The following is a 72,089-nucleotide window of genomic DNA, read 5'->3' as shown; positions in this document are numbered from 1 at the left end:
TATGGTGAAGTTCGGCATGCTTGCACACTCACACAGAGATTCTAGTAGATTTTTTAGTGTCTGTCTGTGAGCAGCCAGCCAAGGAGTACCGGATGTTTGAGGAAATCCTCTAACCTTAAAGGAAGAGACCAAAACAAACAGAAAAAGAAATTTCAGGCAAACCAGTAATTCAAGGAGAAGAAAGCTAAACAATGTAAGTAAAAGTTATCATTTATTATATCCTCAGAAAAATAAAAGACAATATTGCTTCCACAAAAAGTTAAAAAAAGCTTGGGAAATTGATGATAGCAGAAATGAAAAACACAGGTTTGGAAGAGATAGTTGAGGAAATTTCTCAGAAAGAACAGAAAAGACAAAGAGATGGATTACAGAAAAGAAATGAAAATTGGAAGATGTGCAGCAAAGAGTTAACACAGCAGGTCTCTGACTTCTATTCTTTGAAACATCTGCTTACAATGTTGGCCTTTGGTTCACCTCTGAGAACTTGGATTTCAGGAGGGTTCCTACCACCCTGACTGATAAATGTGGCTCACTGTGCCTGAAATGTTTGTACAAACAGTATGGTTTATGCTGAACACCTGCTTCTGGGAGTCTTTTTTTGTTAGGTGGGGTTGCATACATGACCAGCTCCTAATAAGAGCCATGGGCATGGAATCTCTAACAACCTTCCCTGTTTGGTAACATTTCGGATATGGTGTCACAACTCGATGCTGGAGGAATTAAGCACATCCTGTATGACTCCACTGGGAGAGCGTCCTGGGAAGCTCACGTTTGGTTTCCTCCAGAATTCGGCCCATGTACATTTTTCCTTTGTTGATTGTGCTTTGCTTCCTTTCACTGTAATGAATCAATCATAGCTATGAGTACAACTATATTCTAAGTCCTGTGAGTCCTCCTGGTGAATCATCAAACCTGGGTTGGACTTCAGGACTCCTGACACAGAGGATCATTCTTCAAGGTCTGACATAAAACTCATAGACGTTCCAGGATGCGCTATCAAAGAAAACACAAGGAAATTATCAAATAATTCATGCAAGAAAACTTCCCAGAACCGAAGGACGTGAATTTCCATGAGTCCATACCTGAGTGCCCTGCACTAAATAAACAAAGTACTCATCTCATGGCACATTGGGCTGACATATCAGAACATTAAGAATAAATGGAAGACCCCAAAAGGGAACAAAGATTGATACAAAGGATCCAGAATCAGAATGGAATTGGACTTTCAACAGCAGTGCTGAAAGCTAAAAGATATGAGGGGAAATGACTTTCAATTTACAATTCTGTACTCATCCAAACCACCAAATAATTGTGAGGTAGAATAAAAGTATTTTCAGATTTACAAGGTCTAAAAAAATTATTTCCCATGTGCCCTTTCTCAGGAAGTTATTGGAGTATATACTCTACCAAAACAAGGATAAAAAGAAAGAGGAAGATAGGGGTCCAGAAAATAGTAGGTTCTACACAGGTGAAAGGCTAAGGCAATTCAAGACCTAGGAAACCCTAGGTTGGCATTTTTCAGCAGGTCTTGGGAGCAATCAGTACAGACCAGAGTAGAAGAAAGATGATGGGCTCTAAGAGGGGTGTCTCCAACAAAGAGTGAAAGTGATGGATTACCTGATGTGTTTGAACATACTGAGAAGTTACTTACACTTCTGGTAGAGAGTTGGGGATGTGTTAGTGATAGTTACAGAGAAAACTAAGCAAATAAAAATAAACAAAGCAATATTACCTTTGGGGCAAACTAGAAATAGTTAAACTTCTAGTTAACCTTCTAGAAGCAGCTAACTAGAGATACTTACAAGGGAAAAAAGAAAAGGCAATCATTCACTATAGTAAATTGCAGCCCTGGTGGTACAGTGGTTAAGAGCTACAGTGAGCTATGCCAATAACCAAAAGGCTGGCAGTTGGAATCCATCAGCCATTCCTTGGAAATCCTATGGAGCAGTTCTACTCTGTTCTATAGGGGTCACTATGAGTTGAAATAGAATTGACTCGAGGGAAACGGGTTTGGTTTGGAGCCCTGGTGGTGCAGTGGTTAAGCGTTTGGCTGCTAACCAAAGGGTTGGCAGTTCTAATCCACCAGCTGCTCTTTGGAAACCCTATGTGGCGGTTCTTCTCTGTCCTATAGGGTCGTTATGAGTTGGAATCGACTCGGCGGCTTAAATAGTAAATTATACAGTCATAATAATGGAAACACTGGATATCAACTTAACCCAAAAGTATGTTTCAGGTATATTGGGACGGTGGAGAGAGGAATGCTTGAGAGTTGCATGTGTGCTCATGTGCTGAGGATGGTATAAAAGCTACACTGTCATCTTTCACTGTAAGAAATCGGTGGATACTTTTAAACACTGTATAACAAGAAATAGCAGTATAAAACTGTTACTGATAATTATGACAGTAAACGATAAATCAAATGGTTACAAAATTAGAAAATGGTTGCCTTTAGAGAGCAGGAGTCTGCTCCTTTTGTTGAAGTCTGCTCTGGGTATAATTTAGGCTCCCTGAAGTGAAATATTTTGCAACTAAGTATCCCACACATTTGAGAAATCTATCATGAGGCCTAATTTTAGTCTTCGTAGGACCTCAGTTTGCAGATTTAAGTGATGGTGATAGAATGGGGGCAGACACAGGGAAATGAAGAGGAAGAGATTATGAGAGTAGAAGAGAAAGAAGAAATAATAAAAGGAGGTCCGAAAGAAAAAGAGACAGAAAACGGGAGAGGGCCCTGTGCTAGTCCTTGAAATTGAAGTAAGGATTCTATTCCACAGTCCATTCCCTGTATCTGATGAGGATTTTGTGTGCACAAAATTAGACAGTGAGTAGTTTTCCTCTTTTTTTTTTTTTTGCTTTAGGTGAAAGGTTACAGCTTAAATTAATCTCTCATACAAAAATTTATATACATATCGTTATGTGGCCCTAGTTCCAATCCCTACAACGTGACAGCACCCTCTTCCTTTCCACCCCCTGGTTTCTGGTGTCCATTCAAACAGCTCCTATACCTTTCTACCTTCTCATCTTATCTCCGGACAGGAGCTGCCCACTTAGTCTCGTGGATCTACTTGAACTAAGCAGCACACTCTTCACGAGTACATTTTATAGTCCAGTCTAATCTTTGTCTGAAGAGTTGGCTTCAGGAATGGTTTTAGTTCTGGGTTAACAGAGAACCTGAGGGCCATGTCTTCTGGAGTTCCTCTAGTCTCGGTCAGATCATTAAGTCTGGTCTTTTTATGTGAATTGAGTTTTGCACCACACTTTTCCTCTGCTCCATCAGGGACTCTCTGTTGTGTTCCCTGTCAGGGAGGTCATTGGTGGTAGCCAGGCACCATCTAGTTCTTCTGGTCTCAGGCTGATGGAGTCTCTGGTTCATGTGGCCCTTTTGTCTTTTGGGCTAATATTTTCCTTGTGTCTTCGGTATTGTTCACTCTCCTTTGCTTCAGGTGGGTTGGGACCAACTGATGCATCTTAGATGGCCACTCACAAGGTTTTAAGACCCCAGATGCCACTCACCAAAGCAGGATGCAGAACATTTTCTTCATAAACTTTGTTACACCAATTGACCTAGATGTCCCCTGAAACCATGGTCCCCAGGTGCCCACTCCTGCTACTCTGTTCCTCAAAGTCTTTGGTTGTGTCAAGAAACTTCTTGGCTTTTGGTTTAGTCCAGTTGTGCTGACTAACCCTGTATTGTGTGTTGTCCTTCCCTTCACCTAAGATAATTCTTGCCTACCACCTAGTTAGTGAATTCCCCCTATCCTTCCCTCCTCACCCTCATAACCATCAAAGACTGTTTTCTTCTGTGCTTAACCCTTTTCTTGAGTTCTTATAATAGTGGTCTCATACAATATTTTCCTTTTGCACCTAATTTCAATCAGCGTAATGCCTTCCAGATTCTACCATGTTGTGAGATGTTTTGCAAATTCATCATTGTTCTTTATCGTTGCATAGTATTCCATTTTGTGAATATACCATAATTTGTTTATCCAGATTCTCGATGGGCACCTAGGTTGTTCCCATCTTTTTGCTATTGTGAACAGTGCTGCAGTGAACATGGGTGTGCATATATCTATTCGTGTGATGGCTTTTATTTCTCTAGGATATATTCCAAGGATTGGAATTGCTGGATCCTATGGTACTTCTATTTCTAGCTTTTTAAGGAAGTGCCAAATCGATTTCCAAAGTGGCTGTACCATTTTACATTCCTACCAGCAGTGCGTAAGCGTTCAGTCACTCCACAATCTCTCCAACATTTATCATTTTGTGTTTTTTGGATTAATGCTAGCCTTGTTGGGGTGAAAGGGTATCTCACTGTAGTTTGATTTGCATTTCTCTAATGGCTAATGATTGTGAACCTTTCCTCATGTATCTGTTAGTTGCCTGAATGTCTTCTTTGGTGAAGTGTTCGTTCATATCCTTTCCCCATTTTTTAATTGGGTTATTTGTCTTTTTGCTGTTGAGGTGTTCCAGTGTCTTGTAGATTTTAAGGATTAGACCCTGATCATATATGGTGTAGCCAAAAATTTTTGTCCTGGCCTGTTGTCTTTTTACCCTTGTGCGAAGTCTTTTGATGAGGTTAAGTGTTTGATTTTTAGGAGCTCCCAGTTATCTAGTGTCTCTTCTGATGTTTGTGCGTTGTTAGTTATGTTTTGTATTCTGTTTATGCCATGTATTAGGGCTCCTAGCATTGTCCCTATTTTTTTTGTTCCATGATCTTTATCGTTTTAGATTTTATATTTAGGTCTTTGTCCATTTTGAGTTGGTTTTTGTACATGGTATGAGGTATGGGTCATGTTTTATTTTTTTGCAGATGGATATTTTTTGGTGGGATCCAGTTATGGTAGCACCATTTGTTAAAGACTGTCTTTTCCCCATTTAATGGACTTTGGGCCTTTGTCAAATATCAGCTGCTTATAGGGGGTTGAATTTACATCTGAATTCTCAATTCTGTTCCATTGGTCTATCTGTTGTTGTACCAATACCAGGCTGTTTTGACTACTGTGATGGTATAACAGGTTCTAAAATCAGGTAGTGTGAGGCCTCCCACTTTGCTCTTCTTCTTCAGGAATGCTTTACTTATCAGGGGCCTCTCCCCTTTCCATATGAAGTTGGCGGTTTGTTTCTCCATCTCGTTAAAAAATGTCATGGGAATTTGGATCAGGATTGCATTGTATATATAGATCACCTAGGGTAGAAATGACATTTTCACAATGTTGAGTCTTCCTATTCATGAGCAAGGTATGTTTTTCCACTTACGTGGGTCTCTTTTGTTATTTTGCAATAGTATCTTGGAGTTTTCTTTGCATAGGTCTTTTATGTCTCTGGGTAGGTTTATTCCTAAGTATTTTATCTCCTTAGGGGCTATTGTAATTGGTATTGATCTGGTGATTTCCTGTTGGAAGTTTTCTTTGTTGGTGTAGAGGAATCCAACTGATTTTTAGCTCGTATCCTGATACTTTGCTGAAATCTTCTATTAGTTCCAGTAGTTTTCTTGTGGATTCTTTGGGGTTTTCTGTGTATAAGATCATGTTATCTGCAAATAGAAATGCTTTTATTTCTTCCTTACCAATTTGGATGCCCTTTATTTCTTTTTCGTGGCTTATTGCTCTGGCTAGAACCTCCAGCACAATGTTGTGTAAGAATGGTGATAAAGGGCATCCTTGTCTGGTTCCCATTCTCAGGGGGAATGCTTTCAGACTCTCTCCATCTAGGATGATGCTGGCTGTTGGCTTTGTATAAATGCCCTTTATTATGTTGAGGAATTTCCCTTCTATTCCTATTTTGCTGAGAGTTTTTATCATGAATGGGTGTTGGGCACTGTCAAATGCCTTTTCTGCATCAATTGATAAGATCATGTGGTTCTTATCTTTTGTTTTATTTATGTGATGGATTACATTGTTTTTCTAATGTTGAACCATCCCTGCATACCTTGTATGAATTCCACTTGGTCCTGATGAATTATTTTTTTTGATATGTTGTTGAATTCTATTGGTTAGAATTTTGTTGAGGATTTTTGTGTCTATGTTCATGAGAGATATTGGTCTGTAATTTTCTTTTTTTGAGATGTCTTTACAATTTGGTATCAGGGTTATGCTGGCTTCATAGAATGAGTTTGGGATTATTCCATCCTTTTCTATGCTCTGAAATACCTTTAGTAGTAGTGGTGTTAACTCTTCTCTGTAAGTTTGGTAGAATTCTTCAGTGAAGTTGTAAGAGCCAGGGCTTTCTTTTGTTGTGGTTGGGAGTTTTTTAATTACCTCTTCAATCTCTTCTCTTGTTATAGGTTTATTTTATTTGTGTTAATTTAGGTAGGTAGTGCTTTTATAAATGTGTCCATTTCCTCTAGTTTTTATAATTTGTTGGAGTACAATTTTTCATAGTATTCTGTTACGAATACTATTTCAGTTGGGTCTGTTGTGATATCACTCATGTCATTTCTCATTTAGGTTATTTGCTTCCTCTCCTGTTTTTTCTTTTGTCAGTTTGGCCAATGGTTTATCGATTTTGTTGATCTTTTCAAAGAACCAGCTTTTGGTCTTGTTAACTCTTTCTACGTTTTTTCTGTTCTCTATTTCAATTATTTTGGCTCTGATTTTTTATTATTTCCTTTCTTCTGGTTCCCAAGGGCTTCTTTTGCTGCTCTCTTTCTATTTGTTTAAGTTGTAGGGTTAATGTTTTGATTTTGGCCCTTTCTTCTTTTTGGATGTGTGCATTTATTGCTATAAATTGACCTCTGAGCACTGCTTTTGCTATGTCCCAAAGGTTCTAGTAGGATTTGCTTCATCCTCATTTGATTCTGTGAATTTCTTTATTCCATCCATGATTTCTTCTATAACCCAGTAGTTTTTGATCAAGGTGTTGTTCAGTCTTCATTTATTTGCTTTTTTTTCCCTTGCTTTTTCTGTTACTGATATCTGTTTTTTATGACTTTATGGTCTGAAAAGATGCTTTGTAATATTTCAGTGTTTTGGATTCTGTTAACACTTGCTTTGTGGCCTAATATGTGGGCTATTCTGGAGAATGTTCCATGTGTGTCGGAAAAGAAAGTATAATTGGCTGCTGTTGGGTGGAGTGTTCTGTATATGTCTATGAGATCAAGTTGGTTGATTTTGGCATTCAGAACTTCTGCGTTTTTATCGAGCTTCTTCTGGATGTTCTGTCCTTCACTGAAAGTGGTGTGTTGAAGTCTTCTACTATTATTGTGGAGCTGTTTATTTCTCTTTTCAATGGTGTTTGAGTTTTATGTAGTTTTGGAGCCCTGCCGTTGAGCGTGTAAATATTTATTATGGTTATGTCTTCCTGGTGTATTGACCCTTTAATCATTGTATATTGTCCTTTCTTATCCTTTTTGGTGAATTTTGCTTTAAAGTCTATTTTGTCAGAGATTAATATTGCCACTCCTGCTCTTTTTTTGTTGCTGTTTGCTTGGTATATTTTTTCCATCCTTGAGTTTTGGTTTGTTTGTGTCTTTGAGTCTAAGGTGTGTCTTTTGTAGGCAGCACATAGATCATGTTTTTAATCCATTCTGCCACTCTCTGTCTCTTTATTAGTGCATTTATTCCATTTATAGTCTGTGTAATTATTGATAGGTGTGAGTTTACTGCTATCATTTTGATGTATTTTTTTTTTGTATGTGTTGTTGACCATTTCTTTTTTCACTTAATTTTCTGTGCTGAGTTATTTTTTTTTTTTATATCTGTTCATCGTTGTTCAATTTGTATTTGCTGAGTCTTTATGTTTTTTCCTGTTTTTTATTTTGATGAATAGGATTGTTAGTTTCCTTTGTGGTTACCTTGATATTTACCTCTATTTTTCTAAGTTTAAACCTATCTTTTATTTCTTAATATCACTTTGACTTCTCCATATGAAATTTCTGTGACTACATTATTTAGTCCCTCTTTTTTGTTTTAATGTTGTCATATTTTACATATTGACATCTCTGTTTCTCTATTTTCAGAGTTTTAGGTTTCACTTATTTTTGTGACTTACCTATCTGGATTGATATTTGGTTGTTCTGTCCTGTGTTATAGACTTGAGTTGTTATCTGATGTTATTGATTTTCTAACGGGAGGACTCCCTTCAGTATTTCTTGTAATTTTTGTTTGGTTTTTACAAATTCCCTTAACTTCTGTTTATCTGGAAGTATCCTAATTTCACCGTCATATTTGAGAGACAGTTTTGCTGGATATATAATTTTTGGCTGGCAATTATTTTCCTTCAAGGCTTTATATATGTCATCTAATTTTCTTCTTGCCTGCATGGTTTCTACTGAGTCGTCAGAGCTTAGGTTTATTGACTCTCCTTTGTAGATGACTTTTCGTTTATCCCTACCTACTCTTAAAATTCTCTCTTTGTCTTTGGTTTTGACAAGTTTGATTATAATATGTTTTGATGACTTTCTTTTGGGGTCTCCCCTGTGTGGGGTTCGATGAGCTTCTTGGATAGATATTTTCTCATCTTTCATGATATCAGAGAAGTTTTCTGCTAACGAATCTTCAATAATTCTCTCTGTATTTTCTGTCCCCTCCCCTCCCCCTCATTCAGTACTCCAGTCACTTGTAGTTTACTCCTCTTGATAGAGTCCCACATAATTCTTAGGGTTTCTTCATTTTTTAAAATTCTTTTATCTGACTTTTCCTCAAATAAGTTGGTGTCAAATGCTTTATCTTCAATCTAATTCTGACTTCCATTGTCTCAGTTTTGTTCCAATGACTTTCAATTGAGTTGTCTAATTCTGAAATTTTATTGGTAATCTTTTGGATATCTGTTTGCTGTCTCTCTTTGGATTTTTGCAGCCTGTTAAATTTGTCATTATGCTCTTGTATAACCTTTTCAAGTTCCTCTGTTGCTTTATCTGTGTGTTCCTTGGCTCGTTCTGCATTTTGCCTCATCTCCTTCCCGATCTCTTGAAGAGCTCTGTATACTAATATTTTGAATTCTACCTCCCATATCTCCAAAATCTTACCTTCCTCTGGGAAGTTTCTTGGTTCTTTGATTTGGTCACTTGCTGAAACCATCATGGTCTGCCTCTTTATGTGACTTGATATTGACTGTTGTCTCCAAGCTTATGTGATTTGATATTGACTGTTGTGTCCTAGCTTGTTTTGATATGCCCTAATAGGCTGGTTGTGTGAGCTATTTTGATTATTGGTGTCTTTGAAGTTCTCACGTCCTGTCACCAGGTGGTTGGAGCTGTTACTATGTATGTGAGCCCAGGAGTCTGTTTTCTTTTGGGGATTCCACCCAGGTGTCCATGTTGTTGATCACTGTGTGGTGCAGGCTCTCACCTACAGTCCTAGATGGGTGGGACTGCATGGGGTGATCGGAGTAGGCACAAGTATCTGGCTGCAGTAGGGTGTTATGTGCTGAGAAAGGGAGGGGTTCATGGCTGCCCCGAGTGCCTGGGTGTAATATATATCCCTGTTCCCTAGATCGCATAGGTGGGTGGGTTTTGCAGCAAGACTTTGAGCACCCAAAGCTGTTGGCTCTGAGGACTGGGAGACACCACTTATTCTCTGACCCCTGTCATGGGTGGCTAGGTGGAGTGGGTGGAGCTACCAGTCCTCAGGCCCCTGAAGTGGGTAGAAAAGGACCCTGCTTAATGGGCAGGGCAGTGTCAAATGTCACAAATCTGCCACTCCCCTTTAGCTGTTGCAGTTGAAAATAGGCTTCAGGTATATACCCTGTCGTACTGTGCTAATGAGGGCCTACGTTGCTGAAATGGGCCCACACAGGTCTAGGCCGGTGTGAAAGACATTCAAAGTTTGTGGATCCCTTATGCGTATGCCTAGGCAAAGGGGCTGTGCCTGCCCTGAGTTCCTGGCTTAGGGGAGCTGGCAGATTATTTTTTCCTGTTTGTTAATTTGTTCCCTCTCCAAAGCCAGGAGAATGGCTCAGGGCACAGGACAGGTCACTTCTGGCCCAGGGGGCACGGCAATCGCTGAAGCCAGGCTGGGACCAGAGCAGAGCAGGGAGGTGGCAGGTAAATGGGAGAGAGGTACTTCCCAGAGGGGAGAAGGGTTTTTTTGATCCCACACAGTAGGTTAGATGCTTGCACTTAACTTTTGCAGATTCAGCGCCACTCTTCCCTGGTTCCGGAGGCTTGAGCAGACTCTCCACCACTCGGTTTCTCCTGACGTGTGGAAAACACATCCCGAGTGCTACTGCTTGCCTCAACCTGTGTGTGCAGTCAGTCCAGCCTGCAGGGTGCTGGCCAGGTCAGTTCTGGCAGATCCTCACTGCTTCTGAACTGTCTCTCCTGTCTCCTGCCGCTCGATCCAACTCCTCAACTTTGTCTTGCATGTTAAGGGCTCCTAGATTGTCATATATAATTGATTCGCTTGTTTTTTCAGGTCTTTGTTATAAGAGGGGTCACAGGAAGCACCTGACTACTCCTCCATTTGCCCACTTCCAGGGAGTAGTTTTTCTATGGAGTCCCTGGGTGGTTCAAACAGTTACTGCACTCAACTGCTGACTGAAAAGTTCAAGATTTGGCTACCCAGAGGCCCTTTGGAAGAAAGGTCTGGTGATCTACTTCCAGATAATCAGCCACTGAAAACCCTATGGAGCACAGTTCTACTCTGACACACGTGGAGTCTCCATCAGTCAGAACTGACCTCAAGCAATAAAAGGTTGAGTAGTGAGAGGCGCTATCTCAGATTGGTGCTGAGTAATGTGGGTCAAAGTAACAGAACAGAAACCCGAAAGCCCGATTTCCTAGTCTGATATTGGTGCCTGGCTGTGCTTCACAAATCAGCTGTTTGGTTGGGTAGGGAGTGAGAATAGATTAAATGAGGCAGGCAGCCTCAAAGCCCAACCCTTCTAAGAGACACCTGTTATGGGTTATCCTACACAAAACAGAATAGTCCGCACATTCTTCTGAAATTGCCGTTGAGGAGGTAACCACAGGATGGGCCATAGATGGCCTCAACTCACCTCTAGGTGGAGACTTAACATGCTAATGAAGGAAAAACCAACCTCTTCCTCCATCCCCGAGAATGGAACCCTCGTCTAGGGAAAATTCCTAGTCATCCCCAAGCTCTGAGCGCCTGTGTGAAGGTCAATCCTGAATATTCATGATGAATTTGCATTTCCTTGTCAGCTCTCTGTAAAAGCCCACCTCCCTAAGCTGCCTGTGAGCAGTCTTGGAAGCAGCAGGCCCTATTGCTCCTTTCCTTGTGCAACGAAATAAAGGCATCTTTCTGATCGCCCACCTCAGCTTCTTGTTTATGGTCTGTAACAAGTGACGCTGAGCAGAACCTGGGGTTTTCACCCAGCAACAAAAGGTTCCATGAATCACTCAACAACTCTGTGAGGAACCCTAGCTGAGGAACCGGAAGATCAGAGTATAAGCTGACTTGTTACATAGCCGGTATATGGATAAGCCAAACTTCAATATCATAGCTAAATCCACTGATTTTTTTTCAGGTTCTTAACAATTTATGCCCTCTCTTCTATAAAGGAGACCTTATGGCACAGTGGTTAAGAGCTACTGTAGGTAACCAAAAGGTCAGCGGTTCGAATCCATCAGCTACTCCTCAGAAACACTATTGCTGTTGTTAGGTCCCGTCAAGTTGGTTCCGACTCAGTGACCATGTAGGACAGAGTAGAACTGCCTCATAGAGTTTTCAAGGAGTGGCTGGTGGATTCAAACTGCTGGCCTTTTGGTTAGCATCTGTAGTTCTTAACCAGTGTGTGACCAGGGCTCTGGAAACCCTATGGGGGCAGTTTTACTTTGTCCTCCAGGGTCACTATGAGTTGGAATCAACTCGAAGGCAATGGGTTTGGTTCTTCCATAAAAGAGGTTTTTTTTTTTTTTTTAAAAAAAATAATTTTTATTGTGCTTTAAGTGAAAGTTTACAAATCAAGTCAGTCTCTCACACAAAAACCCATAATCACCTTGCTACACACTCCCAATTACTCTCCCCCTAATGAGACAGCCCGCTCTCTCCCTCCACTCTCTCTTTTCGTGTCCATTTCGCCAGCTTCTAACCCCCTCCACCCTCTCATCTCCCCTCCAGGCAGGAGATACCAACATAGTCTCCAGTGTCCACCTGATCCAAGAAGCTCACTCCTCACCAGCATCCCACTCCAACCCATTGTCCAGTCCAACCCATGTCTGAAGAGTTGGCTTCGGGAATGTTTCCTGTCCTGGGGCAACAGAAAGTCTGGGGGCCATGACCACTGGCGTCCTTCTAGTCTCAGTCAGACTGTTAAGTCTGGTCTTATGAGAATTTGGGGTCTTCATCCCACTGCTCTCCTGCTCCTTCAGGAGTTCTCTGTTGTGTTCCCTGTCAGGGCAGTCATCGGTAGTAGCCAGGCACCATCTAGTTCTTCTGGTCTCAGGATGATGTAGTCGCTGGTTCATGTGGCCCTTTCTGTCTCTTGGGCTCGTAATCGCCTTGTCCTTGGTGTTCTTCATTCTCCTTTGATCCAGGTGGGTTGAGAAAAGAGGCTTTTTTAATTACCTGAAAGAAAGGGTTCTTTCTCTTCTGAACTCGAGCAATATATTATTTCCCTTTCTCCCAGGATGCATCTCTTCATTCTCTGTATTTTACATATTTTTATATGCTCAGTAACTGCTGCCTTCCTGTGAAGCAGAGGACAGATCATACCTCTTTGCATCATCCATCTGCTTTATACATATTAGGCTAAATAGGTACCTTTAACAAAATGGTTTCCATAGATTAATTTAGGACTACATTATTGCCTTCATTTCATAGGGCTGGAAGGACCCACCATGGATCATTGAACTGAAATCCCATCATTTTAAGTTAGAGAATAAGTGGCTTTTAGATCATAGCTATGGTGGAGAGAGCCTAATTCCCAGGCCAGTCAGTGTCCACTATGTATCAATTAGCAGTGTTTGTTTAGGCATTCTTTACCTGTTCCTATGGAAAATCGAGGTAACTAAGTATAGAAAACTCTTCTAGAAATAAGACATTTATAAAGTATGTCAGTGTAACTTAAACACACTACCGTTGAGTGGATTCCAACTCATAGAACTGCCCCATAGGGTTTCTAAGGCTGTAATCTTTACAGAAGCAGACTGCCACATCTTTCTCCTGCAAAGCAGCTGGTAGGTTTGAACCTCTGACCTTTTTGGTTAGCAGCTGAGTGCTTAACCATTGCACCACCAGGGATCCTTCAGTGTAACTTACCTGATGGATTTTATAGAGCTAGACAGTTCAACACATGATCACCTAAGAGGTCTATAGCTGAAGAGAAAAATATGAATTTTGTTATTTGATATTCAAATACTATCCATGTCCTGGCCCAAACCTTCCTTTTTAACCAGAGGCCTATTAATCCCATACCTGAAAACCATGATTAGCAAAGGGGACTACTTAGGGTTTATACAGTTCACTTCACATGAATTGATCCCCTTGCCATCATACTTCAAATCCCAACGGTCCCTTAGGTCTATCAAATGCCACCTCCTCTGTGAAAACTCCCCGTTCCCCTAAAAGTAATCTCCCCACACTCTGAACGTTGCCACAAAATATCTCTAAGTCTTTAATTACTGGTCTTTACATGTCTTATCTTCCCTACTGGAACAAGCTTATTGAAGGCAGGGTGTGTGTCTGATTCATTTTCATATCCTCTCTCCCTTTCTCCCTTGGGTTTAAGCAAAAGTCTTCAGTCCCCTAGCTTCCACTCTTATTCCTCCACCTTGACCCTTTTGAAACATAGGAGTGCATGCCAGTTTCTTAATCAAAGCCCTCCAACCATAGTTTTGCAATCACACTGGCCTTCTTCCTATGATTTTATCATGCTAAGCACCTGCTGCCTCAAAGGACTTTGCATTTGATGTTCTCAGTCTAGAATACTATCAGAGTAGTCTAGAATACTAGATATTGTTTGCCTCCTTATTTCAATCAGGCTCTAAAATATTCTTCCATAGAGATCCTCTTTGACCAGTCTATATTAACTAGCACCACTGTCACTCTCTGTCACCATATCCTGCTTTAGTTAAGACTGTTGATTCTGGGAGCCAGAGTGCCTCATTTGGTAAAATGGCTTTCATGCTTACTAGGTTTATGGCTTTGGGAAAGCAAATTAACCTTTTCTTACTTGTTTCCTTATCACAAAATGGGGATGATAATTGCATGTGTTTACTCATTAGAATAGTGCACATCTGGAACATGGTAAAGGTTCAATAAGATGTATGGCTTTTCTTGATAGGACTTATCAAAACCTGACATTGCATTACACATGTCTGTCTCCTCTATTGGAAAGTAGGCTCTATTAGGGCAGGAGTTTGTCTTACTCACAACACCATCCCTAGCTCCTAGAGCAGCGTCTGTGTTATAAAGTCCCTCAATAAATATTTGTTGAGTATGAATGAATTTATTAAATGTTTTAAAAGCTACAAATGAACTACTGAATTATATTATTTTCTTAAACCAGTTTTCATATCTGTGTGCGTATTAATATTGACAGATCTATGTACAATATTTTGTGGCAGAAGGAAAATTCCTTGGCTGTAAATTCAAATGGAAAATCATAAAAAAGTGGAACTAAACCAGGCAAATGTGCAGTATTGAAGTAGCTCAGTTAAAGCAGATTTAACATGAGATAATACTAGAGTACTAAGAGAAAAAAAAATACATGAGATGGTCATGTAATTTGCTTAATACACTGCCTAGCACATAGTAGCTTCTGCATAGATTTCTACTAGCAAACAATAAAAACACTTGAAAAGGAAAATGAGATAACATAAAACTTATAATTAAAACTAAAAAGCTTTTAAAACACATAAAGAAAAACGACTCAGCACAGAAAATCAAGTGGAACAAAGAAATAGTCAACACCACAAAAAATATACGTCAAAATGACAGCATTAAATTCATACCTGTCAATAATTACACAATGTAAATGGAATAAATATACTAATAAAGAGACCGAGAGTGGCAGAATGGATTGAAAAACACGATCCTTCTAAATGCTGCATACAGACACACCTTAGACTCAAAGACACAAACAAACCAAAACTCAAAGGATGGAAAAAAATATATCAAGCTAACAACAATCAAAAAAGAGGAGGATTGGCAATATTAATCTCTGACAAAATAGACTTTAAAGCAAAATCCACCACAAATGATACAGAAGGACACTATATAATGATTAAAAGGAGGACATAACCAAAATAAATATATACGCATGCAATGACAAGGCTCTAAAATACATAAAACAAACTCTAACAGCATTGAAAAGAGAAATAGATAGCTCCACAATAACAGTAGGAGACTTCAACACACCATTTTCGTTGATGGACACAACATCTAGAAAAAAGCTCAATAAAGACACAGAAGATCTAAATGCCACAATCAACCAACTTCATCTCACAGTCATATACAGAACACTGCACTGAACAGCAGCCAAGTATACTTTTCTTTTCTAATGCACATGGAACATTCTCCAGAATAGACCATGTATTAGGCCACAAAGCAAGCCTTAACAGAATCCAAAACATTGAAATATTACAAAGCATCTTTTCAGACCATAAAGCCCTAAAAGTAGATATCAGTAACAGAAAAAGCAAGGAAAAAAAAATCAAATACGTGGAAGCCGAACAATACCTTCATCAAAAACTACTGGGTTATTGAAGAAATCAAAGACAGAATAAAGAAATTCATAGAACCAAATGAGAATGAAAACACATCTTACCAGAACCTTTGGGAATAGCAAAAGCAGTGCTCAGAGGTCAATTTATAGCAATAAATGCACACATCCAAAAAGAAGAAAGGGCCGAAATCAAAACATTAACCCTACAACTTAAACAAACAGAAAGAGAGTAGCAAAAGAAGCCCTTGGGAACCAGAAGAAAGGAAATAATAAAAATTAGAGCAGAAATAAATGAAATAGCAGAAAAACAACTGAAAGAGTTAACAAGACCAAAAGCTGATTCTTGGAAAAGATCAACAAAATAGATAAATCATTGGTCAAATTGACAAAAGAAAAACAGGAGAGGAAGCAAATAACCTGAATATGAAATGAGATGGGTGATATCATAACAGACCCAACTAAATTAAAAGGATCATAACAGAATACTATGAAAAATTGTACTCCAACAAATTTGAAACACACAAATTTCTAGAAACACTCTACCTACCTAAACTAACACAAACCAAGGTAGAAAAACTAAATAAACCTATAACAAGAGAAGAGATTGAAGAGGTAATTAAAAAAAAAAAAAAACTCCTGACCAAAAAAAAAAAAAAAAACCCTACCCCTGATGGCTTCACTGGAGAATTCTACCAAACTTACAGAGAAGAGTTAACACCACTAATACTAAAGGTATTTCAGAGCATAGAAAAGGATGAAATACTCCCAAACTCATTCTATGAAGCCAGCATAACCCTGATACCAAAATGACATAAAGACACCACAAAAAAAGAAAATTATAGACCAATATCTCTCATGAACATAGACACAAAAATTCTCAACAAAATTCTAGCCAATAGAACTCAACAACAAATCAAAAAAATAATTCACCATGACCAAGTGGGATTCATACCAGGTAAGCAGGGATGGTTCAACATTACAAAAGCAATCAATGTAATCCATCACATAAATAAAACAAAAGAACCACATGATCTTATCAACTGATGCAGAAAAGGCATTTGATAAAGTCCAACACCCACTCATGATAAAAACTTTCAGCAAAATAGGAATAGAAGGGGAATTCTTCAGCATAATAAAGGTCATTTATACAAAGCCAACGTCCAACATCATCCTAAATGGAGAGTCTGAACTCATTACCCCTGAGAATGGGAACCAGATAAGGATGTCCTTTATCACCACTCCTTTCTTTAAAATTTTTATTGTGCTTTAAGTGAAAGTTTATAAATCAAGTCGGTCTCTCATACAAAAATTTATGTATACGCCTTGCTATATACTCCTAGTTGCTCTCCCCCTAATGAGACAGCACACTCCTTCTCTCCACCCTCTACTTCCATGTCCATTCAGCCAGCTCATGTCCCCCTCTGCCTTCTCATCTCCCCTCTAGACAGGAGCTGCCCACATAGTTTCATGTGTCTATTTGATCCAAGAAGCCCACTCCTCACCAGTATCATTTTCTATCTTATAGTCCAGTCCAATCCCTGTCTGAAGAGTAGGCTTTGGGAATGGTTCCTGTCTTGAGCTAACAGAAGGTGTGGGAACTATGACCTCAGGTGTCCTTCTAGTCTCAGTCAGACCATTAAGTCTGGTCTTTTTATAAGAATTTGAGGTCTGCATCGTACTGCTCTCCTGCTCCTTCAGGGATTTTCTGTTGTGTTCCCTGTCAGAGCAGTCATCGGTTGTAGTCAGGTACCATCTAGTTCCTCTGGTCTCAGGCTTGTGTTGTCTCTCATTTATGTGGCCCTTTCTGTCTCTTGGGCTCATAATTACCTTGTATCCTTGGTGTTCTTCATTCTCCTTTGCTCCAGGTGGGTTGAGACCAATTGATGCATCTTAGATGGCGACTTGCTAGCATTTAAGACCCCAGACGCCACTCTCCAAAGTGGGATGCAGACTGTTTTCTTAATAGATTTTATTTTGCCAATTGACCTAGATGTCCCCTGAAACCATGGTCCCCAAACCCCTGCCCCTACCATGCTGGCCCTCTAAGTGTTCGGTTTATTCAGGAAACTGCTTTTGGTTTAGTCCAGTTGTGCTGATCTCTCCTGTATTTTGTGTTGTCTTACCCTTCACCTAAAACAGTTCTTGTCTACTATCTAATTAGTGAATACCCCTCTTCCTCCCTCCCTCCCCACTCTCGTAACCATCAAAGAAGTATTTTCTTCTCTGTTCTTAATTTCTTATAATAGTGGTCTCATACAGTATTTGTCCTTTTGCAACTAATTTCACTTAGCATAATGCCTTCCAGATTCCTCCATGTTATGAAATGTTTCACGGATTCATCATTGTTCTTTATCAATGTGTAGTATTCCATTGCTTTATCACCAGTCTTATTCAACATTGTTCTGGAGGTCCTAGCCAGAGCAATAAGCCAAGAAAAAGAAATAAAGGGCATCCAAATTGGTAAGGAAGAAGTATTTCTGTTTTCAGAGGACAACATTTTATACACAGAAAACCCCAAAGAATCCACAAGAAAACTACTGGAACTAATAGAAGATTTCAGCAAAGTATGAGGATATAAGATAAACATATAAAAATCAGTTGGATTCCTCTACACCAACAAAGAGAACTTTAAAGAGGCAGCCACCAAATCAATACCAGTTACAATAGCCCCTAAGGAGATGAAATACTTAGAAATAAACCTAACCAGAGATGTAAAAGACCTATACAAAGAAAACTACAAGACACTACTGCAATAAACTAAAACAGACCTCCATAAGCCGAAAACATACCTTGCTCATGGGTAGGAAGACTCAACATTGTGAAAATGTCAGTTCTAACCAAAGTGATCTACAGATACAATGCAATCCTGATCCAAATTCCAATCCCATTTTTTAACGAGATGGAGAAACAAATCACCAATTTCATATGGAAAGGGGAGAGGCCCCTAATAAGTAAAGCATTACTGAAGAAGAAGAGCAAAGTGGGAGGACTCATACTACCTGATTTTAGAATCCGTTATACTGCCACAGGAGTCAAAACAGCATGGTACTGGTACAACAGATAGACCAATGGAACTGAATTGAGAATTCAGATGTAAATTCATCCACCTATGAGCAGCTGATATTTGACAAAGGGCCAAAGTCCGTTAAATGGGGGAAAGACAGTCTTTAACAAATGGTACTGCTGTAACGGGATATCAATGTGCAAAAAAATGAAACAAGACCCATACCTCACACCACATATAAAAACCAACTCAAAATGGATCAAAGACCTAAATATAAAATCTAGAACGATAAAGATTGTGGAAGAAACAATAGGGAGAATGCTAGAAGCCCTAATACAATACAGAATACAAAACATAACTAACAATGCACAAATACCAGAAGAGACACTAGATAACTGGGAGCTCCTAAAAATCAAACACTTATGCTCATCAAAAGAATTTACCAAAAGAGTAAAAGACAACCTATGCACTGGGAAAAAATGTTTGGCTATAGCATATATGATCAGGGTCTAATATCTAAAATCTACATGATACTGCAACATATCAACAGCACAAAGACAAAAAACCCAGTTAAAAAGAGGGAGAAAGGATATGAGCAGACACTTCACCAAAGAAGACATTCATGCAGCTAATAGATACATGAGGAAATTCTCAGGATCATTAGCCACTGCATCAGCCATTAGAGAAATGCAAATCAAAACTACAGTGAGATACCATCCTACCCGAACAAGGCTGGCACTAATCCAAAAAACACAAAATAGATGTTGGAGAGGTTGTGGAGAGACTGGAACACTTACGCACTGGTGGTGGGAATGTAAAATGGTACAACCACTTTGGAAATCGATTTGGCACTTTCTTAAAAAGCTAGAAATAGAAGTACCATACGATCCAGCAATCCCACTCCTTGGAATATATCCTAGAGAAATAAAAGCCATCACATGAATAGATATATGCACACCCATATGCACTGCAGCACCATTCACAATGGCAAAAAGATGGAAACAACCTAGGAGCCCATCAACAGATGAATCGATAAAGAAATTATGGTACATACACACAGTGGAATACTACACAACAATAAAGAACAATGATGAATTCGCAAAACATCTTACAACATGGATGAATCTGGAGGGTATTATGCTAAGTGAATTTAGTCGCAAAAGGACAAATATTGTATGTGACCACTATTTTAAGAATTGAAGAAAGGGTTTAAACACTGAAGAAAACATTCTTTGATGGTTACGAGGGTGGGGGGGGCGAGGGGTATTCACTAACTAGATAGTATATAAGAATCATCTTAGGTGAAGGGAAGGGCAAGACACAATACAGGGGAAGTCAGCACAACTGCGCTAAACCAAAAGCTAAGAAGTTTCCTGAACACAACTGAATACTTTCAGGGACAGTACCCAGGGCTGGGGCCTGGGGACCGTGGTTCCGGGGGACATCTAGGTTAATTGGCATAACAGTTTATTAAGAAACTGTTCTGCATCCCACTTTGATGAGTGATGTCTGGGATCTTAAAAGCTTGTGAGCAGCCATCTAAGATGCATCAACTGGTCCCAAGCCACCTGGAGCAAAGGTGGATGAAGAACACCAAAGACACAAAGAAAATATTAGCCCAAGAGACAAAAGGGCCACATAAACCAGAAACTCCATCAGCCTGAGACCAGAAGAACTAGGCAGTGCCTGGCTACTACCATCAGTGACTGTGCCAATAGGGAACACAACAGTGAGTGCCTGATGTAGTGCAAGAAAAGTGTGGAGCAGGACTCAAATTCACATAATAGGAGCAGACTTAATAGTCTGAGACTGGAGGAAGCCCCGAAACCATGGCCCGGGATGCTCTGTTAACCCAGAACTAAAACCATTCCTGACGACCCCTCTTCAGACAAAGATTAGACAGGAGTATAAAACATAAAATAATACTCACAAAGAGTATGCTTCTTAGTTTGAGCAGACACATGAGACCAAATGGGGGGCTCTTGTCCAGAGACAGGATGAGAAGGCAGGAAGGGATAGGAACTGGTTGAATGGACGCAAGAAACCCGGGGTGGAAAGGTGGAGTGTGCATATTATAGGGACTGCAGCTAATGTCACATAACAAAATGGGAATATTTTTGTATGAGAAATGAACTTGAGCTGTAACCTTTCACCTAAATCACAATAAAATGAAATAAAACTAAAAAATTTTTTAACAGTTGCATATACCTGTGAAACCATCACCCCAATCAAGATAAGGAACATTTCCTTGACCCCCGAAAGATGCTCCTTTCTAACAACCATGTGGCGGGCAGAATAATGGCCTCCAAAAAACGTCCATGCTCTAATCCTGACGGTATGTTATCTTACATCACAAACTCTAAATTCTAAATTCAGGTGCGATATACTCAAGGTTGTACTCTGGCTTGTTTTAATTTTCTTTAGCTTGGACATAGAGTAGCTAAAACGAATGGAAGAAACAATGAAATAAAAGAGCTAAACAAAAGATTTTAGAGGGCAGCTCGAGAAGAAAAAGTATTGTAATGAAATGCGCAAAGAAGTAGGGTTGGAAAACCGAAAGGAAGAATATGCTTGGCATTTCTCAAGCTGAAAAATCTGAAGAAAAAATTCAAGCGTCTAGTTGCAATACTGAAGGATTCTATGGGCAAAATACTGAACGAAGTAGGAAGATCAAAAGAAGATGGAAGGAATACAAAGTCACTGTACCAAAAAGAATTAGTCGATGTTTTAGGAGGTAGATATAATTAAGAACTGATAGTAATGAAGGAAGAAGTCCAAGTGCATTGAAGGTATTGATGAAAAACAGGGTTCCAGGAATTGGAGTCCAAATTGAGATGTTTCAGCAAATGGATGCAATGCTAGAAGTGCTCACTTGTCTATGCCAAGACAGCTTTCTGGTGAACTGACTGGAAAAAATTCATATTTGTGCCCATTCCAAAGAAAAGTGATCCAAAAGAATGTAGAAATTATTGAACAATATCACTGATATCACATGCAAGTAAAATTTTGCTAAAGATAAAAAACAGTTGCAGCAGTACATTGATAGGGAACTAACAAATTCAAGCCGGATTCAGAAGAGGACATGTAAGGAAAGATATCATTGCTGATGTTTGATGGATCTTGGCTGAAAGTACAGAATAGCACGAAGATGTTTACTTGTGTTGTACTGACTATGCAAATGCATTTGACTGTGTGGCTCATAACAAATTATGGGTAACATTGAGAAGAATGGTAATTCCAGAACACTTAATGTGCTCATGCAGAACCTGTACATAGATCAAGAGGCAGTTGTTCCAAAAGAACAAGGGGATACCTTTAAAATCAGGAAAAGTGTGCGTCAAGGTTGTATCCTTTCACCACACTTAAATTCAATCTGTATGCTTAGCAAATAATCCAAGAAGTTGGACTATATGAAGAACATAGCATTAGGATTGGGGCAAGACTCATTTAACAATCTGCATATGCAGATGATGCAACCTTGCTTACTGAAGGGGAAGAGGATTTGAAGCACATATTGATGAAGACCAAAGACCACAGCCTTCAGTATGGATTATACCTCAACATAAAGAGTACAAAAATTCTCACAACTGGACCAATAAGCAACATCATGATAAATGGAGAAAATACTGATTTTTTCAAGGATTTCATTTTACTTCGATTCACAATCAGTGCCCATGGAAGCAGCAGTCAAGAAATAAAACAATGTATTGCATTGGGCAAATCTGCTGCAAAAGACCTCTTTAAAGTGTGGAAAAGCAAAAATGTCACTTTGAAGACTAAGGTGTGCCTGATGCAATCCTGTGGTATTTTCAATTGCCTCATATGCATGTGAAAGCTGGACAATAAATAAGGAAGACTGTAGAAGACCTGATGCCTTTTAGCTATCGTGTTGGTGAAGAATATTGAATATATCATGGACTGCCAGAACAAAAAACAAATTTGTCTGGGAACGGGTACAGCTGGAATGCTTCTTAGAAGGGAGGATGGTGAGACTTTGTCTCATGTACTTTGGACTTATTATCAGGAGGGATCAGTCCCTGGAGAAGGACAGCATGCTTGGTTGGGGGTCAGCAAAAAAGAGGATCCTCAATGAGATGGACTGACACAGTGGCTGCAACAATGGGCTCAAACATACCCACAATTGTGAGGTTGGTGCAGAACTGGGTAGTATTTCATTCAGTTGTACCTAGGGTTGCTATGTATTGGAAACAACATGATGGCACCTAACAACTACTAAAAAAAACAACTACTACTCATGGTAAAAGGGACTTTACAGACCTTGAGATAGGGAGATTAGAATGGATTATCTGGGTGGGTTCAAAGTAATCACAGAAGTCCTCAAAAGTGGAAAAGGAAGACAGAAGAGTGGTTCTTAGAGGATACAACAAAGGAAAGAAACCAGGAAAGACGTGAAGCGTGAGAGGGATGTGACCTGCAGTTGCTGGCTTTGAAGATACAAAACCTCAGTCCTACAACTGCAAGGGATTGAATTCGGCCAATAACCTGAATGAGCAAGAAAATGGAGCCTTCAGAAAAGAACGCAGTTCTGCTGACACCTCAATTTTAGCCCATTGAGACCCATACCAGACACCTGACTTAGGGAACTGTAGGAACAACTTTGTGTTGTTTAGGCCACTGTTTGTTAACTTGTTACAGCAAAAAGAAAAAGCTCATTCAAACCACTTTCTCTGTTCTATCACTGTAGAATAGTGTCATCTGTTCTTGGACTTCATATAAATGAGCTGTTTTCATAGTATGGCTTCTTTCATTTAACAATATTTTGGACATTCATCTATATTGTAACAGTAATCTTTTTAACTGCAGAGAAATATGTCATTATCAATAAACCACCATTTATCCATTCTGTTGATGGACATTTGGGTTGTTCCCAGTTTTTGGATATTATGAATGCACAAAAGAATGAGGATGATTTTGAGTATTTCAATTATGGAATAATCTCTAAGTGAAAAATAATAAATATATGTATTTGCGTAAAGTATCTGGAAGAATATACTGTTACGTTGTTGTTAGGTGCCGTCAAGTTGGTTCTGACTCATAGGGACCCTATGTCCAACAGAACAAAACACTGCCTGGTCCTACACCATCCTTATGATCATTGTTATGCTTGAGCCCATTGTTGTAGCCACTGTGTCAATCCATCCTTTGAGGGCCTTCCTCTTTTTCCCTTAGCCTCTACCAAGCATGATGTCCTCCTCCAGGGACTGGTCTCTCCTGATAATATGGTCAAAGTATGTGAGATGAGTCTCGCCATTCTTGCTTCTAATGAGCATTCTGGGTGTACTTCTTCTGGATGAATATACTAGAAACTGACAAGTTGGTAGTTTCTAGAAAGGAGAGCTGTGCGGTATCTGGATGACAAACATTTTTAACATTTACTCTTTTGAATTTTATACCATGTGACTGTTAATTAGTAAATAACATGCATCTCTGCATTACTATAGTAAATATAGATTTAGGGGAGAATCATTATCTAAATTTAAGGTGAAGCCAGAATCCTTTGGCTAGAGATATCTAATTATATAGCATCATTACTCTTCTGCTGAAATTAGTTTAAGGTACAATCAGTTATTACGAATAAGGAATAATACATTTATATTACAAAAGAAGTAAAGTTTATTCTAAATGGGAATTACAACCTTCCAAATTGGTAATAAGGAAACACAATGGTTAGGGACAAAGGGAAGGGAGAGAGACTGATATGTGTGGTAAACAACAACGACCATCATCATCACCACCACCTTTCTTGGGGCAAATTGTTTAGCAGGATTCTCTTTGAGGTATTATTTTTTAAACTTATTTCTGCACTTAACATCTAATTAATCTCTTGGGATGCAGATTTAAATAGAAAAAAGAGACTAATGAAATCTACTTTTGAAATCACTCTTAAAACAATGATTCCTCATCTTTATTTAGCCCTTTTCAATTCATTTTCACATACATTATTCCTTTTTGCTTCTCAAAACTCTGTGAAGTAGATTTGAGCAGATTTTATCCTGATTTCATGTATGAGGAAAAAAAAAAAAAAAAAACGGCACTCAGAGAGGCTGATTTGCCTAAAACCACACAATCTCTATCAGCTGGAACCAGTACCTGGTCTCTCACTACTGGAATTTCTCTGCTTTCCACCTGCACTTCTTTAACCTCCAACCCGCTGCCCTTTTCTCTTACCCTGATAACTCTCAATCACAATTGAATTTTTTTTGCTGTTTATATGCATTCTAAGGGAAATGACAATTTTAATAATGATGCAGTTTATTGTAACTATCAACTTAAAATTTAAATGTCTAAAAGTTGTATTAACAAATCAATATGCAGTTATTTTCCTACCACTCAAAAATTTTAATATTAAAGATTCTAGACCAAAAATATGCAAATAGAGTATCAAAATAACTTATAATAAATTTCTAAAATCTTCACATAGTAAAAGTGGAAAGACAAAAATATATTTACAATACATGTGCCATTAGGATATAGATAAGAAAGTAGTCCCCACAATAAAATTAATTCTTCCTACTTATCAAAATTTCTAGTATAAGAATGAAAATATTCAGATGCTCATAAATAGAAAGATAGCTATTCAAAAGTTTCTTTTGGACAACATTCTTTGGTGTTCGTACAACTGCATATATTACCATGTATTTATTTACTGTAGAGACTTTTCAGACTACACATTCAGTTTAAATAGGAAATAAAAAAATATACACTAGATTTTCATACAGAAAGTAGTTATAGGGTAAGTATTTTGATTTCATGGTGCTCAAATATTTATGGGCAAATTTTACTGATCAAACCTTAAAATAACTACCTACTCTTTGCTATTTATTATATATTCATATGTTACAGAAATTTAAAAAATATAGTACATTCATAGGTAGAGAATTCAACTCTGAGTTGACAACTATTTATGATTTTCTCAACTGGCTGCTCCACAATATAGGGAGCTAAATGAAAAGATGGAAAGCCTAGGTTACCAGCTTGGTAAGCAGCTTGGGATACCAGACATGTAACAATGGAATACTACTGTACTTTGGAGGAAGAAGACAAGTGAATGAGTAACATGGACACACCTTAGTATACGTTCTTGACCCTAATAAATGAATTATTCATTTGCAAATATTACCAAAAGTAAAAAATTTATTTTACAGAGTGGTTGGTTTTGTAATACATCAAAAACTTAATGTTATATTTCCCTGTTCTCACTGCTTGTCTCATATCAGTGGCTGAAGTTTCTCCCAAATAATTTAGTATACATTTAAAGTGGCAATACAAATTCTACTTAATGGACTTAAGTTATAATTAGAAACCAGTTTTATATACAGAAAATCCATAAATATAGAATTTTTATTCCTATTTTATCCTTAGGCTATGCAAAAAAATTGACTAAAAATTCGATTTTTCATTTGGATCTTTGTAATAAACATGTAAATACATATGTACACTGGAGATGCTTTCTGATAGAAATAAACACACAGAAGTAATTTTGGTCTTCACAAGATCCATCATTATTTGTCCATTTTCCAAGATGATGTGATACATCATGGTCACTCAAATTTTAAGATTGTTTATACACATAATTCAAATAATTATTATTTTACTTGTACAGTTAATGCTTCATTCTGGATTTAAACTTCTTTTAGGAAAGATTTCTTGATCCAATAGTAGGAAGCTTTTAAAAAAAATTTCAAATATGATTAACATGTTTCTGTACCGTTACTTGCAATTTTCTTTGTTCTGGCAATATCACAAATACTGGGTCACTTAATCTTCATTGTTCATACCCCAGAGGTAATTCTTGAGTTATCTCACATGATGTAAGTACCATCTTTGTAGCATTTCATGGACTCCATCTGTTTTGTCATAGCCAGAACATCATGAAATTCAGTACTTAGGCCAGACATATGTTGAAAGTATGCCTCTTTTTCCACTTGAATTGTTAAATTATTTACTCCAGCATCCTTGAGTATTCCTGTAACCTGATTATAAAAATCAAGACATTTAAAAGTATCTAGATGAAAAATATGTTCATCTTAACATGTCTTACATAGTCAATATTGTATTTTTTATAGTTACAGATAGTCAAAGATAAATCCTCAAAGTTTATTAGTTAGTTAGTCAAAACGTTAGACAGGATCTTTTAGATGGCTAGTAAATTACTGTTCTGTCATTCAAGGTAGAAAAGGAAAACAACTATTGTTTCCGACTGGGTTCATCCAGAATGCAGACAGAGGACTGTTGTGACCCCTGTCTCCAGTAGCAGCATATATCCTATCAACTTCATTACTGCTATGAATTTAGCTACATTTACAGTAACCTGCAATTTTAGGCATGAACTACCTCAATTAAAATTACTTTAAAAACAAAAAGATTATTACCTGCTGCACTATTCTTTGTTCCAGCACATCAGATGTCACCTGTATATGAATTGTTCCTGCCACAACACTGGCAGAATGACGCCAAAAATGAGGGTCTCGGTATGATATTAAGCCTTCGATTTTCTGTATCTGGCAAATAAAAAAAAGAGGTGATATATATATTCTTAAAAGTTAATCTGCTTAACACACAGCAATTCTTTTGGCCCAGGAATCACTAGTAAGTGGATTAAAAAAAAAAAAGTAGAAAGAATAGGAGAGGGACCTCTAGCTAGAAGTAAAGGTGCCTGTATTTAACATTCTGACCTAAGAGTGATTCTAGAGAAGGAGTTCTGACTTGGAAGGTCAGTGGGGGTTACAGGTGTCTTTACACCCAAATATGACTATCACCAACAGCCACACACCCATTTTCACCTATGTAAAATATACTTTGCCTATTGTACACAGACATACTCAGGCTTCTCAAACATTATCTGGACATGTGCAAAGAACTACATGCTTTTCTTTACAATGATACACATATGGATATATTATCTGTTACATATAGATAGCACATTCACAGATAAACTCAATGTTCAATAATAGAGGATTGGTTAAATAAATTATAGACTACATGTATAATGTAATAAAACATTGTCATTAAAATGTATTAGAGTATTTACCGATATAAAAGAAAAATTTATAGAACAGTACAGTTTGTTGCCATTTTTACTAAAACAAAAAACTATATAGAAAAACAACTTGTAAAAGTATTTCTTTCCAGGTGGTAGAATTATGTATGTTTTTATTTATTTTCCTTTTTTGGAAGTTTCTGTAGTTTGAAATTTTCTGTAGTGGACGTATATTACTTTTGAAATAAAACTACATTTTTTGGTCAATTGGCATAACAAAATATATTAAGAAAACGTTCTGCATCCCACATTGGTGAGAGGCATCTGGGGTTTTAAACGCTAGCAAGCAGCTATCTAAGATGCACCACTTGGTCTCAACCCACGTGGAGCAAAGGAGAATGAAGAACACCAAAGACATATGGTAAAGATGAGCCCAAGAGGCAGAAAGGGCTGGCCACATAAACCAGAGACTCCATCAGCCTGAGACCAGAAGAACTAGATGGTGCCTGGCTATCACCAATGACTGCCCTGACAGGGAACACAACAGAGAATCCCTGATGGAGCAGGAGAACAGTGGATACAGATCTCAAATTCTCATAAAAAGACCAGGCTTAATGGCCTGCCTAAGACAAGAAGAACCCTGGAGGTTGTGATCCCTGAACCCTTTGTTAGCCCAAGATTGGTACTATTCCCAAAACAAACTCTCCAGAGAGGGACTGGCCTGGACTATACGACAGAATATGATACTGGTGAGGAGTGAGCTTCTTGACTCAAGTAGACTCATGAGACTATGTGGGCAACTCCTGTCTAGAGGCAAGATGAAAAGGAAGAGGGGGACGAGAGCTGGTTGAATGGACATGGGGAACACAGGGTAGAGAGGAGGAATGTGCTGTCTCATTACGGGGAGAGCAGCTAGGAGTACACAGCAAGGTGTGTATAACTTTTTGAATGAGAGACTGACTTGATCTGTAAACCTTCACATAAAGCACAATAAAGAAAGAAAAAAAAAATCACTTTCCTTGGGCATTTTTTCCTCAGTAAGTACTAATGTATTTTCTAAAGTAAGTATCAAGGCGGGGGGAGGGGACCACATTTTTTTTAGAATATAAAAAAAATCCCAAACTAAATCTGTTGCTGTCAAGCCAATTCTGACTCATAGCGACTCTATAGGACAGAGTAGAACTGCTTCATAAGGTTTCCAAGGCTGTAAATCTTTATGGATGCAGACTGCCATATCTTTCTCTTGCACAGTGGCTGGTGGGTTCAAACCATCAACCTTTTGGTTGTCAGCCTAGCACTTAACTGCTATGCCAGCAGCGTTTTAGTAGGATATCAAACTCATTGCTGTTGAGTTGATTCTGACTCATAGCTAACCCACAGGACAGAGCAGAGCTGCCCCATAGGGTTTCCAAGGAGGGACTGATGGACTCAAACTGCCAACATTTTGGTTAGCAGTGGAGCTCTTAACCACTGTACAGCCAGGGCTCCTAGTAGGATAAAACCCGCTGCAGTCGAGTTGATTCTGACTTATAGCGACCCTATAGGACAGAGCAGAACTGCCCTATAGAGTTTCCAAGTAGTGCTTGGCAGATTCGAACTGCCAACCTTTTGGTTAGCAGCCAACACTTAACCACTACGCCACCAGGGTTTCCAGCAGGATACAGTAGTTACTAATTATGAGAGAGTAAGAAAATCTTACTAACTTTACTTATAAAAACAGTGGGTTAAGATGGTATAGCATAAATATTTAAGATGTCAACTCTTTTATCAGCAGATGATAATTCCTTTAATATGATATGAGAAATCACCAGGTAGAAGTCATTCTATTCTGTATTTTTTTCTGTGAATTGTCTGTTTATAGTCTCAGTCTATTTTTCTATGAGACTGCTTTTTTTTTTTTAATTTACAGGATTATGGATAGCAGGCCATTGTCTATTTAGACATCATTTAAATATTTTCTCCTTGTTTGCCTTTTGTACTTCATATTTGTTAATGGAATCTTTTGCCAGTGTAAGCATTTGGCTTCTGGTTTCATTTCAAAATGAAAAAGGCCTTCCTTATCTCCATGACTATATAAATATTCTTCTATTTTATCTGAGCAGTTTTATTTATTTTTTTAGCTATTTAGACATTTAATCCCCTGAGAATATATTTTATATGATATGGTGTAGAGATATAGCTTTTCTTTCCCACCAAATAGAAAAGTAACTGATCCAAAACTGGTTAACTAGGTCAACCTTTTCTTCCCACTCATCTGAAATGCCATCTTTACTACATACTAAATTCCTCTAAGTTCCTGGGTCTTTTTCTGGATGACCTGTTTTGTTTCTCTATTGGTTTATGTGTTTATTCCTATGCAAAAATCAAACTGTTAGTTTTGTTAGTTTATTCTATAACTTTATAAGCACAAAATATGATCTGTTAATGAATAAATTCATTAATTCTGTAAAAAAGTACAATTTTCTTGCTTACTCTCAGATATTAACTGTTCCAAATAAGCTTTAATATTGGATTATCACCTCCTGACCCAAAACAAAAATGAAAATAAGTCCCCATGAGAGGCAACTGGATTAAGATCAGAGAAAATCAACATTTTCACCATACAGAGTCTTCTCCAAGAAAATCTCCCTCTCCCTTTATTTAGTCCCTGCTTTATGTCTTTTAAGTAAAACTATTTTTTTCATTCATATCTGGCATATCTCTTGTTAGGTCAGATTATTCAATTTTAGATGCTTTTTTAAAAAGAAAAACATAAATGGGCAAAGGATATGAACAAACATTTCACCAAAGAAGACATTCAGGCGGCTAACAGAAATAGGAGGAAATGCTGGAGATCATTAATCATTAGAGCAATGCAAATCAAAACTACAATGAGATACCATCTCATCTTAACATTCCTGGAACAAATTAAAAACACAGAAGATAGCAAAGTTGGAGAGGTTTCGGGGAGACTGGAACTTTTATGCACTGCTGGTGGCAGTGTAAAATGGTACAACCATTTTGGAAAATGATACGGCACCTCCTTAAAAAGCTAGAAATAGAAATACCACACAATCCAGCAATCTCACTGCTAGGAATATATCCTAGAGAAATAAGAACGGTCACACGAATAAACATATGCCCACCCATGTTCACTGCAGCATTATTTACGGTAGCAAAAAGATGGAAACAATCTAAGTGCCTATCAACAGACGAATGGATAAATAAATGGTACACACACACAATCCAATGATAAAGAACAATGATGAATCCACAAAACATCTCACAACATGGATGAATCTTCAGGGCGTGAAATAAGTTGTTATGGATTGAACTGTGTCCTCCCAAAATGTGTGTCAACTTGGTTAGGCCATGATTCCCAATACTGTGTGACTGTTCACTGATTTACCATCTGATGTGATTTTCCTATGTGTTGTAAATCCTACCTTTATGATGTTAATGAGGTGGGATTCGGGGAAGTTATGTTAATGAGGCAGAACTCAATCTACAAGATTAGCTTGTGCTTCAAATCAATCTCTTTTGAGATATAAAACAGAGAAGCAAGCAGAGAGACAGGGGCTCTCGTATCACCAAGAAACAAGAGCCAGGAGAACAGCGCATCCTTTGAACCTGGGGTCCCTGTGCTGAGAAACTCATCATCTGGGGAAGATTGATGACAAGGACCTTCTCCCACAGCTGACAGAGAAAGCCTTCCCATAGAGCTGGCGCCCTGGATTTGGATCTCTAGCTTCCTAGTTTGCGAGAGAATAAATTTCTCTTTGATAAAGCCATCTACTTGTGGTATTTCTATTACAGCAACACTAGAAAACTAAGACAGAAGTCAATTACAAAAGGACAAGTATTTTATGAGACCACTATTATTATAAAAACCCAAGAAAAGGTTTATACACACAAAAAAAACAACCTTTGATGGTTAGGAGGGACGGTAGGGGTGGGGACGTGAAATCACTAACTAGATAGCAGACAAGTGTCAACTTTGGTGAAGGGAAAGACAACACACAATATAGGGGAAGTTTGCACAACTTGACCAAGGTAAAGTCATAGAAGCTTCCTAGATACATCCAAACACCTTAAAGGACTGAGTTACTGGGGCCGAGAGCTGGGGATCATCTCAGGGACATCTAGGACAACTGGCGTAACAGTTCATAAAGAAAATGTTCTACATCCTACTTTGGTGAGTAGTGTCTGGGGTCTTAAAAGCTTATGAGAGGCCATCTAAGATACATGTATTGGTCCCATCTGCAGCAAAGAAGAATGAAGGAAACCAAAGACACATGGAAAACATTTTTAGTCCAAAGGACTAATGGACCACATGCACCACAGCCTCCACCAGCCTGAGCCCAGAACAACTAGATGGTGCCTGGCTACCACCACAGACCGCTCTGTCAGGGATCACAATAGAGTGTCCCAGATAGAGCAGGAGAAAAATGTAGAACAAAATTCAAAGTCACATAAAGAAGACCAGACTTCCTGGTCTTAAAGAGACTGGAGAAACCCCGTAAACTACGACCACTGGACGCCCTGATAACTCAGAACTGAAGCCATTTCCGAAGTCCACCTTTCAGCCAAAGATTAGATAGGCCTATAAAACAAACCATAACACGTGTGGAATATGCTTCTTAATTCAGTCAAGTCTATGAGACCAAATGGACAACATTTGCCCAAAAGCAAAGATGAGGCAGCAGGAAGGGACAGGCATACTGGATGAATGGACACGGGGAACCCAGGGTGCAAACGGAAAAGGGGAGAGTGCTGACGCAATGTGGGATTGCAACCAATGTCAGAAAGCAATTTGTGTATAAATCTTGGAATGAGAAACTAATTTTCACTGTAAAGTTTCACCTAATGAACACACACACACACAAAACAGAAAAATATAGTGAACAAATTATGTACAGTACCTTTTCTAAAGCAATATGTAGCTCTTTTTCATATTCTGGTGGCAGTCTCAGAAGCAGGACCTGACAGGCATCTTTAATCAGTGGAACAACACTGAGAAATATTAATATAGCAATAAAAAGAGAACAGAGGGGATCAGCAATGAACCATCCAAACTGCTCTATAAGAACTGTGGATACGATCACACCGATACTGCCAAGTGTGTCTGCCAAAACATGTAGAAATACACCTACAAATAAAATACATAAAAACATAAAAAATTAAGTCATGTCTAATTTAGTTTTCATCCATTTTACAAATATTACTATCTACTATGTGTTGCTATGATGCTGAACAGGTATCAGCAGATCTTCCAGACTAAGACTAAGATGAAAGGCATGGCAAACTACTACTGAAAATCAGCCAATAAAAACCCTGTGAATCACAATGGGCCAATCCTGTTGGGCATGGGGATAGCACAGGACTGGGCAGCAATTCGTTCCATTGTGCGTGGGGTCACCAGAAGTCAGGAACTCACTTGATGGCAGCTAACAACAACAATTATGTACTAGGCACTATGCTAGGGGCTGGTACTTTCAGCATGACTAAAACATGGCTACTTCTCTCAAAGAGTTCACGGTATAGTGGCAAAAAGTATGTACCTGGGTAACTATGACACAGTGTGGTGAATTTTATGATAATACAGTTTATCTGGGAAGATTTCCAAGAAATCATGCTTGAGCCAAGTCTTGACATCACCAAAATCATTTAAACAATAAGAATAAATAATTCAACATAATAAGTGACTAACATTTTCCCTATTTTTTTTTTTACAGTACAATAAAAATTTCCCAGCTCTTATGTAGTGAAAGTTCATTATGGTATACTCATTGTTTCCTTTGCAAATAATGATTATTCGATTATCAGAAATGGACGCTATAATCATAATAATTTACTTAAAAATTGATGTTTATGAACAAACATATTTTCTATAGCAAATGACTTCAGACCTTTTTTAGCCACAGACTGCTTTTTAAAAATAAAACTTTATCAGAAGCTCAATATTAAATACAAATAAAAACAGAGAGGCTCCTCAGAACACAGGTGAAAGGTAGCAGAGTATGTGGCAAGGACTCACCCCTCATGTTCGCATTCATGCCTCCGCCTATAGATCCGTGACTGTGACCGTGCCCATGGTCATTGTGTCCATGCATATGGTGTGAATGGCTGTGATCAGATGAGTGACAGCTTCCTTGAGAAGCTCCATGGCTATGGTTATGGGCATGGCTAAAGGCACAGATACCAATAAGGTTTACTATCAGCCCTCCAACTGATACTGGCTAGTAAAGAGAGAAAAGAAAATCTTCAGATTTGTAATTTCTTATAAACTTGCTATTTAAAAGTTACTAAATAATTAGTATGTTCTTCTGTTTAGTTTCAAAAGTACTGACAAATACCTCATAAAGTTCAATATGTAAATACAAAGTTAAAAAAATATGAATTTGAATATTTTAGAAGAAACGTTTTAATTTTCAAATACCAAACAGAATTTTGACAAACTGAAGGATATGGACTTGCTTTAATTACATGATTAACACGTACCTGGTTCACAGCTTATGTATAAATAAATGGTACTAAAGTTTTGTTTAAAGAGCTTGAAAGTATTGCCTACTTAGGCAAGTGTATACTTTACCTGAAATCTTATTTTTTTTTAAGGTAAGTTTCAACAGTTTGTAATGGCAATGATTGCAATTATTTAATTTAACACTCCAAGACATAAACAAAATTGCTTATTGCTCTTGACTCTTTTCTCTTACAAATAGTAGCTTAGGGTGTTATTTAATTTACAAACATTTATGATTTCTCCTTTAGAGAAATCCATTTGTTTTATAAATAGAAAATATAAAAATGAAGAGAATATATAACTTTACTTTCCAAAGGTAGTAAGAAATTTACTTTAGTAAGCATTTATTGGAGTTTATTTACTTCTTCCTGTGACTCAGACCATTTGTCTACCCAATTTAAACTTTCAGTCAGCTGTATAAGCTTGTAGATGGTTAATGAGTTTTGGAGTAAAACCAAATACTGCTTATAAACCTGTTGCCGTCGAGTTGATTCCGACTAAGAGTGATCCTTTAGGACAGAGTAGACCTGCCCCAGAGAGTTTCCAAGGAGCGCCTGGTGGATTTGAACTGCCGACCGTTTGGTTAACAGCTGTAGCACTTAACCACTACACCACCAGGGTTTCCAAATACTGTTTACGGGAACCCCATAATCCCATTAATACTTCTCTCCCTACTGAGAAATACTTCATCTTTGTATATTATGATGTATGTCATGGATTGAATCATGTCCCCCCAAAAATATGTGTCAACCTTGTTAGGCCCATGATTCCCAGTATTGTGTGGTTGTCCTCCATTTTGTGATTGTAGTTTTACGTTGAGAGGATTAGGGTAGGATTGTAACACCACCCTTACTGAGGTCACCTCCCTGATCCAAGGTAAAGGGAGTTTCCCTGGGGTGTGGCCTGCACCACCTTTTCTCTCTTGAGAGATAAAAGGAAAGGGAAGCAAGCAGAGAGTTGGGGACCTCATACCACCAAGAAAGCAGCACCAGGAGCAGAGCGCATCCTCTGGACATGGGGTCCCTGCACCTGAGAAGCTCTTCAACCAGGGGAAGATTGAGGATATGGACTTTCCTCCAGAGCCCACTGAAAGAGAAAGCCTTCCCCTGGAGCCAATGCCCTGAATTTGGACTTGTAACCTACTACGCTGTGAGAAAATAAATTTCTCTTTGTTAAAGCCATCCACTTGTGGTAGTTCTGTTATGGCAGCACTAGATGACTAAGGCAGCGTAGAAAGTGAAACCAAAAAAAACCAAACCTGTTGCCGTCAAGTCGATTCTAACTCATAGGGACCCTACAGGACAGAGTAGAACTGCCCCACAGGGTTTCCAAGGAGCACCTGCTGGATCTGAACTGCTGACTTCTGGTCAGTAGCTGTAGCTCTTAACCACAACACCACCAGGGTTTCCAGAAAGTCAAAGTCCCCCATAATTCTATTCCCATGAGTTAGTCATTCCTAAGAGAATGGTGTATTTTCTATGCACATACTAATACATACATATACATGTTTTTAAACTAATCATAGGATCATATTATATATACTGTTGTATAATTTGTTTTCTTCACTTGGTACATTTTTTTCTCATACCAGTATATATAAATGTATCTCATTTTAAATAGCTTCATAGTATTATTCTAATATATATATATTTTTTTAACCTTAAATTTATTTAAGTAGTCCCTTTAATTGATGGGAATTGAGTTGCTTCCTTTTTTTTTCTCACCCTTACAAACAATGGTACGATGAATCATGTACTTCTATAGGCTTGAGTGAATGCTTCTGTATGATAAATATTAAATAAAAGTCAAAGGATATAAGCATTTAAAAGTCCAATAGATATTTCCAAACTGTATGCCAAAAAACATTTTACTAACATATGCTTCTACCAACAAGACATGTTTTTATTCATAACTGCTTTTAGTCATTCAACAATTAATTGCTGATTTTCTCTTACAATCCAGGTGCTAGAATCTGAGAGTTAATGACATACAGTTCAGGTGTTGAAGACATATCTTTTTTTTTTTTCTTACAATTACATATTAATTGTAGAATGACAAATGAAACAACAATTACAACTCCAATGTTGCTAGTAAAAGAATGCACAAGATACAATGGGAATATGGAGAAGGAAAATCAAATTAACTTTGAACAGGAAAGAGGAATTCAGGGAAAGTGTCCAATCAGAGGAGACATATAAGTAAAGCCTCGAAGGAGACTAAAGGGCAGAAGTGAGGGAAGTGCATTTTAACTATAAGCAGTACATGGAAAGATGATGAGGTTGACGGAGAACCATCACAAGGTCAAGGGAATGAAGGGAAGTTGTTCAGAATGGGCAGAGGCCACTGGAAAAGTCTGACTTTGTTATGTAACTAATGAAAAAGCCACAAAATTCCAAACATGATCAGATTTGTGTTTTAGGAAGACTACTTTATGATCACTGGACAGACTGGACACTGGAAGAAGAAGGATAATGCAGTCAGGGAGACAACTACAATGGTCTAGACAAGAGATGATTAAGGCCTGTTTAGGACTCAGATGAGAGGTGGAGGAGTGTTTGTGTGTGTGAGAAAAATCAAAATGGTCACACTGCAATCATAAACTTGAACAAACCAGTTGCGTAAAGGATAATGATCTGCCTGTCCTTATTTCAACTGTAACTTTTGGGACACAAATGAAAACTTAATCATCATTGTTAATTTAGTAGATATACTTTAAGAAAAAAAATTGAAATATTTTTGAATAGGTAATGCCTGTACGAGGTACAAAAAAGAGAATAAAGAACAGTTCTCTCTCTGTTCCCCAGCCACCCAGTTTATCTCCTTGGAGACAACTATTGTGACACCGCTTGATACTTATCTCTTTGCATTCTTAGAGAGATAATCTATGCATTGATTATGGATCCTACCTAAGTATAAAATGTAATTAAAAATAATTTAGTAGTAGTATATGATCTAATATTATATAAACATATACAATTACAAAATATAGGTTAAACTTCAAAGATAACCTAGCTAAACAACATTCTAAATTAACAATTCTCTCTGTCCTCTGGTTCCTGGGTGGCACAAGTAGTTAAGCCCTCAACTACTAGCCAAAAGGTTGGCGGTTCAAACCCATCCAGAGGCACCTGGGCAGGCAGGTCTGGCGATCTGCTTCCAAAAGGTCACAGCCTTGAAAACTTATGGAGCAGTTCTACTCTGCACACATGGGGCCACCATGAGTCAGAACTGATGCAACGGACACTAACAACAACTGTGGAACCAGTCTACAAAGGGCCTTGAAAGTCAAATGTGTACCTGTACAGGAAATATTAAGAAGGAAGTTCTGAGACAAACACTAACAAGATAAAAATGAGTGTTTTAGAATGGGCACCTATGTAACAATATATTGGTTACTTTAAATGAGAAAAGGACTGAATTGCACTGGGTTTTACTGGGTATAGTACAGAAGAAAAATCAGTAAAAATCTAGGTTTTAGTCTTGTGTCTATCACAGACTAGCTGTAAAATGTGAGGATTTCACCTCACCTGTGGACTTCAATTCCCTCATCTATAAAAGAATAGCAATGGGATGGCCTTTAAAGTACCTTCCATCTCTAAAGTTCTCTACGCCCTTAGGTACTGCTTAAATTGTGGAGAGAGCTATTCAAAGGGGGCTCTTGGAACAGGCAAAGGAGTAGTGTCACTTTGCCTTCAGTACTGGACCAACAATGCTAAAGTTCTAAATTAAGGCTTCTTACTTTGGCCTCTGGTTTCATGCCTCATCTGAATGGTAAGTGAAGGAGAAGGGACAAGTCTTTGATACTCAGCTTACTGTAAAGTCTTTAAAATTCTATTTCTTCCCTGATTTTTTTTAACCTTCAACATTTTGCAAATTTCCTCAGATATTTAAAAACTCATCTTAAAAAAAAAAAATTTAAAAGTCAGAAAAAACACCTATATGTTCTACCATGTCATGTAATTTTTCACAGTGAAATATTAGAAAAAAACCTTAAGCGTTAGCAATGTAAATAGTAGTTTAAAATTTAAATAATAAAATTTCCCTAGATCACATGGAAAGTAACCGTATGCATACAAGAGCAGAAATTCAAGCAGGAAAATAAAAAGACTTACTGTTAACATGTGTGTGTCTAATTCTGGAGGATCAATCAATCTAGCCACTGACTCCACGAACACAAAAAAAGCTATTACCATTAGAAAAAGTCCATTAATAAATCCAGAGAGAATTTCTATTCGGCCATACCTAAAAGAGTAGGATATATTTTTAGAAAAGGAAAACAACAAATATATTTTAAAGTATAAATATTACTAGTTTATAAATGAGGAAACAAGCCCAAATTTTCAAAATAATAGGATTAGAAAATTACCAGGACTTTAAATACTTTACTAATGCTGGAAGTCCTTCCACATACTTATCTGTTTGTTGAAATATTACACGTTCATTGAGATCCTTCTTCAGTGTCCCCTCTCATACAAAGCCTTTCTTAATTTCTTAGCAAGTAGTTATTTCTCCTTACTTTAAACCCTTGCTGTGTTCTGTATCTTTCATGGCAAATGGGACACTGCTTTGTACCAAAATTATGTTATTTTCAGCTCATCCATTTTTCAAAATATAAATAATTGAGAATAAGAACTAAATTTTATTAATCTATTCAGATAGGTCTTATCAAAATACCTTTTACAAAGCAAGGCCTCTAATACCTGCTGAAATATTTGCTTAATGAAAGGATATGTTTATGCACAATCACTTCGAATTCTGAATACTCTTTTTAATAGCAAAGATGTGAATGATCACGCACATTCCATTGCCTTAAAGAAACACGTCAGGCAAGAATCTCAGGATTTTAACTGACTTTGTTCCCTGTTTGTAAGAGGGATTTGTTAGGTATATAGTCTTGAGCTTACTGCCATTTGGTATTTATCCAATGTTTGGTTCACTTCCTCTTATCTACTTCAAATTAAAGAAAAATGAAGCTCTGAAAAATCATTTGTATTAAAAGTAATAACATTTATTCCCTAAGATGAAATTTGCGCTTAGGTTTTTCATTGCACTACATCACCTTGGTAGTCAGTGTACTTACCCATAGGAGAAAATCCGAGTTGCTTTCCATCTACTCATCAGGGCAGCAAAAAGGCCCATGACCAAAGCAGAGCAGTCAAAGAGCATGTGAAATCCATCAGAGATCAGACCCAGGCTATTAGTCAACACGCCATAGAATAATTCCACAAAGGTAAAAAGCTAAAAAAAAAAAAAAAAAAATGAAAGTTAAAAAACAGGGAGGAGTATGTTGTGAAATATTGTTCAATACACATTTGTTAGAATTTAGTCATGAGGGTTTCAATCCTTAAACGCCAAATCTTATTCGAAGAAATCATGTAACTCTGCTTCTTTGGTTACTCAACTGCAATTTAAACTGGAAACCTCCTATAAACTTTAAGAAAGACTAGGCTAAATCAGGTATGTCCATCTTATAATCATAAGCTAATCAAAAGAACAGAGTTTTATTCACATGTCTGTAATAATCAATAAGCTGGGCTACAAAATGCTAACTATCAGTGGGTTTGTAGTGAGATCCTATAAGGAGTACATAAAAATCTTTAAAAAGTACTATATTTACTGATTTGAAATTACTTCTAAAAATACCTAGAAAATTGTTTGCTCAAGTAGTCTGAAAATGACCCTGTCTTCTTTCTACTGTGTACAGGAAACATAAATTTTATTCTCTCTCTAATTATCAGAAATTTGGGAATCACAAATTATCAGAGTTGTCAAAATTACAATAGTAAGCTATTAAGATATACCACTAATATTTAAAAATCTTACCAGATTCAAGCACAAGAAGTAAAAGATCTGCCTAGAATCACTCTCCTCAAGAATTTGTTTTAGTGATTCTTTAATAAATCTAGGGATGGATTGAGAGCTATGCTGAAAAGCATCACCCATGAAGTTATAAAGAGGTGTTCCTTCAGGAGAATATCCAATAAGGGTACCTTTCTGTCCTCTCTTAGAGGGAGATGATAAGATATTGGCAGCTACAAAATGAAAAAAAAAAAGGGGAGTATTACAAAAGTTTTAAAAGTTTAAGTTACCAAAAACCAACATGCTTTCAATACTAAATGCAATCACTGAACAATTTCCCAAATTAAGTAAAGTATTTGAACATCATAATTGTTAAAATAAAAACAAGGGGAAATTGCTTACACAAAATGAAGAATATAGCACTCACTACCACTCCTCCAGACAAGACATGTTCAGTGCTCTCCTGGTGTGCTGCTTTGTTCATAGCTCGAAGTTGGTCTGTTATGGGATGTGTCCAAAAGTTTCCAAAAAGGAGAGCACTAATAAAAATGAGAAAGGATCCATAACGGGCACATTTGGAAACTTCCATTTTGACTGAACAAATGGAATCCACATAGAAGTCCAGGATCATAACAAAAAAGATAACCGTTGTAAAAGGCATAATAAGAGAAAACCAAGATTCGACTTTACTCTAAAAATTAAAAAAAAAAAAAAGGAATTGTTAATACTACACGAGTAAAAAGTTCACATCTTATGTTTTAGTTAATGCTTTTACCTATAAACCAACATTCTCATGTTTCAACATGATTTGTGAAATGTCAAAACATAAGCACTAAAAGACATTGACATTTTTCCAATACCCCCCAAAGTATTCAAAACAAAGCATAATTATCTAATAAGTTCGTAAATACTAGCTGACCCATAATGCTTGTACCAAAGAAATATGAGGAATATGTAAATCCAATAGTATTTGATTTGTACTTTCCATGAACAATAAAATTAACACCAAATATTTTTCAAAAACTATAAGGAAAAAGCAAAGATAACTTAAGTCACTTTTAACATCTGATTAAAATAAAATACAATGTAATGAACTAAGTGTAGTGAGCTAAAATTTATAAGTACTAGTAATCCATTTTACTTGTTACCAATAAATTCTTGCTCTTACCTCAGTTGTCACAGAAAGAACGATAACCCATGGACACAAGAGAAGCACAGAAACAAGATGGGATAAAGCTTGAAGACGTTTGGCTCCACCGATATCTACAGAGAGCTTTCTGGAAGCTGTATGAAAACCAACTTTACAACACAAAGCCAGCACTAACAACAATACTCCACCCTATAAGTAAAATGAGGTAAGTCCTATTAGAAACACAGTCCAATACTGAATCCTTAAGTACATTACATCTGAAGGAATAGAACTAGTATGTTTCTTTCCATGGATCAAATTATTTAACGTAATTACTTAAATGGAAAGAAAGATTGTAAATTACTTATACTTTATTTTAAACGCACTTATAAAGTTATAATTGTTGTAACTTTTCAGGATCTTTTGATCACATTAGCACAAACAAAAGAACATACCTTGTGATCTGCCACACCTAAGAAGGCAATGGCTGTATAAAGCATGTGAGTGAGAGCACTGTCATGATGTCCTTCAGCTATGTGAGTTGAAGTAAAGGAAAAAATACCAAATATTAACCCTTCAGCAGCACCCTAAATACTCAGAAATTTAGGGACATCAAAAGAGTATTTTAGAATGTCCTGGTGCTAAGAAACAATACATGATTTCCCACTCAGTCAATCTATTTGCACCCTTCTGTATTACAGTTGGAATACAATCTATTTGCACCCTTCTGTATTACAGTATGGAAATCCTCCTGAAATTTTAGGTAAACACTTTTTGGCTGAATGTAGATGATTCTAAGGGTAGAAAACCTGAGTATACTCAACATGTTTCTCTTAAAAATAAAAAACTCCATCAATTTAAAAATTAATTTTGGGACACTGGTTATAAATTGGAATGAGCTGTAATTCTCTAAAACAATTACAATAGTGCTTATGACATAGCTGCTAAATTTTAGTTCTTAACCTGCAAAAACCATGTGCATACATACTATAAAATGGACAAAAGGACAAGAGCAGGGAACCTCCTCAGACCACTCCTGCCCAGTGAAACTAAGGTTGCCCTTGTAGAATGACAGGAACAACCAGTCCTAAATCGAAGCCACTGACCACATAAGCCTCAGCAAAGCAAGCAGCAAGCAAGAAGGTGGGGTGGAGAAGGAGGGTGTATCACATGTAATCTGGAGCTTTTTCAAAGACATGACCCCTCTTTTGTTGTAACAAAGTAAATTAAACTGAGTATCAGTAACCAGAAGAATTAAACTGGTGCTCTGCATTCCGCTGCATTCTACTGCATAAACTGGGCAAAGGAGTGTGGGTGGAAAAGAACTAGGTACACCTGTAGAGAAAACTGAGTTTATTTATTTTTTTTAAACTGGAAAATTGGGTTTATTCAAGAGAACAGTGGGGCTTAGCTGGAAATAATAATTTAGAACAAGAGAGTTAATACCAGGTTAAGGACTTTGAATTTTCTCTTCCAGAGGAGATGCTAAAGTTGTTCTTACTTCAAGGAAGTTTACATTTAATAATTGCCATTGACTTTTAAAATGAGCATCTGAACTGTAATACAGAAGGGTGCAAATAGATTGACTGAGTGGGAAATCATGTATTGTTTCTTAGCACCAGGACATTCTAAAATACTCTTTTGATGTCCCTAAATTTCTGAGTATTTAGGGTGCTGCTGAAGATATAGAGATGCTATATTTAATTCAGAATGAATTTATTCACTATTTGAATACTGATTTAGAATACCTACATTTATCTATGAAAGTTTCATTCATGATTAACCAGTTTAATTCACTTGCCCCGTCTTTTCCCATTCTGCTAGTCTTCTATTTTTCTGCAAGACTTTAAATAACTCCAATCTATAGCAAAGGATACGGTGTTCAGCCATTTTTGCCATGAGATCATCATTGTCAAAAAGCAATAAACAGATCACAGCAATAACGAAGAAAGCAGCCCCTCTTGTCTGAAAATAAAGAAAATAATACTAAGGATGCTTTTTTAAGTGTTGATTATTAAGACTATGATTATACAAATTCTAAAGAAAAAATTTTTTTCAAATAAACATTTAAAGAAAAAATAACATCTGCGATTAAAATCCTTATATTTTATAGTATAAATTTATAGTATAAACAGTAAGATATAAAAGTAAAGCACTCCAATAAATTTTGCAGGGTACATGAAGGGCATTTAAAACACGTAACATTTGATTTCAACCATCTCCTAATACAGCTAGGCAGGTTACCATACGCAAACTATTACTGTTTATAGAATTAACCTTTCTAAATTTTTTAAATGCTACTTTACTTCTGGTTGAAAAGCTCAAGCAGCTGAAGAATAATTAGTACAGACTTATTTTACTCTGCAATATGAAAGGGATAGAGTGTTAACTTACAATAACATCAATACTCTAAGTATTCACAATGTAGTACTCTTGACAGTCTGAAGCTACAGATGCTTTTCTTTAGGGAAGTGGAATAAACAGGGCATGTTACTAAAATTAGCAAAGTGATTTCTTTTTAAGCTTAAGTTTTCATTCCAGTGAAGGAATTTTGACAAAAGATTGCCTTTTTTGATAAGGAACCTTGGTGGCGCAGTGGTTATGAGATCAGCTGCTAACCAAAAGGTCAGCAGTTCGAATCCACCAGCAGCTCCTTAGAATCCCTATGGGGCAGTTCTACTCTGTCCTGTAGGGTAGCTATGAGTGAAATCGACTTAATGGCAACTGGTTTTGTTTTTTGATAAGTTACCGAAAGGACATACTAGCAGTTTATGCAAATGATTCAGAATGTTAGATGTAAAAGCAATCTAAATAACATTACTATACCTTTTGTATTTATAAAATGCATAGTTGACGGCACTGGGTACTAGGATAGGTATAATATACATGGTGTCAATAAAACTGGTAAAACTTGAACAAGGTCTATGGATTGTGCTAGCGTCTATTTCCTTGTTTTGATATTGTACTTGAGTTCATTAAAATGTTACCATTGGGGGAAACTGAGCCCATGAAACCTCTCTCTGCTCTATTTGTGAACTTCTCTGTACTATTCTTGAAACTTTCTAGTAATCTATAATCATTTAAAAAGAAGAAAAATTAAAAACAGCGTTAAAAATCCTTGTGTTCTTTTAAGTGGTAAAAGAAAATATTTTACTGCTTTGAGTAACATTTTATATGTATACTTTCAATTTTCAAGTAACTGACAATGGAAAATTATACCTTTGCTGGTCCTCCTCCAGAACTCGTGAATAAAACACTGAGCAGTGATATAACAACAATATCATTGTGTTCGAATAGCAGCAAAGTCCTACAAAAATAAAATATGTATCGTTCTTGAAATACTTCTGATCTTTATTGGGAAAAGAGCATTCAACTAGAGTAAAAGAAAATAAATATTACTCCTTGATTTCATGAAACATTATGAGAGAAATAAATCAATACAATTGCTTTGGAAAATATTTTGGCATTAACTAACTTAGAAAGGTTGAAGCTATCAACATCTAATAATACCATTTCTAGAATCATACCATACAGAATCCCTGTACATATGTACAAGGAAACGCTTATAAGATTGTTCACAGCAGCACTGTTTGTAGTAGCCCAAAACTGGAAGCAATCTAAATGTCCACTGACTGGAAAATGGATAAACAGATTGGAGTATATCTATTCAATGCAATACTATACAGAAGCTAAAAAATGAATGAACCTCTGTGGACATACAAAAAACCACTGAAATGAACACTTTAAAAGGTTAACTTTTATGACATGTGAATTACATAAAAAAAAGTTATAAAACTAAATGAACTATAGATACATGCACCAAAATGGACAAATCTCAAATGTAACAGTGAATGGAAAAAGCATGTTACAGTAAAATACATGCACTATAATTCCATTTATATAAAGTAAAACACTTGCAAAATTAAACATAAATATGTGGTAAAACTACAAGGAAAAATAAAAAGAAGATGGTTACATCCAAAGATAGGAGTTGAGGAAGATCCAATTAGGAGGGATACACAGGGCCTCAAACGCATTGGTAACATTTCATTTTGGGAGCTGGGTGTTGAATATATGGATGTTTATTACTCTTTTAAACATACCTATATTTGTAATTAATGAGCTCTGGTGGTGTAGTGGTTAACAGCTATGGCTGCTAGCCAAAATATTGGCAGTTCAAATCTACCAGCTGCTCCTTGGAAACCCTATGGGGCAGTTCTACCCTGTTCTATAGGGTTGCTATGAGTCAGAATCGACTCGACAGCAAAAGGTTTTTTTTTTTTTTCTGGTGGTGCCATGGTTAAATGCTTGGCTGCTAACCTAAAGGCTGACAGTTCAAACCCACCCAGCCACTTGGTGGTAGTAAAGACCTGGCAATCAGCTCCCATAAGGATTACAGCATAGAAAACTCCATGGGGGCAGTTCTACTTTGTCATATATAGGATAATCATGAGTTAGAATCAACGGCACACAACAATATTTATATTTATTCTTTTACATGTATGAAATATTTCTTTAAAAGAATTAAAAGCAATTCCACTCCTAGGTATATACCCAAAAGACTTAAAAACAGAGACTCAAAGAGATTCTTGGATACCAACATTCATAGCAGCATTATTCATAATAGCCAAAAGGTTGATGTAAGCCAAGTGTCCATCAACAGATGAATGGATAAATACAATGCTCTTGGCTGCTAACCCAAAGATTGGTGGTTTGAACCCAACAAGCAGAATCAACTCAAAAGCACCCAACAACAATACAGGCTAGGAGAAGGGGGAAAATGGGGAGCTATTGATTAATGGGTACAGTTTGGGGTGATGCAAAAACTTTGGAAATAGTAGTGATGCTTGTCCAACACTGTAAGTGTAATCAATGCCACTGAACTGTACACTGAAAAATGGTTAAAATGGTAAATTCTGTTACATGTATCTTACCACAAAAATGAGTAAAAACAAAATTATTACCAGCCAAAAGGGGGCTTACAGATCTAATTAGTAGACAGATTTTTAAATGTTTGTTAAATATGCTTTTCTTCTTTAGTAAAAAAACATCTGTAATGATAGAATGTAAAATGGTAGAGGCCGCTGTGGAAAATGGTTTGATGGTTCCTCAAAAAGTTAAACATAGAACTACCATATGACCCAGCAATCCACTTCTAGGTACACACCCACATGACCTGAAAGCAGCAATGTTCACAGCAGCACTATTCACAATAGCCAAAAGATGGAAACAACCTGAGTGTCCCTCAACAGGTGACTGGACAGACAAATGTCGTAATACATACAAAGGAATACTACTCAGCCATAAAGAGAAATGAAGTCCTGATACATGCTACAACATGCATGAATCTCAAAAACCTTATGCTCAGTGAAATAAGTCAACCACAAAAGCACAAATATTGTTATGATCTTACTTATACGAAACAACAATAATAGGCAAATGTATAGAGACCAAAGTTTATTAGTGCTTACCAGGGGTGTAAAGGAGGGGGAAAAGGGGAGTTTTTGTTCAGTGAATGTTTGTTTATGTGATGGGAACTTTGGCAACGATTATGGGTGGTGGTTGTACATGATTAATGTAATTTATGTCACTAAACTGTACACCTGAAAAATGTTGAATTGGCAAATATTGGGTTACGTATATTTTTACAACAATAAAATATCTGTTATGAGAACACATCAGCAATAACTTTAGTTATATTTAGAAGATTATAATTTAAGAAAATATATCAACAGTGTAAGACTCATCTAAAATAAGACGCACTGTGAAGCACCACAGGAGTCTTTCTCCTCAAGAAATTGCAGGATGGCTTTAGTAAATCAATGACGGGGCAGTGGTGGTAGAGGTGCTGATGGTGGGGAGGGGTTATAAGGGCAGGAAGTAAGGTAGATGGCTAAATATGGGGCCAAGTAAGAATTTAAGAGTTATCTCCCTTTCCTCCCTACTATAATATGTAGGCACAAGTTATTTAGAAACGTATGCACCAAAACATAATTTCATGAATAAGAAATTTAAAATATCAGGGATGACAAGCAATATTACCACCTTCAATCATACTCAAGCATAAACTGAAAAGGCCCTCCCCAAGCTCACCCCTCTAGGATGCTGCTGTGTCAGGGCAGGGATATGGCATTTGGAGTCATCCATATTCTGCTCTACATCTGACAAACAAGCCAAAGAGACCAAAACCCAGAAGATATTCTATTGGCTGGGAGAAGGGAAAGAATTTTTCCCAAACCATTTCCCACCAATCGCTCTCCATTCCGCCCGCCCCTCAATTCCAAGTGAGATCCTTTAAGCATCCTTCCTTCATCTCTCATCCTCACGTTTCCCCCTCAGCAATGGCAACACGTTTTTTTCTTATACTATTATCCAATAAGTCTAACGCTTTATAAATAGAGAAATATCTTTGAAGCACTTTCTGGGGTACTGGGGTATTTGCAGAGTTGTACGAAAAAATGAGTGCTTTTAAAAAGAGTCTGCACTCCTTATCGGTTGTTTATTTACCACTTCAGATCTTTTACCTTCTAAATCAGCTGCTAAAGGGATCACCAAAGAACGATAAAAAAGCCACTGAAGCTAAAAACTTTCTGAAATTCTTTGGGCTGTACTAGTAAAATATCTGTGACAGATCATGAACAATAAATTGATGGTATTCACAATAAGAAGTAATCCATAAACTAAACAAGTTCTCTCCCTCTATATATATGTTCGCCGAATTGTATCCAATGTTATGGGAGTGATAGAAGCATTTGTACAAATAAATACCTGACAAAAATAGAGTGGAATAAATTTAATATTCAAAATAAAAACATATACATTCAAAATACACATTTTATTTACCTTAGTGGTCCACAAAGAGTAAGGCCAAAAAACCATAAAAGTGAAATAATACACCCAGCAACCGCGTGTTTAAATATTTTGATCCACTATAAATAGAAATAAAAAATTTCAGTCACATATATATTGAAATAGCTCAAAATCTTAAATGAAACACACAAGATAATGGCAACATTTAAGTATTTTAAAGGCTAAATGATTACATATTTGAAATTAAACAGAAAATATGAAGATTCCTTGACTAACTTGGGATTTGCAAGACAGTACTATATTTTCTATCATCTACATTCTTTTAAATTCTGAAATCTTTTAATTCAGAGTATACTTCTTGCTGTTTTCTTGTTAGTTTCCCACTAGTTTGCTAGGAATACAATATTTTAAATTCTTTTCTATTAGGAATTTTCAGTGCCTGAATTAATTTCAAAAAGGAGAAAAAATGTTTAGATGGGGTTTAAATAATTAATCTTGTTTTTTAAAATGTTCTGAGTCTCTAAAACAGAGGTACTTAAATTTATCACTCTAAACGAAAAAATCATGGCACAGATTGCTGTCCAAAGATTTGATGATGTAAGATTATTATGCAGAATGTAGGATGTTTCTGGCATGAATCCTGAACCTTAGATGCCTAAAGGGAATAATGATGATGACAATGAGGATGATAGCTGATATGTATTGCACAGTCACCACGTGCCAGGCACCATTCTAAGAACATTACATGTATCAATCCATCTATTTCTCACAGCTCCCTTCCAAACCAAAAATACCCACTGCCATCCAGTTGACTCTGATTTATAGCGACCCTATAGGACAGAGTAAAGCTGCCCCATAGGGGTTCCAAGGCTGTAATCTTTACGGAATCAGACTGCCACATCTCTCTCCCGTGGAGTGGCTTGTGGGTTTGAACCACCGACCTTTTGGTTAGCAGCTGAGTGCTTTAACCACTGTGCCACCAGGGTTCCTTCTGTACAAAGGTATTATTACCTCCATTTTGCAGATGAGAAAACTAAGGTGAGAGAAAAATTAAGTAACTTGCTCAAAGTAAGAGTCAGTAGGTAGGAAAAGATTGCAGAGGCCACACCCTCATCCCTCCTTTATACCTGCCTCCCAATGACATTTGTACTGGGCTCTTGGGCATGTCTCCATGTCTGATTTGTAAATCTTTCAGAATAAAGAGAAAATAATTATATGTACCTTTTTAAAATTTTCTTCCCTCTTCTAATATCTTAACACTTTACAATATACTTTTGAGGCCTCAATTTTCAAAACATGGTATTCAAGTCAAGAGCAAGTTAATGCTGGAAATGTTTGGCTATGCACCCAATAATTCATTAAGTACCTCTGATCAAGGAATGAGTGTTACATCCTGACCCACGGAATCCAAAGCTGCTAGGAATAAAGGATTCTGCAAAAAACTTACCTGGTGTTTGGTAACAGTTTTCCCAGAAGAAAATGGCTTTTGAAACAAAACCATAAAAAAGGCAGTCCTGTTAACGTAAATATTAAAACATTAATATATTAATATTCATCAATACTAAATATAAAATGTGGTCTTAAGTAAAGACATGTATTCTAGACAAATGTAACAGGACTAGAACTTGAAAGGTATGATATCCTCCAAAGAAATCATACTAAGGAGCTATACTTATTCTAGTAAAGGCCCCCAATGCAACATTTTGGAAACTCTGTCTTTGGAATTGCTTTGAGAAAGCATTCAAAAGCCACAAAAGGAGTCTCAATATTTTTTCATACCTTGTAATACCAAAGAAGATAATCCACATCTTCTCCAAGATTCAGTAATAACAAATTTTGAAAGAGAAATGAAGTACTAACTATATATCCCTCTTTCACATTACCAAAACAGTGATATAAAAATATCCCAGTTGAGAATCACTTGCCATAATCATCAACGTTGTACTCCCAAGAGTTATTAACAGATTTTTATTAACACAGAGGGTGTCACTATCAATACCTCAGGGTCCAGAGAAACTTTATTTAAAAAGAATTTCTCACCATATTTAGAATAACGTGGACTTCGTACTATAAGAAGACCCTATAACTCATTGCCATTGAGTCGATTTTGACTCATAGCAACCCTAGACCATAAAGAAAACATGCAGTAAACATAGCCCAGCTTGGTTTAAAATTAGAAAAAAAGGATCGTTTCTGCCAAGACAAGCCTCAGGTAAGGTTCTGTGCCTGCTAGAGAGTTGGGCTACACTAGTATTATGGTCTGGGAATCTTGGGGTGCCTGAGACCCTTCAGGGAGGAGTCTGCAAGGTATAAACTATTTTCATAAAAATACAAAGACGTTATTTGCTGTTTTCCATTTTCATTCTCTCATGAGTGTAGAGGGGCGCTTTTTAGAGACTAGATAACATGAGATACTGCAACAGAATGAATGCTGAAGCAGATAGGAGAATCTAGCTGTCTTCTATTAAGTCAGACTTTATAAGAAATTTGCAAAAATCTCATTAAAACAAACGAAAGTAAAAGTCTATGTTTTGGCAAGCTATTGAGTACAACAATCTCTTTTCTAATAGCTTTGTACCCTAAACTTGAGAATTCCTCTTCTCTTTTTTTTTTATCAAATGTTTCTCAGGAGGAATAACTGCACAAAATATTCTATGTAAAATTTCTTTAAAGATGCTCAGTTAAAAGAGGATTTTCAAAGAAATTAAAAAAAAAAGTTCAAAAACACACACACACACTTACCCAAGTTTTAATATAAAAATGAACTGAACAATGTGAACTGCTTTTAGGAGATCATAGGATTCAAAAAGTCCCACAGCCTTAAAAAATTTGGTGAAACATAGCAATACAATATATTTTGTTAATCTGAAAAATAAAAGCAGAAACAAGTTTCAGTATCACTGAAATCACAAAGAACTCTGTAACCTCTGTTTTTCTCTTATACAAGTAATAGAGATCACTATAGAAATCACAGAAATACACATAAACAACCAAACAAAAAATATGAAATGATAAAAAAAAATACCCAAACAACTCATCATCCCATGGGATATCTACGGTTAGCATTATGTATGCATATATACTTCCAGAATCTTTTCCATGTTTATGAATACATTTGTAGATAAAGCCTATTAAAAAAAAAGCCAATTAAAACTAAAAGTGTTCTTGGTTAATTAACTGCCTAGACTATTTTGTAACATGCTTTTTAAACTTAATAATAATTACTCCAAACAACTGAGAACAAAAAACAAACAAACGAAAAACCCAAATTCCATCTGTGATGAAACTAGAAGGCCATAATAGAGGAAGAAGGAACTGCAGGAAGGGAAGAAGACATAGAATTGCCCCTTCTCTGCTTTGCTAAGTGACTAGTGACAGTTGCGATTGAAAAGTCAAGTGACTAGATGCACAGAGTCCCGAAAAGACTCAGAAACTGGAGTCACCAGGAACTTTAGAAGGGAAGTGAGGAGGTCAAAACAGGAGGATCACTGTCAACACGACAGGGAGGAAAAAAGCAAAGACCAGGAAAAATATAGATACATTAAAATCATAGCAGTCTGGGAATTTTTGGTTCAGCAAAGAGCCGTGTACATCCCCTATAGGGCTATCTAGCCATTCTTCAAAAATTCTGTTTGCTTACTATGTGGCAGATGTCGTATGTGGCCAATGAGATAGACCTATGGTAAGTTTGTTGGGATGGCTTCAGAACAGCCTTCTCTTTACCTGTTAAAAGGGCAAGACGGAGCTGCAACTACTTCCTTCTCCTTCTTTCTGCCTTAAAGGGAGAAACTTTATCTAACACTGTTGACTCCATTTTATAACAGGCCTGAATATGAAAGCCAACATACTAATGACGGCAGGGATGAAAGACACGAAGAACCCGGGTCCCAGATGGCATCACTGAATGGGTGAACAAATTCCAGCAACCTCTGGTTTCTTCTGCTTGAGAAGAATAAATCCTATTTGTTTAAATTTGCTAGTTGAGTTACTTACAACTAAACACATTCCTAGGTGATACCTAAGACACCAAAAAGAGTAAAAGACACTCTGCTCTCAAGGAGCTCAGGGTCTAATGGGAAAGACAGGCAAGTAAACAGTGAGTTCTTAAAAAACAAATGTGGAAGCAACTAACTCTACCTAGGGAAGCGAAGAATGTTTTCACAGAGTTTGAGATACGTAAGCTGTGCACTGAAGACTAAGTAGGATCACTAAGTAAGGAAACGGAAAACGGTATTTCAAGTACGGAGAGCAGCATATGCAAAATACAAGTAGAGCAAAACCTGTGTAAAGTGGACACCTGTCAGAGAAGGAAAATGCAAATATTTTTCATTCAATAAAGAAGAATACGAAAGTGGTAAGGCTGCACCTAGTCAAGGGAGGAAAAATTGCAACTCTGAAAAACAAGGCAGTCCCGTCCAGTTCTGGGTCTCACAGGCTTCACTATACTTGGAAGGAGCCTTTGAAGGAATTACTGTATTTAAGTCAGTTCACCTTACTGCCGATGAATAAAATACAGACGGTACTCATAATGACCAGGGGTTATCAACGAAAACCAAACCCACTGCCATCGAGTTGATTCTGACTCATAGTGATCCTACAGGACAGAGTAGAACTGCCACAGGGTTTCCAAGACTGTAATCTTTACGGATGCAGGCTGCCACATCTATCTCCCACAGAGTGGCTCGTACGTTCAAATGGTCAAGCTTTGTTAGCAGGAGAGCACTTAACCACTGTGCCACCATGGCTCCTTTTATCAGGGAAAAATATATACAATTATTCCTAAACAATTTCCATCTAAAGTATTAAAAAACTTCTAAATGGCAAGATTTAGTCATATTTATTAATTTTTTTTATTAATTTACATAAAGTACTTTGTATTTATTTTCTTTACTCCCTTTTTACTTTCTAAAAAAGACATTACAAAAGTAATTCCTGAATAGTTGGTTTTAGTAAATATTTTAAATAAAAACCAACTCCAGTTCCCTCCTCACAGGTGAGCAGCTGGGTACATACTTCCAAACCTTTTCCTTTGCATTTCCATGTGTGTACACACACATTATTTTACATACATTCACACATTTGAAATTGTAAAAGTATTTTGATATACTTATGTGACTTTTCACATAATATATATTGCTCTTTTCTTAACACTATTAAATTAGGAAAATTATTTTAACATTTTGGTTAAAAGTTGAATTTTGTGGTTTTTAAAGTCCTAATTAAGGAAGACTAAAGACTACATATATAGCCTTCAGTATGGATTATACCTCAACATAAAGAAAACAAAAATCATCAAATGGACCAATAAGCAACATCGTGATAAATGGAGAAAATAAATTTAAGTTGCCAAGGATGTTATTTTACTTAGACCCACAATCAATGCCCATGGAAGCAGCAGTCAAGACATCTGCTGCAAAAGACCTCTTCAAAGTGTTGAAAAGCAAAGATGTCACTTTGAGAACTAAGGTGCACCTAAGTCAAGCCATAGTATTTTCAATTGCCTCATATACATGTGAAAGCTGGACAATGAATAAGGAAGACTGAAAAAGAACTGATGTCTTTGAATTGTGGTGCTGGCGAAGAATATTGAATATATCACGGACTGCCAGAAGAATAAACAGATCTGTCTTGGAAGGAAGTACCGCCAGCGTGCTCCTTGAAAACAAGGATGGCGAGACTTTGTCTCACATGCTTTAGACATATTATCAGGAGGGACCAGTCCCTGGAGAAGGACATCATGCTTGGTAAGGCAGAGGGTCATCAAAAAAGAGGAAGACCCTTGATGAGACAGACTGACACAGTGGCTGCAACAATGGGCTCAAACATAACAACGATCATTGAGAATGGCGTAGGACCAGGCAGGGTTTCATTCCAAGGATATCACACCTGTCTTTCCTGTGAAGGGTTAGAAAATTCTCCAGTTTTCTAAACCTGTAATTACGGAAGTTCACAAATTTCAGTTGGGCTGGGTTCAAACTTCCAAGAAGGGCTTTCCCCACTGCAGCAGCTTGCAGGCCACTGCTTAAAAAAGTCAGTGTGTATAATTTAAATTCAATTCATTCAACAAATATTCAAGTGTCTACTATATAGTGGGCACTATGCATGGGATTCTCAGATTATTTGCTCAGCATACAGATTAAATAAACGTGGTGAAAGGATACTGTGGACATGTTATCAGGAGGGACCAGTCCCTGAAGGACATCATGCTTGGCAGAGGGTCAGCAAAAAAGAGGAAGACCCTCAAAGAGATGGACTAACACAGTGGCTGCAACAATGGGCTGAAACACAGCAACAATTGTGAGGACAATGCAGGACTGGGCAGTGTTTCCTTGCATTGTACATATGGTCTCTATGAGTCAGAACTGACTGGATGGCACCTAACAACAACAACATGCATGGGATTTAGAATAATTCATATTCCTAGCTCTACAGGTACTAGGTGTGTGAAACTTTTATAAGTCTTCGTCTCCTTATCTACAAAACAAAGATACCACTACTAGTTTGTAGTACTGTTCTAAGGATTAAATGAGATCATATGCCCCCTGTAAAGAGAACTAAAAGAAACCAAATAGAAATCTTTTATTTAAAACAACACATATTTGTGAATTTGGGGATAAAAAGATTCACAATTAAAGGATATGCCAATTAGTTTTTGTTAATGATCATAACCAGCATTTGATTTTTAGTCTAAACTATATAAAGTAAAAATCTCACAACCTAGAACACATTCAAATTTTGGCCAGTCCTTGAGCTGAATTTGATTCTGCAATAAATACAATAAAAGGGCAGCTCTGCTAAGCAAATAACGCAAATAAGATTGTAAGGGTATGTTTACCATGTTGATCTACCTAACACAATAAGCTCTTGAGAAAATAACAGTTTAAAAATAATTTGAAGTTTACAGAAAACTTGCAGGAACAGTACAAAAAACTTCCATATTCTCTTTACCTAGATTTACTAATTGTTAACATTCTGTTCCATTTGTTTTACTATCCTCTCTCCCTCTCTGTAAATAAATACATATATGTACACACATATACATACAAACCAAAACCAGCTGCTGTCGAGTTGATTCCAACTCATGGCAACCCCATGTGTGTCAGACCAGAACCGTGCTCCACAGGGTTTTCAATGGCTGATTTTTCAAAAGCAGACTGCTAGGCCTTTCTTCCCAGGCATCTCTGGGTAGACTTGAACCTCCAACCTTTTGTTTAGCAGTCGAGTGCATTAATCGTTTTCACCACCCAGGGACTGACACTGACTCTCTATATACACATACATATACAGGTTTTTTTTTTTTTTTTCTAACTATTGGAGATTAAGTTACAAATATCATGCCCCTTTACCCCTAAATACCTATATTTCCTAAGAACAAGGACATTTTCATAAAATCAGTACAGCTATCAACTCCAGGAAATTTAACACTGGTACTTTTATCTAATCTACTGACCATAGTCCAGTTTTGTCAATTGACCCCATAATGCCCTTTAAAGAACTGTCTATTGCATTTAGTTACCATACCTCAGTAAATAACATGTGAGGTGATTTTAAACAAAAATGAGCTGCTCAAAACAAATTAGAAAATTAATCCTACAAAAATGAAGTTGGTTTAAGTACTGTTCTAGCACTGTGTCCTTTCCTTTTCACAAAAAATAGTTGTTACTAATGCTATTTCTACAGTTCCAAAGAATTTATCAAAACAATCCTTAAATCTTAAAAGAAGCACTCAAGAACGAGAAAAACGTAACCTCATTAAAACTGAAGGCAATAAACAGCAGTTCTAAACACACTGTTGGGCCATCTTTTATGCCTCTGCGAAACTATCACGGAACTTAGGACAGACCCAGGACACACTGGAAAGTGGCCACAGTACTTACCGCTTACGGGTTGGTGGGAGGATTGAGTGCAAAGGGAGACGTTCACTTTTTACTATATGAATTTCTCTACTGTTTGGTCTTTCTGACAATGAGAACATATTTCTTATTTCATATTAGAATAAAATAAAAAAATAAAGCTAGATACGGGTGCTAAGTTCACGAGTTTGTTTCATCTGAAGAGATGGTGGTTAACACCTTCCCCTAACTTAACGAAGGGAGACGTCAGAAAGGCTTAGTTAATAAACTACTATTTCAAGGAGAAAGAACCAACAGAAAGGTTTCACAGATCATAAAAATCTCTCACATGAACTATCTGGCTGGTAGTCCTAAGGTTAACGGTCTACCCTGAAAACCAGAAACTCGAGCAGAAGCTTCCTGGATTCTAGAGCGTTCATTCCGCAGCGGGGACCCTAGAGGCAGCCAGGAAGCAGAGGGAAAGCGGTCTGGGCTCTGGGAGACACCTAGGAGGCCATTCCCGGCTGTCAGGGGCAGGGAGTGGGGCCGTCCCCGCGCACTCGGGTGGATTCGGGGGCAGCGGCCGGGCTGACAGTGCCGTCCGGGTCCGCGAGCCAGGAGGCGCAGGCGCAGGGGCAGCGGCTCTGGAGACCTGGGCCAGATCGGTCCCTTACCGAGCACTGGGCACGTCCACCGGCCCGAGGCCGCTGCCGCCGGAACCGGCTAGCACGTCCCCGCCGTATTTCTCCTCCATTCCGGGGCTCAGGAGCCGCCGCCACTGTCCCCACCGCGGGGTCTCGTCATGTCTCGCCGCTGCCGCGGAACAGCCGGCGCAGGCGCCTCATTCCCCCAGGGCAGCAGCCCTGTCGGGTCCCCGCAGGCCAGAGCCGCCGCTGCCCCCAGCTCCTGCTCACTGGCACACGCTCGTCGGGACTAGGCCACGGGCAGCTCCAGCGGCGCGGAGTCCCAGGGAGGCGAGCCGGCACGGACGTTGCCAGGCCACGTCATCGGGCCCAGCAGCCCTCACTCCCGGGGGAGTGTCCAGCCCTGCGCCTGCGCAATACAGAACAGTCGCCTTCCCTTACTCTTTCTTAGGCCCCGCCCTCCGCCGGATGACGGAGTCACATCCACGCCTCCTCTCGGCCCTTCACATTGACACGGTGTGCCACTTACCTGTCCCTGCATCGCCACCTATGGGCCATCACAGGTACGGCGGGTTCCTGTAGCGGAGGGAGCGAGAGAAAACGCACCGAGTGTGAGTAAACTTAGTTTACTAGTCTACTGCTTTAGAAATTCTTAATCTCGGGTCTGTCACACCTCGCCTACCTCGAAATTTGTGTGACTATAAGAATTTTCTGGTGAGAAGACCCATAAATTTCACTAGTCTTAAAAGTGCTTGCAGCAGTACATAGGCAGGGAACTGCCAGAAATTGAAGCTGTTTTCGGAAGAGGATGAGCAACCAGGGGTATCATTGCTGGTATCAGGTGGATCTTGGCCAAAAGGAGAGAATGCCAGAAAGATATTTACCTATGTTTTATTGACTATGCAAAGGCATTTGACCGTGTGGATAATAACAAATTATGGATTCCCATTGCAAAGAATGGGAATCCCAGAACACTTAATTGTGCCCATGAGGAACATAGACCAAGAGGCAGTTATTGGAACAGAACAAGGGGATTCTGCATGGCTCAGGAAAGGTGTGCGTCAGGATTATATTCTTTCACCGTACCTATTCAATCTGTATGCTGAGCAAACAATCAATCGGACAGCTGGACTATATGAAGACGAATGGGGCATCAGGGTTGGAAGACTCATTAACAACCTATGATATGCAGATGACACAACTTTGCTTGCTGAAAATGAAGAGGACTTGAAGCACTTACTGATGAAGATCAAAGACTACAGCCTTCAGTATGGATTATGCCTCAACGTGAGGAAAACAAAAATCCTCACAACTGGACCAATAAGCAACATCGTGATAAACGGAGGAAAGATTGAAGATGTCAAGGATTTCATTCTACTTGGATCCACAATCAATGCCCATGGAAGCAGGAGTCAAGAAGTCAAACAACGTATTGCACTGGGAAATCTGCTGCAAAAGATCTCTTTAAAGTGTTAGAAAGCAAAGATATCACTTTGAGGACTAAGGTGTGTCTTACCCAAACCATGGTATTTTCAGTTGCCTCATATGCACGGGAAAGCTGGACAATGAATAAGGAAGACCAAAGAAGAATTGATGTCTCTGAATTATGGTGTTGGTGAAGAATGTTGAATACACTGTGGACTGCCAGAAGAACGAACAAATCTATCTTGGAAGAAGTACAGCCAGAACGCTCATCAAAAGTGAGGATGGTGAGACTTCATCTCAAGTACTTTGGACATGTTATCAGGAGGGACCAGTCCCTAAAGAAGGACATCACGCTTGGTAAAGTAGAGGATCAGGAAAACCAGGAACACCTTCAGTGGGATGGACTGACACAGTGGCTACAATAATGGGCTCAAACATAGCAAGGATTGTGAGGATGGTGCAGGAACGGGCTGTGTTTCTATGTTTCTGTTGTACTTAGGGTCACTATGAATCAGAACCTACTCAACAGCACTGAACAACAACAATAAAAATGCATGACCCCTGTCATGGATTGAATTAAAATTATGCCCCCCCCCAAAATGTGTGTATCAATTTGGTTAGGGCATGATTCCCAGTATTGTGTGGTTGTCCTCCATTTTGTGATTGTAATTTTATGTTGAGAGGATTAAGGTGGGGTTGTAACACTACCCCTCAGGTCACCTGCCTGAACCAAGGTAAAGGGAGTTTCCCTGGGGTGTGGCCTGCACCACCTTTTATCTCTCAGAGATAAAAGGAAAGGGAAGCAAGCAGAGTTGGAGACTTCATACCACCAAGAAAGAAGCCCTGGGAGCAGAGCGTGTCTTTCAGACCCGGGGTTCCTGCGCAGAGAAGCTCCTAGTCCAGGGGAAGATTGACGAGAAAGACCTTCCTCCAGAGCCAGCAGAGAAAGCCGTCCCTTGGAGCTGACACCCGGAATTTGGACTTTTGGCCTACTTTACTATGAGAAAATAAACTTTTCATTGTTAAAGCCATCCGCTTGTGGTATTTCTGTTATAGCAGCACTAGATAACTAAGACAACTCCCAAATAGTTAACTATTATCTGTTTGAATCTGTAGAGAATATGTAACAAATATAGGTTTAGCCTCTTGTTTTGATCACCTCTGATGGACCTCGGAGAGGGGAAGCTGGTAATTGGCCAAAATTTCCCATCTCTGCAAACTACTGTGTATATATCCCCCATCTCTGTGCGATTTTCTAGGAGTGACCCTCTGTGGGTCTTCAAGGCCTTTGCTTCCATCCCACCAAAGGGAATCTGTACCATAATTTCCAGCCCTCTCACTCAAGGATTCTTCTTTTCCTGGGGGAGGCTGGGGTGATCTATTTAAAAAGAATGAAGAGGGGGTAACTGCTTTTCTGGGTTTTTTGTTTGGGAGTTGGGGTGCTGGGGTGATTGCTACACAGAGACCTTGGAATTGCAGAAATGTCTGAGGACAGTCTGTCTATAGAAGAAAGGGGATTTGGTTAAGTGTTGCCTTGACCTATGCATTTTTATCTCCTTTTTGAAAACTATAGAATTTACTTTTTATTATTGTGGTAAAAAATATATATATAACAAAACATTTGCTATTTCAACATTTTTATACATACAATTCAGTAGTATTAATTATGTTCTTTGTGTTGTGCAACCGTCATCACTATCCATTTTTAATTTTTTCCATCACTCTTAACAGAAACTCAGTACTCCGGAATCAATGACTCCCCCTTTCTTCCTCCCTCTCTCCCTTGGTAACTACTAATGAATTTTGGCCTCTTACGCATTTGCAGAATACAATTTCTTTTCAGTTTCTTCTGGCTGTTGTCAAAGAGCTTGTACATGTACTCTATCAAAATGAAAAAGCGATTTATCAGAGGCTGAGAGACAGTTTGAACAGGGGATTGAACTGTGGACATTTGGCGAGCTTCACAAAGCGAAACCCAGCGCTAGGGATCTGAAGATGAACAACTACATTTATGTGGTGAAATTAGGGATTTATAGTACAACTTTTTGATTGGTGCTTAAGCATTTAGGGAAGTGGAAGGCGGGATAACTTGAAGCGGGGAATTAGAAGGGATTGGCACAAAGCATAAGTCTGGGCTATTTGGATTGGTTATTTTCTTAACAATGTAGGGATATGTGACTATATATACATTGTGGTCATAAGGCAGTTACAGGACAATTTTTCCTGGGAATATTCTGTTAAAATAGGTTTTTGAGCAAGGTATTTGCTTGAGGGTTGCTTAGCCGGAGACTTCTGATAAGCCATTTACGTCAAGACTCCCTTTGGGAACATTCTTTTCACATCCTAGCTTACCACAGAGAAAAACATTTCCTGAGTTATATGTTACGATGCTGTTTTGCAGGACACAGTGGAAAGATACAAAGGTCAGCAGTTTGCATTCTCAAAGTAGACATCATTCCTTTAATAACAAAAAGGAGTTTGAATTTAGATTTAGACCAGCCTTTTTATTATAAACACAGGGGCGGATTAACCAGTAAACACAGTATGCACCGTCTTACAGTAGATGTGGTAAAAACCAGCTGAAATTATCCACTACAGATTATTAAGTAAGCACAATTAAGCTTGTGCATACCTTGTTTATTGGATAATCCATCCCTGCTCAAACATCTCAGTTTTGGAGCTCTCATTTACTGTGAAGCTCTGCTATTTAATCCTGGCACCTGTAAAACCAGACCAGGTAGGACCAGGCTTTATAGGATTATTCTTCTATTGTTAGAAAGTTAGGAATGTGGGCTCCTGGGTCTGTCTGGGTTTGAATCTCAACTCTGCCACTTATTAATTGTGTGACTACTAGTCACTTGTGTTCCTATACCTCAGTTTTCTTATCTGTAAAATAGGAATAATAATATTTATTTTTGTCGATACATTCAGGCTTCACTTTCTTCAAAAGTCTCCACGTGACTTTTCTGTAGCAATTTTTGGGTAGCAATTTCTTTGTAGAATTGCTGTTTTCTCGTCAGAATGGCAATGATAACGATTAACTATCGTGTTTTTCTAGAGCTAGCTCCATTCCTTCAGAGCTCAGAGAGCTTGGTAAACCGAGATTAACTTTCATCTCAAATGGAGCTTGAATTTGGTTAATATTTCCTGATTTGATTAGAATGACACTTTTCTTAAGGTTGTTGGGAGGATTATATGTGCTAATACATGAAAAGTGTCTGGAACAGTAAATGGCATATAGTAAGCACTCAGTGGGTCGGGGTTGCTATGAGTCAAAATCAGTGGCAACTTTTTTTTTAATTAGGGAAATTTGGGGGCAGGGAATTGAAGTTGAAAATGGTATAAATGAAAGTTAGTTTGTAATGTTCTTGTTGTTGTTAGGTGCCATTGAGTTGGTTCCAAGTCATAGCACCCTAGCGACCCTGTGTACAGTAGAATGAAACACTGCCTAATCCTGCACCATCCTCACAGTTGTTGCTATGTTTGAACCCATTGTTGCAGCCACTGTGTCAATCCATCTCATTGAGGGTCTTCTTCTTTTTCGCTGACCTTCTACTTTACCAAGCATGATGTCCTTCTCCAGGGACTGGTCCCTTCTGATAATAAGTCCAAAATACATGAGATGAAGTCTCACCATCCTCACTTCTAAGGAGCATTCTGGCTGTACTTCTTCCAAGACAGATTTGTTTATTCTTCTGGCAGTCCATGGTATATTCAATATTCTTTACCAACACCATAATTCAAAGGCATCAATTCTTCTTTATTCCTTGTCCAGCTTTCACATGTATGTGAATCTGGCTTGACTTTCTGGCAGTTCCCTGTTGATACACTGCTGCAATCATTTGTGAATTGTTTTCAGCAAATAGTTTATAATACCCTGGTTAATTTGAGTATACACAAAGGGCCTTAGTAACATGAAAGAGTGAGGAATCAGGCTCTGCCTGCTGGGACTTTGAGAGCAAACTGAGAGCAGGGTCTGGTTGACTATTTTCTAGTCAGAGTTGCCGTGGTAGCAACTATTATGTTTTTCTAAAACTAGTTCTATTCCTTTGGTGCTCAGAAAATTTGGCAAAATGATGCGCTTAAACTGAGATTGACTTTCATCTCAAGCGAGGTTGAATTTGGTTGATATTTGCTGATTTGATTAGAATTACAACATTGTTTTCTTTAAGACCATTGTCAATATATTTTTCTACTATTAGTTTTTTTGTGGTGAAAGAAAAAGTGTATATTTAATTATATAAACCAAAAAACCAAACCCAGTGCCGTCGAGTTGATTCCGACTCATAGCGACCCTATAGGACAGAGTAGAACTGCCCCATAGAGTTTCCAAGGAGCACCTGGCAGATTCGAACTGCCAACCTTTTGGTTAGCAGCCATAGCACTTAACCACTACGCCACCAGGGTTTCCAATTATATTTAAAATATCATCAAAAAGATGAAAATACTTAGGAATAAATCTGACAAGGGACCTGAATAGCCAAAACTGTCTTGAAGAAGAATGAATTTGGAGGACGCACACTTCCTTATTTTAAAACTTACTAACAAGCCATGGTAATGAAGAAAGCATGGTACTGAGATGTTGTTGTTGTCAGATGCTGTGGAGTTGGTTCTGACTCATAGTGTCCCTACCTACAACAGAATGAAACACTGCCCAGTCCTTCACCATCCTCACAATCATTGTTATGCTTGAGCCCATCTTTGCAGCCACTGTGTTGAGTGTCTTCTTCTTTTTTGCTGACCCTCTAATTTACCAAGCATGATGTCTTTATCTGGGGACTGGTCCCTCCTGATAACGTGTCCAAGGTACGTGATATGAAGTGTTGCCATCCTTCATTCCAAGAAGCATTTCAGCTGTACTTCTTCGAGGACACATTTTTTCATTCTTCTTGTAGTCCATCGAATATTCCATATTCTTCACCAACACCATAATTCAAATGTAGTGTTTCTTCTTCAGTCTTCCTTATTCATTGTCCAGCTTTCACATGCATAGAAGGCAGCTGAAAATACCGTGGCTTGGGTCAGGCACACCTTAGTCCTCAAAGTGACATCTTTGCTTTTTAACAGTTTTAAAGAGGTCTTTTGCAGTGGATTTGCCCAATGCAATACGTTGTTTGATTTCTTGACTGCTGCTTCCATGGGTGTTGATTGTGGATCCAAGTAAAATGACTCCCTTGACAACTTCAATATTTGTTCTTTTCATCATGACATTACTTATTGGTCCAGTTGTGAGGATTTTTTGTTTTCTTTATGTTGAAGTTCAATCCATACTGAAGGCTGTAGCCTTTGATCTTCATCAGTGAGTGCTTCAAGTCCTCTTCACTTTCAACAAGCAAGGTTGTGTCATCTGCATATCACATGTTATTAATGAGTCTTCCTCCAATCCTGATGCCACATTCTTCTTCATATATGCCAGCTCTCAGATTATTTGCATAGCATACAGACTGAATAAGTATGGTGAAAGGATATGACCTCGACGCACGTATTTCCTGATTTTAAACCATGCAGTATCTCCTTGTTCTGTCCGATTGACTGCCTCTTGGTCTATGTAAGGTTCTGAATGAGCACAATTAAGTGTTCTGGAATTCCCATTATTCACAATGTTGTCCATAATTTGTTATGACTTTGGGATAGACATAGGCCCATTGCTGTCAAGTTGATTCTTACTCATGGTGACCCTGTATGTTGTAGAGCAGAACTTCTCCGTATAGCTCAGTGGAATAGAATTGAGAATTCACATTAATCTTTGACAAGGGTGCCAAGAGAATTCAATGAAAGAATAGTCTTTTTAACAAATGGTGCTGGGACGTATGGCTATGTATATACAAAAGAATTAAGTTGGACCCCTATATCACACCATATACAAAATGAACTTAAAATGGTTCAAAGACCTAAATGTAAGAGTTAAAACTCTGAGAGGAAAACATAGGCACACATCTTTGTGACTCTAGATTAGGCAATGATTTCTTAGATACAACATCAAAAGCACAAACAACGTAAGAGAAAAATAGACAAATTGACCATCAGAATTAAAAACTTCTGTGCTTCAAAGGACACTATCAATGAAGTGAAAAGACAACCCACAGAAGAGGAGAAAATATTTGCAAATTGTTAAGGGATGTGTATCTAGAATATATAAATATATAAAGAGCATTTATAACTTAATAAAAGAAGACAAATAACCCAATTAAAAATGGGCAAAGAATCTACTGAATAAACATTTATTCAATATTTTATTCAATTATTCAATATTTAGCCAATTATTCAAAATCACAATGAGATTATGAATGCATATACCTTTGTTACCCAAATTCATATCAAGATATGGAACATTACTGTCACCCCAGAAAATTTCCTCGTATCCCTTTTCAGTTAATCCCTAGAGGAAACAAAGGTTTTGATATTTCTTCCATTTGCTTATTCTAAATACTTCATATAAGTGAGATCATACTGTATTTGTCCTTTTTGTGTCCGACTCATTTCCCTTAGCACTATCTTTTCAAGGTTCATCCATGTCATTGCATATATCAAAACTTTGTCTTTATGGCTGAATAATATTCCATTGCATGTATAATAATCACTGATATGGAAGGATTTGCTTTTTCCATTTTGTTAGTTGTTCTCTGTGTATTTTATACCTTTTTTGGTCCCTCATTTTTTCCTACATTGCCTTCTTTTGTGTTCAGTTGATTTTTTTTTTTAGTGAACCATTTTGATGATCTTCTAATTTCTTTTTGTGTAAATTTGTGCTATTTTCAGTGTCATAACAATGGGTATTACATTTAATCTTCTAAACTTATAGCAATCTAGTTTGAATTGATACCAACTTAACTTCAAAAAAAAAAAACTTCAATAGCATACAAAAATTCTATTTTTATATATCTACACCCCCTTATGTTGTTGTTATCACAAATTACATCTTTATACATTGTGTGCCCAATAACATAAATTTATACTTTAAAAAAATGCATTTGTCTTTTATATCTTGTAGGACACAACAAATAGAGTTACAAACCAAAAATACAGTAAAATTGGCCTTTATGTTTACCCACAGAATCGCCTTTACTGAAGATCCTTATTTCTTCATACAGCTTGATACTATCTTCATAGAACTCCCTTTAGCATTTCTTGTATGGCAGGTCTGGTGGTAACGAACTTTATCAGCTTTTGTTTGTATGAGCATGTCTTAATTTTGCCTTTTTTTTTTGTCCTCATTCTGGATACAGAATTTTTAGTTGACAGTTTTTTCTTTTAGTACTTTAAATATGTCATTTCAATGTCTTCTGGTCTCAGCCTCCATGTTTTCTGAGGAGGACCCCTTGTGTGTGATAATTGGCTTCTCTCTTGCTGCTTTCAAGATCCTATTTTTAGCTTTGGTTTTCTACAGTTTGATTATAATATCCCTTGATGTGGATCTCCTTGGGTTTATCGTACTTGGAGTTTGTTGAGCTTCTTGGATGTGTAGATTTTATGTCTTTTGTCAAATTTGGCAAGTTTTCAACCATTATTTTTCGAATAGCCTTTCTGCCACTTTCCTTCTCTCTTCTCTGTCTGGGACTCTCATAATGCATATGTTGGTCTGCTGGGTCATTTCAGTTGGCCATTTCTAGGTCTTTTGTGAAGTATCTGAGTATTTTACCCAACTTTTGATTAGGTGGTTTGTCTTTTTATTATTTAGTTGTAGGAATTCTTTATATCCTGTATACGATTCCTTTGTCAACAAATGATTTGTAAATGCTTTCTTCCAGAAAAAAAAAATTGGGTTTGTAGGCTAAAAATATATGTTTTTTTGCCCACAACCTCAAATACTAACACTCAGATATGTTACAAATTATTTTAATAGAACTTTCAAAAACAGCTGAGCTTAAATTAAAGGATTATTCATAGGATTTCATTTCTGATACATTGCTTGATAATCAATCCTAAACAAATTCCCCACTATATAAATTCCTTCAGGCCATGGTCAATAATACATTACTTGTTTTTTCTTTTCCTATGGTGTCTGGTCAAGCATCTTAAAACCAGTAATTACTGAGTGTGTTTTTTTTTTCCCTTGGGTTGAAATTCAGGAGCATTTTTGTTACTGCACGAATAGGAGTGAGGTCCTTTGTCTTTGGTCACAGTTTCAAAATAGACGGATGATATCAACCTCAGTCACTGTTGATTTGCTGTGGTTTGTTTGCTGTTAAATGGTCAAACAAACCATTTGTGAAAGATAAGTGTCATGCATTCAAACAGAACTATTTCAGAGGTGGCCTTTTCCTTTTTTGAACTCCTAAAATTCAGTTTCATTCCTCTCTTGGGACACTTTGAAAAACAGCTTGTGTAGAATCTACGTGTACACCTGGTTTCTCCGCTACACTGTTGGCTCTTTTAGGGCAAGGATGTTGTCTTAGTTTCCTAGTGCTGCTTTAACAGAAATACCGTAAGTGAGTGGCTTTAAAGAAGAGAAATTAATTTTCTCACAATTTAGGGGGCTAGAAGTACAAACCCAGGACACCAGCACTAGGAGAAAGCTTTCTCTCTCTCTCTGTTGTCTTTCAACTTCTGTAGCCCTGGCATTTCTTAGTTCCTTGGCAATCTTTAAGTGGTGTGATCATTAAGGTTGTGTGTCAACTTGGTTGGGCCATGATTCTCAGTGGTTTGGCAGTTATGATGTAGTTTGGCAATCATACGATGATGTGATCACTTCCGTGATGGGATTTGATATAATGTGATCACCTCCATGATGAGATCTGCTGTGAGTAGCAAGGGAGTGTCCTTGGGGGTGTGGCCTGCACTGAGTATAAATGGACTTTCTGGCAAGACTCATGGGCTTTTGCTTGCTCTGGATCCGGCAGCCGGCTCCTGTTTGTCTGACCTCCAGTTCTTGGGACTTGAGCTAGCACCTTATCTGCCATCTCACTTGCCAATCTTGGGATTCATTGATCTTCGAAGCCTGTGAGCAAGAGCTCCTCTGTCTGACCTGCTGATCTTGGGTTTGTCAGCCCCGGTGGCTATGTGAATCAGGAGGAGCTTCTGTCCTGACCTGTGAACTTGGGATGTTCCAGCCTCTACAATAGTGTGAGCCATTTCCTTGATATAAATATCTCTGTATACTGATTTTGCTTCTCTAGAGAACCCAGCCTAAGACAAACGGCATTGTCTCTGTGTCTATACTGCTTCTTATAATGCAGAAGTAATTAGATTTAGGACACACAGAAAACCCTATTCCCAAGTAGAATTACATCCACAGGTATAAGGGTTAACATACCAACACATATTTTGGGGGGGCACAATTAAATTAATAACTAGTGTGTCCTGTTTATATCCTGATCTTCCCCCAAACTGACCATGAGGGTGCCTTGCACATAGCAGAAGCAATAAACAGGTGTTAAATGAATACGTAAAGTAAAAAACTGAACCAAAACAAAAACCCCACAATACACCAAACCGAGACAAAAGAAAGATTAATGAGCCATAAGTTTACATTGTTTCCTTAATTGATAAGTGAGGTGTTTACATTCTGGACATGACTGAGATGTGAAGGCTCACTATGAAATGCCTTGCAGTCACAATATTCTGGGATAGAGACCAGCGTTTAAACACTTCAACTCGCTGCATTTGTTCTTATTAATAGAAAACTTACGGTTATCATTTTGGAACTTTTCAAACTCCCAGGCTACATCACTCAAAAAATTTTTAATTCAATTACATTGAATTTCCTTGAAACTGAGAAGCAATGGCAAACCATGTTGCATTATCTACTTTAAAGGAACCCAATAATGTAATAAGTAACCTGAGCCTGAAATACTTGAACACTCATTCTCTTAGTGAAGCTGAGGTAGGTTGTATTATCTAGTCTATCATTGCATAGACTCTGTGCCATTCTCTCCCATTCATTTAACAGACATGTGTAAAGCACCAAGTGTATGTGTGGCCCTGTGATAAGCACTGCTCGAATGGAGGTGAGATATTTTTGAAACCACTAGAGGACGATATAATCCAACACAAACCCACTGTGAATTTAGTGCATGCTGCAAAAACCTAGAGAAGGGAAGGAAGGGTACTACAACCTGGAATGACTGGGAAAGGAAGCAGGTTTTTAGCCTTCTCTTCTGCTGTCCTACTTTTAAGGAAAAATGGAGCATGCTGTTTTTCACAGCAACCATTTTAGAGGCTGATTATATAGGACTGTTCTAAAACTAGTATATATTTGGCTCATTTTGTGCTTCTAGCAGATCTTCTAAATACCTTTTCTTTTTTATACATGCTTTACTTCATTTTACTCCTTTGTATGTGGCTGGATTTTAAGGGCGCAGAGTCTAGTTTGTTTTCATCATAATACTCTTTGGTTGATGCAACGTTATGGATTGAATGTCCCCCCCGACAGAAGATATGCTGAAGTCCTCACACCTAGTCCCTGTAGATATGACCTTGTTTGGAAATAGGGTCTTTGAAGAGATTATTACTTAAATTAACAAGAAGTCATGCTGGAGTAGGGTGGGTCCTAATCCCATATGACAGGTGTCCTTATAAATGGGGATAAGAGACAGACTCAGACACACAGAGGGAAGATAACCATGTGATGACAGAAACAGAGATTTGGAGTGATACAGGTGCAAGCCAAGGACCTCCAAGGATCACTGGCCATCACTGGAAGCTAGGAGGAGGGATGGAACAGATTCTGCTTCAGGACCCTCACAAGAAATCAACATGGCCAACACTTTGGTGTCAGACTTGAGGCTCCAGAACTGTGAGGCAATAAATTTCTGTTGTTTTCAGCCACCAAGTTTACAGTACTTTGTTATGGAAGCCTTAGGAAACTAATACAGTGTTACAAATTCTGACTCTTTCATAAGTAATTCTTAAATCTTAATTATTCTTTTGAAGTGTACCCTTCTGGCTTAGGCACTTCTCACGCTTCTCTTTCCCTCACAATGTGATTTGAGTGGAAACTTGAGAATTCCTGTAGTTTTATGTGGATGTATCTTTACATTCAAATGGAAATCAGAACATTTAGTTTGATTGTTATCAGTTATTAAAATTATTTAGCTGAGCCCTCATTATTAGAAGTTAAAATTACTTAGCTTTGCATTTCAGTGTTTAGTACATGAAGGCTTGGCACGTAGTAGGTGCTCATCAAATGCTTGTTAAACCTCGTTAGAAAAAAACTTTATTCTGTGGTAGTATTCTCCTGGGCAGGGCAAATGTTGGAGTGTTGCTTTCCTGTCCACAGACCATATTGAAAGATTTATGTCCAGAGCTCCTTGCTGAGGGAAATGGCCCTTAGTTTCTTATTCATAGGTCGCCATATTCTCAGTCACGTAACTTACTGCCCTGTGTACAGCTGGTAGACATCTTACTCAAATGCTATCAACCTATATGCTAAGCTGAATATTGTCCTATATAGCTATTCTGAATACTGTCCAATATAGTGCTGGAAGGTCAGCCCCCTAGACTGGAAGGCCTTACATAATAACCTTGACAATGGATTCAAACATACCAGCGATCAAGAAGATAGTGCAGAACTGGGCAACATTTTGTTCTGTGATACATAAGATTGTCATGTGTATAAGGTCATGTACATAAGATACATACATTACCATGTGCATAAGATACACAAGATCATTGAGCTGAGCCAACAGCAACTGGCAACAACCACATAGGCTAAGCAGTGGTTCTCAATGTGTGGTCTCAAGATCAGAAGCATCACCATCACCTGACAATTTGTGGGAAATGCAGATTACTGGCCTTGGCCCCAAATTTACTGACTCAGAAACTCTGAGAGTATGGTCTGCACTCTGTGTTTTAACAAGTCCTCTAGACAATTCTGATGCACATTCAAGTCTGAGAACCACTGGGATAGAGACCTATGAGGTGGCCTATAGTTACTTGCTAAATCAATCAGGTTTTAGGGAAGTAGATAGGCAACTGGTCGAGAAGCAGATCATGGTTCCGCAGAGGAAGGGTTTACACAGATACTAAGAGGCTCTGGAAGCTATGAGCTAGCAGAAGGGATGAGTAACATAAGCCATGAAGTACAGAAAAAGTATTCAAAGTGAGATGGTTGGTTGATAGCAATGGAGCTGGAGAAGCAGAGAAAAGAGTTGCTGAGTCACCATAATGGTGCAGGATCCATGAACACCTACTTTTGAGGAGTCGGTATGTTGCCCCAGATTCCCTAGTCGCTGCTGCTGTGTTGTGCCATCCAGTTCTAGGACCTGTATCCCAGGCCCTGGAGTGCCTCACTGTTCAGTTTGTCTGCTGCCTAGCCGAGATTTCTTTTTTCTTAATCCTATATGCAACTTGGAAACCCTGGTGGCATAGTGGTTAAGTGCTACGGCTGCTAACCAAAGGGTCGGCAGTTTGAATCCGCCAGGTGCTCGTTGGAAACTCCATGGGGCAGTTCTACTCTGTTCTCTAGGGTCTTTATGAGTCGGAATCGACTCAATGGCACTGGGTTTGGGTTTTGGGTATATGGGACTCATAATAAATCCCCAATTACTTGAGGTAACCCGAAATTACCTTGTTACCAAAAAACCTAACACACACAGATATTCTGGTATGCTTTGCATTTTGTTTTAGCTTTATGTACAATACATAAGTTAAATTCTTCTTGTGATGGGTATGAGCTGGGAGAAGTTTCTGGAAGTTGAAATAAGGCAAGTTGAATCTTAGCTTCTCATTGAAATAAAAGTAAAGCAGGGGGTCATATTCTTGCCTAGGGGCTTGATTTTTTGGAGAAGTGACCCCAAAACATTTATTCCTGCAGTATTAAGCTTCCAGAATGTTTATAAATTGACCAAGCAGGCCAACATGGTCAAATACTGTATATAATTATACTTCATGTGAAGCATAATTATAGCCTTATTTTTACTATCAGCACCAGAAGATGAACACCATAAAAGTCATAAATTGTTCGGGGACATTTTTATGGCATCTTTGAGTAGACTTTTGGAGAGACCTAGCACCCCTGGTGACCTAATGAGAAACTAATTCTGGACCACCTGTCATGCTGTTTTTGTTTGTTGGCTGGTTGTTTTAAACCTCACTACAAATGTTCTTGAAGCAAGTATAGGCTCAAGTTGTTGATTGTTTTTTTTGCCTTGGAGACCAAAAGCTTTTATGGTTTCTAGAGCAGCTCTTTCATCAGTTTTAGAAGCTTCAGTCTCATCCTGGTGTGCTGGAAGCCACATCTGTATATATTTTTTAAAAATATTTTATTGTGTTTTTGGTGAAACAGGAAATTAGGTTCTCATTTAAAGATTTCTATATGTATCACTCAGTGATATTGGTTACATTTTACAGTATTATCAGCATTCTCATTATTTCTATTCGGTTGTTCTGTTTCCCTTAATCTAGCTTCCCATCCCACCTTACCTTCTTGTCTTTGATCTAGGGAAAATGTTTACCTTTTGGTTTCATTTAGATGATTATTTAGAGGAGTACAGTATTTACAAGTGATATTATTTATTTTATGGGCCAATCTGTCATTTGGCTGAAAGGTGACCTTTGGGAGTGATTTGAGTTCTCAGGGGTTCAGCTAGTCTCTACCTGTCCAGTAAGCCTGGCCTTTATTTTAGGAATCTGAGTTTTGTTCTACATTTTTCTCTCTTCCTGTCCTGGACCATCTATTGAGACGTTGGTCGAAATGGTCACTAGTGGTAGGTAGTTAGTGGTTCTTCTGGTGTCGAGGTAGGTGAGGCCATTGTTTGTGTAGACTATTAGTTTTGTAGACTAGTCTCTTCTTTGCCTGTTTGGTTTCCTTCTTTCTCTTTTGCTCCTGATGAGCAGAAGCCATTAGTTGTATCTTAGAATGCTGCTCACAAGCTTTTAAGACCCCAGATACTACTCACCAAACTAAGGTGTAGAACATTGTCTTTATAAACTGTATTGTGCCAATTGACTGAGTTGCCCCACAACACTATGGTCCTAGGCCCTCAAACCCAGTAAAACCAGTCTCGTGAGGTGTTTGATTATGTCTAGTAAGTATCCATAGCAGTGCCCCCTCTGTGCTTTCTTTTATATTTGAAAATATATGCAGCACACGTTAACATGTATATACATATGCCTAGAGTTAGGCCTATACATGCACATCTATATACTCACATATGCCTTCCTGTTCATATGTATGCATCCATGTCTATCTCACATCTGTATTTAAAATGCATGAATTACAAACATAAAGACATTGGTTTGCTTCATCTGTTGTTTCTCCCAGCGTATAGTGTTATCACAGCATTAAAACATTTGGCTTGAGTGGGGACAAATTCAGCTGTCTGAATCCACAAAATTTGCGTTCTTCCCTTTTCCAGAAGTTCTGCAATTTGCTTATAGCCAGTATATTACAAGCATCACTACAGCACTACTTTTTTTTTTCCTTTTATAAGCTAC

At 37.9% G+C, this 72,089-nt stretch overlaps 1 protein-coding gene across 1 annotated transcript; it reads right to left on the bottom strand.

Annotated features, from left to right (window-relative positions):
* Positions 1–26,070: 26,070 nt before the first annotated feature.
* On the bottom strand, positions 26,071–56,612 carry SLC30A5 (solute carrier family 30 member 5). The gene is made up of 16 exons (XM_064272789.1): positions 56,319–56,612; positions 50,555–50,677; positions 49,260–49,326; positions 47,846–47,931; positions 44,222–44,309; positions 42,880–42,967; positions 41,458–41,534; positions 41,042–41,212; positions 40,276–40,564; positions 39,898–40,106; positions 39,155–39,312; positions 38,187–38,316; positions 33,589–33,790; positions 32,474–32,700; positions 26,965–27,093; positions 26,071–26,565 (listed from the first exon to the last, which is right to left on the bottom strand). The coding sequence occupies exons 1-16, from the start codon at positions 56,396–56,398 to the stop codon at positions 26,395–26,397; spliced, it is 2,295 nt and encodes a 764-aa protein (XP_064128859.1). The 5' UTR covers positions 56,399–56,612; the 3' UTR covers positions 26,071–26,394.
* Positions 56,613–72,089: the final 15,477 nt, after the last annotated feature.

Source organism: Loxodonta africana, chromosome 2 (assembly GCF_030014295.1).
Source record: "Loxodonta africana isolate mLoxAfr1 chromosome 2, mLoxAfr1.hap2, whole genome shotgun sequence".
Taxonomy (NCBI): domain Eukaryota; kingdom Metazoa; phylum Chordata; class Mammalia; order Proboscidea; family Elephantidae; genus Loxodonta; species Loxodonta africana.
This window is presented reverse-complemented; position numbering and strand designations above follow the sequence as displayed.

Coding starts and splice junctions, on each gene's coding strand:
- SLC30A5 (XM_064272789.1), bottom strand. CDS start 56,398: ATGGAGGAGAAATACGGCGGGGACGTGCTAGCCGGTTCCGGCGGCAGC. Junction 47,932..49,259: donor AAACTGTTACCAAACACCAG/GTAAGTTTTTTG, acceptor TTCTATTTATAG/TGGATCAAAATATTTAAACA. Junction 33,791..38,186: donor TAGACACACACATGTTAACA/GTAAGTCTTTTT, acceptor TCTCTTTACTAG/CCAGTATCAGTTGGAGGGCT.